Source organism: Pipistrellus kuhlii, unplaced genomic scaffold (genome assembly GCF_014108245.1).
Source record: "Pipistrellus kuhlii isolate mPipKuh1 unplaced genomic scaffold, mPipKuh1.p scaffold_m20_p_9, whole genome shotgun sequence".
Lineage (NCBI taxonomy): Eukaryota > Metazoa > Chordata > Mammalia > Chiroptera > Vespertilionidae > Pipistrellus > Pipistrellus kuhlii.
The window spans coordinates 42,696,026-42,758,444 of NW_023425595.1; the positions used below are offsets into that span (position 1 = coordinate 42,696,026).

General features: G+C 42.3%; 1 protein-coding gene across 1 annotated transcript; it reads left to right on the forward strand.

Moving 5' to 3' along the window:
• Positions 1-12,889: 12,889 nt before the first annotated feature.
• Positions 12,890-60,097, forward strand: CCDC83 (coiled-coil domain containing 83). Its single transcript, XM_036427788.2, has 12 exons — positions 12,890-13,060; positions 13,319-13,380; positions 18,737-18,855; positions 24,729-24,813; positions 26,049-26,208; positions 30,213-30,380; positions 37,346-37,437; positions 40,150-40,218; positions 48,238-48,359; positions 51,974-52,053; positions 53,548-53,747; positions 59,874-60,097. Exons 3-12 carry the CDS (start codon positions 18,761-18,763, stop codon positions 60,033-60,035), a joined length of 1,233 nt encoding a protein of 410 aa, XP_036283681.1. The 5' UTR covers positions 12,890-13,060; positions 13,319-13,380; positions 18,737-18,760; the 3' UTR covers positions 60,036-60,097.
• Positions 60,098-62,419: the final 2,322 nt, after the last annotated feature.

The window sequence follows — 62,419 nt, forward strand, 5'->3', positions numbered from 1 at the left end:
GCTCAAAATAATTGGTTGGCCCAATTCCTCAGAAACTTATGAGGCATGTCTGGCAAATAATAATAAAAGCTACCACTTATTGAGTACCTGTCATAGCCAAGGTCAAATCTGCAGATCTTTATATCATTTGTAATGTTCACAACAATCCTATGAGGTTTGTATTGTTACTTCTATTCCACAGGTGAGCAACTAAGACTTTTAGATATTAACTGACGTAGAAACAATTACATGGCTAGAACATGGGAGCTGGTAAGTAGATTATTCCACATGGTAATATTTTCCAAACTGATCATTTATTCATTTTTTATTTATTCAACAAATAGACACCAGGCCCAGGGTAGATGTTAGAGATACAGCTGTGAAGACAGCTGACATGGTTCCAACATCATTAAGTGTGAAATCATACAAATAACTGATTTCAATTGTTATGAACGCTATCAGGAGAAGTACAAGGTACTGGAACAGCATGCATTTGGGGCCTGATCTAGTTTCAGAGCATGCAGCTAGAGGAGGCATCCATGAGGAAGTAATGAAACCTGACAAATCAGTGGGTCTATAGTTTTAAGTAGGAGAAGTGACATGATCAGATTTGCGAGACGGATTATGGGAAAGTCATTGACATAGAAGGGAACACTGGGGGGTGAGGGGAATTTTCCTCAAGAATTGCAAACTACAAACTCAATCCTCAAGCAGATTTGGAACCAGTATCCACATGCTTATGTAGCACAAGAAAACTTCACACCTAAATATGATTCAAAGTGATTCTAAGTTGGTTAATGGTCTCAGTCATTTAGTAAATGCAAACTTCCTGAAGAGAAACTGTTAAACCAAATTTCAAAAAGTTCTCACATACCAGGTTTCAATAACCATGAACTCACAATTTAAAAAAACCAGGAAACAAGCTAACATGAGAAAGCATTAGCCAAACAGCAAAATACAGAATCAGAACTAAAAAGACTGCAAATATTAGAATGATCAGCTTCAGAATATTAAATAAGTTTGCTATGTTTAAAGAAATAAGAATATCAAAAATATGATTAAGAGACAAGATATTTAAAAATTGATCAGTTAGATTTGAGAAAGAACCAGGTAGAACTATTAAAAATTATATATGTAGATAAATAGATTTCTCTTCAATATGTTGCATGCATTTTCTTACAAGTATGTTGCTTCTTTTAACCTGATCTTTGGTAGTTCTTGTCACTCCTAAATGTTTTGCTCTTTCAAGGTCAAATCTGTCCATCAGCTTTAGATGGCAAACACGCAATACAATATGCAAATGATGTATTATAGAAATGTACACTTGAAACCTATATAATGTTATTAACCAATGCCACCCCAATAGACTTAATTTTTTAAAATCTGTCCAGCATTTGCCTTTATGGCTTTTGCAGTTCGTGTCTTGCTTAGGAAGGCTTTTCCCACTCCAAGGTTATTTTAAGAGGCCTTTTTTTTTTTTTTTTTTTTTTTTTTAATGTTTATTAATTCAGCCGAGACTGGTTTGGCTCAATGGATAGAGCGTCGGCTTGGGGACTGAAGGGTCCCGGGTTCGATTCCGGTCAAGGGCATGTGCCTTGGTTGCTGGCATATCCCCAGTAGGGGGTGTGCAAGAGGCAGCTGATCGATGACTCTCTCTCATCGATGTTTCTGGCTCTCTATCTCTCTCCCTTCCTCTCTGTACAAAATCAATAAAATATATTTAAAAAAAAATAAATGTTTATTAATTCATTTAAATTTGGATTTTATATTAAGATAGGAGTCTAAAGTTATTTTTAATAGATTGTATTTGGAAATTCCAACACTGCTTACTAAATAGATCTTTCTTTCTCAATAATTCTAAATATCAGTTTTCACACGAACCAATTTCTTGTTAGAGTAGAGGAGAATGTAACTGTCTTACAACTTATGGCCTCACTTACTCCCTCCTCTCTTTCCAATTTTTAATTAAATCATTAATCTCTATATAAAGGAAAAAGTATGCAAATATTATGCACTGTTGAGGCAGGTAGTTCCTATGACTATGATTCCTCTCTTGAACAACTTTTTTTTTTTAATTTTTCCAGGAGTTAATAATTACCTTGTTATTTTCAGTTACACAGTTGCCTATGAATCTATTCAAATGCTTGATTGAACTTGTCAGAGACCTATTATTATTATTTTCTAAATGCTAAAATTTATCAATTAATCTTTCTGCTCCATGTTTTCCTGGCAATCTCCTCTGAGAACTCTAGTTCTGCTGCTCTGGTTGAGGCTCATTACCCTCTAGGCCTACTGCACAGCATCACACTGGAATTTTCTTTACTACTTTCTTGCACTGGATCCCTCAAATGGCAGTCTGTGGAGCGTTTTTCTCTCACCTCCTGCCTGGGAGGCAGATCCCTGATGGCTACTTGGAAGTATGGTCTTTCAGGGAGTAGATCTAGAGCAGTAGTATGCAACCTTTCTAATGCCGCAATCCTTTAACACAGTTCCGCGTGTTGTGGTTACCCCCAACTATAAAATTATTTTCGTTGCTACTTTATAACAGTAATTTTGCTACTGTTAATGAATTGTAATGTAAATATCTGTGTTTTCCGATGGTCTTAGGCAACCCTGCTAGCGACGCACAGGTTGGGAACCGCTGCTGTAGAGCAATTAGGCCCTTAATTGGTTTGTGAAGAAATATCAGTGATTGCCCTGGCCAGAATGGCTCAGCTGATTGAGTGTCATCCCATGGACTGAAAGGTCACTACCCCTATTCCCAGTCAGGGCACATGCCCAGTTTGTGGGTTCAACCCCTCATTGGGGTGTGTGCGTCCGTGCCAATCAATGTTTCTCTTCACATCAATATTTCTCTCTCATTCACTTTCTCCTCCTCTCTCTCTAAAAATCAATAAAAACTTATTTTAAAAAATGGTTTATGTGAGCGTGGGGATTCAGATATCACAATAATTTGGAGGTTTGATGCTGTATGTGTAATTTGACAAGTGCACAGTGTAACGTGCTTGCGGAAAAGGATGGTCATTTATTCATTTATCCAAACATTCACTAAATAAATGCTGAGCCTCTATAACTTGTCAGGCTCTGTACACTGCTCTGGTGGTACCGTCTACACCCTGACAGAGCTAACAGATTAGCCGAGTGAGTCATGGCAAGGGCAAAGAGAGTCATAAATGGCAGGGGAAGTGCATTCTGGTGGACACTACTGCCCCGCCCATGTCCTCTCAGCACTCAGCAGGGAAGCTGAATGCTCTTCAAGCAAGAGACTGTCCGGTGGAGTGAGGACTCCCCTGGTCCACAGAGGGCAGGAGCACGCTCAGCCCCTGCAGCGTGCAAGCCATAGTGGCCAGGAAATCAATGCCCTAAGGCAGTGGTCAACCAACTGCGGCTCACAAGCCATATGCGGCTCTTTGGCCCCTTGAGTGTGGCTCTTCCACAAAATATCACGGCCTGAGCAAGTCGTTTTTGAAGAAGTGGCCTTAGAAGAAGTCTAAGTTAAAAAAAATTTGGCTCTCAAAAGAAATTTCAATCATTGTAGTTGATATTTGGCTCTGTTGACTAATGAGTTTGCTGACCACTGCCCTAAGGGTCGTCCTCAACCAATGGCAAATGAGAATGGAGAACTCACTACCCAGCTTCCTCACCCTCAAGGTGGGACAACTCTGATGGTGTTCCATGCTGATTTAGCCTGGGCTGCCATAACACAGTGCCACAGACCGGGTGGCTGAAACAACAGAAATGTTTTCTCAGTTCTGAAGGCTGGGCAGCTGAGGTCTGGGTGCCAGCACCTTTGTTTCTGCTGAAGTCTCTCCTCCTGGTTTGTGAGAAGCTGCCATGTCACTGCGTGCTCACATCACCTCTTCTTTGTGTGTTTCTCAGAAAGAGAGAGGGAGCCCTAACCAGTTTGGCTCAGTGGATAGAGCATCGACCTGCAGACGGAAGGGTCCCAGGTTGGATTCGGGTCAAGGGCATGTACCTTGGTTGTGGGCACATCCCCAGAAGGAGGCAGCTGATCGATGAATGTTTCTCTCTCATCAATGTTTCTAACTCTCTATCCCTCTCCCTTCCTCTCTGTAAAAAAATCTATAAAGTATATTTTTTAAAAAGAAAGAAAGAAGGAGAGCCCGTGTGAGCTCTCCGGAATTTCTTCTTACACACACACTAATCCCATTGTATAAAGCCCTGCCCTAAGATCTCATTACAGGCTCTCCTTAATTTTCCTTTTATCCTTACCCAAGGGTATGTTTTTCACTGGAAAGAGAGAAAGGGGGGGGGGGGGGGAATATTGATCATTTACCTCTGAACACACCCCAACCAGGGACCAAACCCACAACCTGGGACCTGGGCATGTGTCCTGACTGGGAAGCAAACCGGACATGCATCTGGAGTGTCCGTTGACACTCCAACCAACTGGGCTACACTGGCCAGGGCCGGCCCTCCTTAATTTGTAATGTCTTCCTTCTAGGCCCCATCTCCAAATACAGTCACATTGGGGATTAAGGCGGAGACACAATTCAGTCCGTAGCACATACTGCTGCCCAGAGTTCCCCAGTGAGACTGAGCTCCGGTTACCCATCTCCCAGTCACCTGTTCACTAACGCACACTCAGTTGGCCTCTTTTTTTAATATATTTTATTGATTTTGTACAGAGAGAAAGGGAGAGAGATAGAAAGTTAGAAACATAGATGAGAGAGAGTCATCGATCAGCTGCCTCTCACACACCCCCACCGGGGATATGCCTGCAACCAAGGTAGTACATGCCCGTGACCGGAATCGAACCCGGGACCCTTCAGTCCTCAAGCCAACACTCTACCCATTAAGCCAAACCGGTTTCGGCCTCAGTTGGCCTCTTATCTTCCCTCCTCACTCCTCCATCTTCCGACCAGAGCTTCCCGAGACTACTTCCCAAATAAGCTGCCTCAGGGTGTGCTTCTGGGGAACCCAGCCAAAGACTGTAGTGCATAACAGGGGGACCTGGCCTAGACCTGATGGGCCTGAGTCTTAGGCAGCCTTACCAGCTGGGTCATGAATTCTTGCCTAAGGGCTCTGTGGGTAGCCAGATTAAGGTCTTAAGCAAAGCAAAGAATCTCTGAGAAAGGTATCTGGAGAAAGAATCAGAGGAGCTAAAAAGTAGATGCAGGGCAACCAGTTAGGAAGTTATTGCTCCAGTAAAATGGGGAGACAATTGTGACCAGTAACCGGGAGGAGGCAGCGAACAACAAGGGGCCTGACAGAGTATCTAGTCTATAACGGCTGCGCGACAAATGTTTTGGATGAAAATTAATGGATGGGTTCAATCCGCCCACGCTCTAGGTCACATGTGTCAAACACAAGGCCCGCGGGCCAAATCCGTCCCGCCAGGCCTTGCAATGTGGCCCGCACCGTGCTGTCATCACTGCACTCCGCTGAGTTTCCATCACAATGACAGTTTATGACTGTTCAGTAAACCATTCGGCCCGAGATTTAGGCTGGAATTTTAGATTTTGGCCCCTTCTCTGATTGAGTTCGACACCCCTACTCTAGGTAAACTGACTGATAAGCAGCTTCAGAAAAACTCTGGGCCATCTTTCTCCAAATGTGTTCTTCAAGAAAAGAAGCATCAACAAAATGAGGTCCTGCACCCCCTTGCCTCTCAGTCTCACCAGACTCCACAGTAAGCAAGTCCCAAAGTCGGTGCATTCACTGGGAGAACCTGTTTCAGGGCCTGAAGACTATTCTTTCTGGAGTGCCCCATTCCCGCATTTACTCAGCTCTGTCTCCATGTCCCCCTGCTGGTGACCCCAGTGTGTAAAGCCCTAACTGAAGTCTCTCAGTTCCTGTCCTTTACATTTGTTTTTTTCTGGACCTGTCTTTTCAATGGAGTCATGTTATGCCACCGTTTTCTTAACTCATGTGCCATATAAAAGGTAAAACCCTTAGTATTTCCTCAACACCCTATGAAGTGTAGGGAATAACCTCATTATTTCTTTTTATTTAAAAATATAGCACACTAGCCAAAACCAGTTTGGCTCAGTGGTAGAGCGTCGGTCTGCAGACTGAAGGGTCCCAGGTTCGATTCCAGTCAGGGGCATGTACCTTGGTTGCAGGCACATCCCCTGTAAAGGGTGTGCAGGAGGCAGTTGGTCGATGTTTCTCTCTCATCGACATTTCTAGCTCTCTATTTCTCTCCCTTCTTCTCTGTAAAAAATCAATAAAATATATTTTTAAAAATATAGCACACTACCTTGAATTTACTAATATTGATATATATTCCTGAGAATATACCAATTACTTTCCCTTCTGCAAATAAATACTTTTTTTTCTTTTGGCATATCTGTATTAAACCTATACATACATTAGTGGGGGAAATGGACATTTTTCAGTGTTATATATTTTCTATTCAGGTATATAATATTTCCTTTCCAACCTAGTCTGTTAAATAAAAAGTTTTAAGAACTTAAAAATAATTAGTTTTTGAACATATAATATTAGTATTATAGTTAAACTCTCTTCTTTTTGTGATATTTTTAAATGACACATTTTCCCATAGTCTATTCTGAGTCATTGTTTCTGATTGACAGGAAAGCTATTGAACTGTGTATAACAATTCTGGAAAACAGTATGGAAGGTTCTTCAAAAAATTAAAAATAGAACCACCATATGATCCAGAAATCACATTGTCCAAAGGAATTGAGATCAGAGGTATCTGTTCTCCCATGTCCATGGCAGCAATATTCACAATAACCAAAATATGGAAACAAGCTAAATGCCTATTGGTGAATGAATATAGAAAACATTTTGCCGAAACCGGGTTGGCTCAGTGGATAGAGCGTCCGCCTGAGGTTCGATTCCGGTCAAGGGCATGTACCTTAGTTGCAGGCACATCCCCAGTAGGAGGTATGCAGGAGGCAGCTGATCGATGTTTCTCTCTCATCAATGTTTCTAACTTTCTATCCGTCTTCCTTCCTCTCTGTAAAAAATCAATAAAATATATTTTTTTAAAAGAAAAAAATGAAAACATGGTACATTCATACTTTGAAATTTATTTAGCCTGCTATTTGCTATTTGCAACAACACGGCTGAACCTGGAGGACAGACAGTATGCTAAATGAAAGAAGCCAGTCCCAGGAGGACAAATACTGCGTGATTCCACTCATATGAGGCATCTGACACAGTCCAAGTCAGAAGCAGAGAGTAGAATAGTGGTTGCCAGGGGCTTATGGGAATGGGAGGGGCTGTGCAACAGACAGAAAGGTTCAGTTATGCTGGATGCCTGAGTCTTGGAGATCAGCTGTTTAAATAGTGCCTAAATGGTTAGCTACGTTGTAATGCACACTTAAAACTCTGTTAAGAGGGTAGAGCTCATGCCATACTCTCACCACAGTAAAAATAAATAAATAAATAAATAAATAAATAAATAAATAAATAAGAAAGCAATTATGCAAATACAGTTCTTAAAAGATGGAAGTTGGGATTTATATTGCCTCATTCTCCAGATGTGAGGTAATGTTATTCCATATGTTCTAATTCCTTTAATATGTTTGTTGGAAACAGAGTTTCATAGACTAACTACTTCCTGGTGTGGGAGTATCTTATCTGAATCACAGAAGGCTCCAGAGATGGGGCAAGCTGATAACTTGAGCCAGGGATGAGGTCATTCTTGCTGCCAGTTATTGCAATCTTGCAGAAGGCAGAGCCCCGGACGTGTTTCTTGGACCAGAAACTAGACCGGAGTGGGAGGCCCTGAGGCGGGAGAAAGATTGGAGCGGCGGTCAGTGGAGTTCATCCTGAGACCTGTCCCCTTTTGACCTCTCCTCTCCCAACCTCCTCCACATGCTACCAGGGGTGGGGAACCTTCTTCTCTGCCAAGGGCCATTTCGGTATTTCTCACATCATTCTCTGGCCATACAAAATGATCTGACCATTAAAAATTAGCCTGCTATGCCCTAACCGGTTTGGCTCGGTGGATGGAGCTTCGGCCTGCGGACTCAAAGGTCCCAGGTTCAATTTCTGTCAAGGGCATGTACCTTGGTTGCGGGTACATTCCCAGTAGGGGGTGTGCAGGAGGCAGCTGATCGATGTTACTCTCTCATCAATGTTTCTAACTCTCTATCCCTCTCCCTTCCTCTCTGTGGAAGATCAAACATACTTTTTTTTTAATTAGCCTGCTATATTTGGTCACACGTTTAATGAACTCATCCCTAATGCCTCGGCATGGCCAGACCAAATGATTTCTCAGGGCTTATACGGCCCAGGAGCCAGATGTTCCCACACCTGGAATCTAGCCCGGGTGAACTTTTGTCATCATAAAAGAGCATGGTTCAGAGGGGCCATCATGACCTGTCCCTGCTTGTTCCCCAGCCGTCTCACCTGTATCCTCTCTGAAACTCTATTGTCTAACCGTTATTAAATTTCTTTCAGGTCCATAAGAAAGTCACCATATTTTGTTTTTGTTTTTGTTTTTTTCTATTTAGGCCCTTGTACACATCCATCCCTCTATCCCAGCCCTCCAAACTGTTCAAGTCCTGTTCATTCTCAAGTCTCAGAGGAGACCTCACTTCCTCTATGAATTTTTCCCTGATCCTCAAGGCGAGGTTAGGTTTTTCCTTAGCCCTCCGCCCTGAAGCAGAAGAAAGGCTGGAGTGATGGTTGGTTCCTCCTGAAGCCTGTCCCGGTCTTGACCTCTCCTCTCCCACCCTCCTCCACACTCTGTTCCAGGGGTTATCCCAACAATGTTGCAATTGCCCATTAACTCGTCCGCCCCTCCCTCCCCCTAGCCTGAAAGTGCCTTCCAGCAGAAGTAGAATCTGTCTAATATCTGACCTCAGGAGAAACCCCATGTTATAACTCCCCAATCAACTTGCTCCCTAATTCTTGATCTAGAGAAACTGTGAGATAATAAGTGATGATTGCTGTCCCCAATCACTAACATTTTGGTAATTTGTTATGTAGTAATAGATAACCCAGACACTGTCAAAACTTAGTGGCTTAAAGCAACCACATCTCGGATTCTGTAGGTTCGTCACTGGCGATCTCTTGCTCCCTGTGGCACTGAGATGAACTCAGCAACATCCTGCTGATGGATGGACTGGTTGGGAGGATCCAAGATGACTTCACTCACACACCTGACACTGTGTGGGCTAGAAGGCAGCTCAGCTGGACCATAGAGCCTACACTTGGCCTCTTAACTCGAGAGGTTTTATACTTCTCCGAGAGGCCCAGTGCATGAAATTCGTGCGTGAGTACGGTCCCTAGGCCTGGCCTGCAATCAGGGACAGCTTCCCCAGCTGCCGGCAGTCGGCCCTGCCTCCCACCGCCACCCACCCCTGGTTCCCCGGGTCCTCCTTCGCCATCGGGTGACCGGTGCCTGACAGCTGGGGAAAGGGACTGAGAGGTGGTCAGTGCGCCTTCTAGTGACTGGTCCAGCAGTTGTGCTGGTCGCTCTGCTGTTAGGGTCCATTTGCATATTACCCTTTTCTTATATAAAATACCTTTTATGATCGGATCTATGATTTATTCTGAGTTAATTTTTTATATGGTGTATGGTCAGGTCCTGGTTCATCCTTCTTCCAAGCAGATAGCAGACATATCATAATTACAGTAGCATTTGTTGAAAATACTATCCTTTCTTTATATAATTACCTTGGGTGATTTTGTCTGAAGCAACAAACTACATGTATCTATATATCTGTATCTGTCTATTTCTGAATTTTGGGGGGGGGGCATGTTCTAGTCGCAGGGGTCCTCAAACTTTTTAAAGTGGGGGCCAGATCACGGTCCCTCAGAGAGCTGGAGGGCCGGACTATATGAACTACTAATTCCTACTGTAACACCTCGGCTGCGCTCACTGCCCAAAAAACCTGGCGGCCGGATCAGACTCCTCTGCGGGCCGCATGTGGCCCGTGGGCCGTAGTTTGAAGACGCCTGTATAGTGATTTGTATGGATATCCCATGTGGTCATATTTTAAAACTGCCAAAAGCATGCAAGCAGTTCACTGTGGCTGGATTGTTCTCGCGACGTCACACGCCGAAGTCCTCAGGCACAGCCCATGGCCCTTGGCTCGGGCTCCTGAGACAGGACTCTGCCTCACCATCCCGGGCTCTTCTCCCTCAGAGCAGACGAAGAACTCATAAGAGTTGTTTCAACAAGTACCTGAGCAGAGGCGATAGGTGGGGGGAGAGAAATGTAATCTCTTTTTGCCAGGGTTCTGGTCATTCGCGTTAAACATGGTTTGAAGAGCCGGAGAGAAGGAGGGGTGGCAGGGCTAGGGCCCCGGCTGGAAGGAAAATACCGGGAACAATCCCACTTCCTAACGTTGCAACATGCCCGTGGCTGGTGGGCCAACCACCCCCTCACTGAGGCTGTTACCACGCCTGGCCTGCGTAAAGGCGGCATCAACTTCTCCTCTGAAGAGCATATTTTACTTCTCCACTTTTCTTTTGCGAAACACTGATTTAATGGTTTCAAATTTGTCAGGAAAAGACTTCTGGGGTAAGAAGTTAACAGCAGGGCTTTCCTATTTCTCAAAAGTAACTTTGGCCGAAACTGGTTTGGCTCAGTGGATAGAGCGTCGGCCTGGGGACTAAGAGGTCCCAGGTTCGATTCCAGTCAAGGGCATGTTCCTTGGTTGCGGGCACATCCCCCGTGGGAGGTGTGCAGGAGGCAGCTGATCGATGTTTCCCTCTCATTGATGTTTCTAACTATCTCTCTTCCTTCCTCTCTGTAAAAAATCAATAAAATATATTTTAAAAAAGAAACAGAACTAAAATATTATATATATGAAAACAAATTTTTAAAAAGTAACTTTGTTGTTAGTAAAATTTTTTTAAAATATATTTTATTGATTTTTCACAGAGAGGAAGAGAGAGGGATAGAGAGCTAGAAACGTCGATGAGAGAGAAACATCGACCAGCTGCCTCTTGCACACCCCCTACTGGGGATGTGCCCGCAACCAATTTACATGCCCTTAACCGGAATTGAACCCGGGACCCTTCAGTCCGCAGACCAACGCTCTATCACTGAGCCAAACCGGTTTCGGCAGCAAAATTTTTATTTACTAGAAATTTGAACTTGGTTGCGAAGTCAATGGGTTAATCACTAGCTCTGATCTCTATAATCACTGTGAGATATTAACATGGTAGTGGACTGCCTCAGGCTCTCTCTGCAGAGGTAGTGCTCCCCAGTGAAAACAGGTACAACATTTTTTAAGTATAAAATACTTAGTAGCAACCGTGCGTCCCAAACGGGTTCTTTTTTGTGTTTTTGCCCGCACCAGACAACACATGTGGCTTTTTCTACCACAGAAACTCTCCTTATCCTCCATTTCTACATTATCCAACATGGTAAGGCTGACAGAAAATCGAGGTCAAATGAGGAAACTTGGCAAACGGTTTTTATCTGGCTTCACTGTTTGACCACCAATTGGCACAGGCCATAAGGAAAACTGCATGGGAGATAAATGACAGGGGGAAAGCACTCTTTTGACTATAGGCCCAGGCTCTTGTAAAAGAAGCAGGCCCAGGATTTATAGGAAATATTCGGGAATGAATTCAAAGTGCTGAAGAATCACACAACTGTGTTTTTCCATTTTACAGCCATAACAAAAATCTCCATGCTTTAAAATTTGGGAATGATAGCTTTTTTCTCCTCCTGCATCAATTGAATAATTTTACCCCATAATCCCACCTGTTGTTGTTATTCTCGGAAAGATAACAAACAAAAAACTTTTCCGGATACGCAGATCACAGCAAATTACTGGCACTTAACAAATATGTAACACTGGTAGAATAAAGGGAGGTTCCAATGAGGTGGGAACCATAAATTATCTCAAACTGGTTAATTTTTTGGATGACTTTTTAAAATATATATTTTATTGATTTTTTACAGAGAGGAAGAGAGAGGAATAGAGAGTTAGAAACACCGATGAGAGAGAAACATCCATCAGCTGCCTTCTGCACACCCCCTTCTGGGTATGTGCCCACAACCAATGTACATGCCCTTGACCAGAATCGAACCTGGGACCTTTCAGTCCGCAGGCCGACCGACGCTCTATCCACTGAGCCAAACCGGTTTGGGCAATTTTTTAGATGACTCTTCACTGATGAGAAAAAAAAAAAACCCTTAATGTAATGCTAATGAACATTGTACGAACTGCTTCAGTTCCCTTCCTTTAAGAAGTTCTTAATATGTGACAAATATAGCACAGCATCCCTCATAAGACTTTTGATCATCTATTTTTAAAAACCAAATTCAAGAATGCCAAACAGGTGACTCTGAAGAGAGTGGAGGCCTGGGGCGGGGGAGCCCCTCCCTTGTGTCTCCCCAGGACAAAGGGATGGGGACCTAGCAGGGTGTGCTAGTGGAGGTAGGTGCTCCCAGGCGGAGAATGAATTCAGAAGGGGGGGGAGGAGACTGGAGCGGCTGGAAGTGTGTGCAACTTCCCCCTCCCGAGTTAAGAGGAAGCTGCTCCCAGTGGAAAGGGAAAGACGGAGCTTGCATTGGTTTTCTTGAGGTTTTAGATTAAAAAGTAAAGCAAGAGGAAAGTGGGCAGTCAAGGACTTTCAGAGCTGGGAGTTTCCGTGTAAACAGTCCAGGAGTTGGCAATTCTATTTGAGGCCGAACCCAAAAGAACTCTTACAGAAAACAAAGCAGACGGAGGGCACCCCATCCCCGCCTGCGAGCTGCTAGAAAACCAAAGAGAGAAACAGAAGGACGTGCCCGGCTCAGGGTCACAGCTCAGGGGCTGGATGTCCCATCTCTACACAGCTCGCCACTCTTGGGGCGGCCACCAGAGGGAGGCGGGGAGGGGCGGGTGAGACTCCCGCAGGGCGCGAGGCCAGGGGGGCGGGCGGCGCGGGGCGGGGCGGGGCGGCCCTCGGCCCGGACTCTTCCCCGCGCGGCCACCAGGGGGCGCGCGCGGCCCGCGGCTCGCGGCTGCGCTCGGTGGTTGGGTGCAGAGGCCTCGGCGTGCGCCCGTCGCCTTGGAAACGGAGGGGCGCGGAGGCGGCGGTGGCTGCAACGGGCGGGCCGGGGCCGGACCCCATCCGAGTGCTACTTCCCCGCCCGCAGCTGTGACTCCGCACCTGGAAGCCGTGAGGCCAGGTGGGGAGGCTCGCTGGGCCCCCATCTCCTTCCAGATTCTGACCATTCAGACCTTACCGGCATCTCCGCCCCACCCGCACTGCCCTGGGGGTTGCTTTCCCTAAAATGAGCCTGATGGGAGCGGGTCCTGGGCCTTGGGGGGACCCTCCCTCCCCCGAGGAGTTTCCCGCCTCTTCGCCCAGGGAACAGCGTGCGTGCGTGCAGGGAGATCTTGGGAGCTGACCAGGAAATTAACTCGTCTCTTTTTCTGCCTTGCAGAGCTTTGCTTACTTGCCATTCCAGACCTCCTGCGCCCAGAGGGCAGGATCTGAGACCTTCAGGTGTGTAACCTCACAGCCCCAGCTCAGCAGATGCTCAGTGAGCTAGCAACGCCTTCCACTCCTATGGGGCTTGAGCGCTTGGCAGTCCCCCCAAAGCACCTGAGCTTCACCAGTCCCTCCGGGTGGAGGCTGGAAAGAAGGAAGGGAAAGGGGGGAGAGGAGGGCAGAAAGGCTTAGAGGCCTGTCCCCTGGAGGAGGAGCTGGTCCTGCTCTTCTCACCCAATCCCCAGCCCGGTGAATGCCTTCTCAGGGAGGACCTCACACATCCTTGCATCCTACTCAGCAGACAGACAGACACACTGTAGGTGTGTTGTGAATGGCCTTTCACCCTCACCCTCCCAACCCACAGGTTTTGTTTTCTTTTTGAATTATTCTTTACTTGTTAGATTTGTTTCCCCATAAGTCTCTGCAGGGCCAAGAGAGTTGAAATGGTTGGGAAATGGGAGATGTGAAGGCAGAGAAGAAAAATAATGACTGGGTGTTTATTGGTGTCTGTGCTAATTGCTCATGGGTTTCCTGTCTGCCACCCCACTACCCAACCTGAGTAGATCCTTTTTACATTCACCACTGCTGTTTGAAAATAGAAACCTCCTTGGTTTCCTCCTCCATCCAACTATAAAAGTACTGCGTGTATTTCCACTGTCCTCACAACAATCTCTCTGTGGTTATGTTTCTTTTTTTCTTTTCTTTTTTTCTAAAAGTGAAGGAGAACAGGAGTTGGGTGACGAGGTAGTTCTGGTAGAAAAGTTAGTGTAATATACTGCATTTAAAACTATTTGTTATTAGCAGCTTGGGATTAAAAGATAGACCAATTTTTAATCTAGGAATCTATATATATAAAAGCCTAAGCAACCCTTAAGACTGGACAACGGGCCAGTAGCTATGACACACACTGACCACCAAGGGGCAGACCCTCAACCTCCCTCAGCCTCTCCCTCAGCCAGCCAACTTCCTGTGGTCCCGCCCCCAATCAGGGCTGCGCAAGACAGTCGAACTCCCACGGGGGACACTTTGCACATTAGCCTTTTATAGATATCAATTAGCTAACCAACATCAGCATCCATTCCAAATGACCAGCAAAGTATTAGGGCAGAACTTCCATCCCTCCCAGTCTCCACAAAATTATGGCACGAGTCATCAGGAGGCTTCTGGCTCTTCATGGCTCCACAAAGTGGTGAAAAAAGGCTTTAGGAGCTTCCTAGATATTGAGCCAGAATCCTGAAACCGCACAGGGAAGGACATACTCATTTGGGAGGTTATTTTACAGTCTTTAAAGCATTAAAGAATTACAGTACGTTGATGAAGATGGCTACTATATGTCCATTTTTACTAAAATGGACTTTTTGCTCTTCACTGAGAAGTATTTGAGGAATACTTTATAAAACATTTTCTGACAAAATGATTATGTAGTAGACTCTAAAAAGGCTGGAGATCTGAGTCTTTTAAACCCAGCCTCACCTGCCCTCACTCCACGGCATGTTATGGAATGCCCAAACAGAGGAAGACCAGATGGCCCCAAAGGTCATACTGTGAGTGAAGGTCTCTATACCTTTCATTACCTGCACAATTTTGCTAAAGTCTTTTAAAGCTGTTCATTATTTTTTTTTAAATACATTTTATTGATTTTTTACAGAGAGGAAGGGTGAGAGATAGAGAGCTAGAAACGTCAATGAGAGAGAAACATCGACCAGCTGCCTCTTACACACACCCCCATCGGGAATGTGCCTGCAACCAATGTGCATGCCCTTGACTGGAATCAAACTGGGACCCTTCAGTCCACAGACGGATGCTCTACCACTGAGCCAAACTGGTTTCAGCTGTTCATTATTTTTTTAAAAACTCTGCTGGGGTATGTTTCTTCCTTCCTGTCAGTCTAAGTAGAGATCTTGCCTCTTCTATCCTACACTAATAAAAGAGAAAGATGCAATTTGACTGTACCTTTGCAATTTCCACCAGCCAATCAGGAGTGAGTATGCAAATTAAACCAACAAAGATGGAGGGTTAATTTGCATACACAGGTGCGAGTGGCCGGGGCAGGACGCTTGCATCATTGCCATGACAACAATGCAGGCATACCGCACCACCCCAGCTGCTCCGGGCCTCTGAGCAGCGTGGGAAGGCGGAAAGGCGGCTCCAGGCCAGGCGGAGCAAAGGTGGTGCTGTCAGCTAAGGGAAAGAAGGCCCATTCTTGCATGAATCTTTGTGCATTGAGCCTCTAGTATTTTATAATCAAAGGCCAGGTAAAGTGTCATGAACAGAGCAGGCACTGAATAAATGTTGGTAGCTACCAACAAACAGATCAGGTGTCCATTTGTCAGGAAATATTCTAAGTGGAACCTTGTTGGAAGATGATTACATTTCTTTGTGAATGTTTTTCTAGGATACTCACCCTTGACTGAGACAGAAATCATCTGGTGGTTAGGAATTGTAAATCCTTTTAAATACTTACGAAAATCCTCATTGTTTGTAGAACATCATCAAATGCAAAAGTGCATGTTGAGGTGATATCATTAACTCATTGCAATCCTATATAATAAAATCCTATATAACCAAATGCTAGAATGACTGGTCACTATGATGCACACTGACCAGGGGTCAGACACTCAGTGCAGGAGCTGCCCTCTGGTGGTCAGCCAGAAGTTGGGCTCACGGCTGGCAAGCGCAGCGGTGGTGGCGGAAGCCTCTCTCGCCTCAGCACTAAGGACCCCTCAAAGGATATCCGTTGTGAGAGGGCACAGGCTGAGCTGAGGGACCACCCCCCATCCCAGTGCATGAATGTCGTGCACTGAGCCTCTAGTGCAGGCGTCTTCAAACTACGGCCCACGGGCCACATGCGGCCCGCAGAGGAGTCTGATCCGGCCTGCCAGGTTTTTTGGGCAGTGAGCACAGCCGAGGTGTTACAGTAGGAATTAGTAGTTCATATAGTCCGGCCCTCCAGCTCTCTGAGGGACCGTGATCTGGCCCCCACTTTAAAAAGTTTGAGGACCCCTGCCTAGTGCAACTATAGAGCAGGCAATCCAATTGGCTTACTAATTTTCTGGAAAGGGTGTGAAACAATGAATCTTAATATAGTTTATGCATAAATTATTTGGGCTTAATGGATCCACATTTTCTCTCATATTTTATTCAAATCCTTTGCCACGGGCTGCAGTTAGGTAACTAATTATACATCAGTCAGAGAGTTGAAAACATTAGAGCCAGGTAACTGAGGTAATTTTGTGAGATGAGGTCATTTTTTCCTCCAGCACCAGCTGGGTGCTGCAGGTGGGGACCGTAACACTTTGATCTCTTCCATATGACTCGGAAAGAAAATTAGAGGTTAATGTTGACATTTGTTTTAACTTGTAAGTGAAATATTTTATAGTAAAAATCACTGTGAAATTGTAAGCTACTGTGAAATGAAACACTTGTCAGCATGCTGTCTTTTCATGCAACTGTCAAGTTAAAAAATTCTAATTCTAAAATAGAAAATAATATGGAAAATTCAACTCTGTATCTGAAACAAAAGAAAGTGATTTTTGTTTTCTAGCTGGCAAATTTCTGTGAACTGTGATGGTATAATGACACATTTTAGTTTGTAGCTCATGGAATTACTCTCATACTTTCGAGTTAATGTACTGCCCTTTCTCAACATATTCAATCTATGTTGTGTCACCTGTGTGACTTTCAGTTGGAAAGTATTGCAGTTCATTTGAGTTGACATATATCCAAATCGGTTAGAATAGAGAAACCCACACACCTGGCTAGAAAAGTCTCAGACACAGGCTGGAGGCCTGGGTTTGCGAGCAGCATGTCTCCGGGGGAAAGGTGTGTTCTCATTTCAGAGAGTTTTCCCACTGTGGGTATGAATAATCGTGTAGATTGCCAATTCAGTGATCCAGATCCATGATGGCTGTTGACAATAGCAAACCACAAAGGTGAGCCTTCCCACACATCATCATCCTTGGCAGCAGACAGCCATCCTGCTGTGCCTTTGAAGAAGCACAGCTGGGGGCTGAAAGGTAAGGGGGCATAACATTGAGTTCTTTCGATATGTCAGACATTGCTAGGTGCCTTATAAATAGTAGCCTACTTGATCCTTACAACAGCTTTCAGAAGAAGATTTTTAAAAATATATATTTTATTGATTTTTTTACAGAGAGGAAGGGAGAGGGATAGAGAGATAGAAACATCGATGAGAGAGAAACATTGATCAGCTGTCTCCTATTGGGGGTGTGCCCGCAACTAAGGTACATGCCCTTCACCAGAATCAAACCTGGACCCTTCAGTCCGCAGGCTGATGCTCTGTCCACTGAGCCAAACTAGTTTTGGCCAGAAGAAGATTTTTGTTCTCACTTTATAGATAATGAATTTGAAGCTGGGAAATATTAAGTAACCTACTCAAGGTTACACAGTAGTAAGTGGTGGGTCTAGTATTATATAAAAACATGTCTGCCTATGTCATTCATCCATCATATGTATTTCTTCACTCGACAAGAATTTGTCGTGCATCTGTCATGCTAGGGGTGAAATATAGGGATGCACAAGAATGATATCATCCCCAGACTCATGGTGTTCCCAGACATTCTAACACATTACAAAGGTTGTGTTCTTTCTACCATACCCAACTACAAATATCAATACACTGACTGAAAGGTAGGCAGTTGTTTTATAGAGATTAATGGAAAATTGAAAGATTAAAAAAATCTGTTAAAGACTATCTGAAAAGAAGTCCGTTAGTACCCATGTCAAATCTTTAGAGTATTCCTGTTTACTATCAAATTATCTGAACAGTGGACCTAATTTCCCCCTTTAAAAAAGTATTTTTGATAAATTTTTATTATTAGCTACAAAAGCAATTAATAGCTGATGAGCAGTTACTGTTAATACAAATGCATTATTATTATCACCTTGTATTTATAAACCTCTGAACCACTTGAAAAAAAATGCTTTAATTTGTGTTTCTCTTCGCTCTTTATGGCAGCCCTGGCCAAACCCAATTCCTTTGGTGCTCGTAGAAAATTGTTCTTTTGCTTTGTCTTAATTTTTTTCAAAAGTAACAATGATCGAGCTGCTGCTATATGTAGTGCATTCTGCCAAACACTGGGGAGAAATAAAATGATTTAAAAAGCTCAGTCATTGCTCTTAAAGAAGCTTGGTCGGGGCAGCAGATAGATAACATAAGGGAGTGAGTCTCGCAGTTTGGGGTGGGCTAATCCTGTACCTGGGCTACAGAATTCAATAATCCAATGGATTAAGGATGGGGAATTGTGGTGGATATGAACTGGAAAAACTGGGTGCTTTATCTTTAGTAAACACCAGCAGAGGAGCAAAGACAAGAGTTTATTTACTTCTCTTACATCTCTTTCCGAAACAGGTATTTCTTACTAGCTAAGCAACAATGGAAATCCCAGCGAAAGCAGGTAAAAAGGATCCCCCAGATGGGCTGTGGAAAGAAGAGAAAATGTCTACCAGTGAAGCACTTCTAGACTATCAGTAAGTGTGCCTTGTTAAACCAGTGGTTTCCGTGTGTAAATGGCCATCGTTAAGACTCGTGTAAAAGCTGTCCAGGGTGGCTTGTCTCAGTTTTGGTTCTTACAAGGGTATTTCTTGGATCACATGATCTCACACATCTAGGGGGAATAATGAACAACATAAACTGATGAACAAAAACAGACCCAGAGACAGAAAAGCAGCGATCAGACTCTCAAACCTCAGAGGGAAGGTAGGGGAGGGTGGGGGTAAAGGGGAGAGATCAACCAAAGGACTTGTGTGCATGCATATGGGCCTAACCAGTGGCCATGGACACAGGGGGGTGGGGGCATATGTGGGGAGGGGTTGGGGTGGGAATGGGGGGATGAGGACAATTATGTGATACCATAATCAATCAATAAAAAAATTTTTTTAAAGCTGTCCAGGGAGCTGGGCTGCTGGGGATTGGAGGCAGAATTGCACTCTCGTGCTAAGAGCCAATTGTTAACAGTTTGGGAAACTTTGACTCTCACATGGCCCAAGCAGTAGCTATGGAACAGCCCTCATCAATGTGGTTTTAGCTCCCTCCCTCTCCCCTCTGTATCATTGGCCAATTTCCCATATATACACAACATGCAACACGGAATAGTTAGCATGTATTCATAGAAGAGTAAGTGAGGAAAATTTTCTTCTTTATCTAGCTTTTCATTTCCAGACATTCCAATTTGCATGCTCTCTAAATAGCTCCGGATCAAATACAAATGATTTGGCAGTATTTTTAGTAAGAATATTTTTTAGTGTTTCCCTCCCAGAAGCTGGAGACAAAGCTAGAGGTCACACCTACTCTGTGTTCTTGTTTTACCCGACCAATGGAAACCGAGCCCCTTGGCAGCTTTTGAACCCCAGCTTTGGCTTCGGGTGGGTGCTTTAATGTGTAATTCTCAGGGAGTGAATGATTATAGGTCAGTCTCTTGCCAAATAAGCATGTACTTCATTCATACATTCATGGAACTAATACTTGAATGTTTTCCAAGAAGGAGGCAAATGCTGGGTACTGGGTGACAACAGTGAGCAGGACCCTGTCTGATGAAGCATAATAGACAGACATTAAATAACTAATTTAAGCTTTAAAAAAACAAAACAAAACATAAGGTGCAATGAAAGAAAAGAGTAGGGTGCCAAAGAGAGGTCAGTCAAAGCTTTTTTTTTTTTTTTTTAATATATTTTATTGATTTTTTTACAGAGAGGAATAGAGAGTTAGAAACATCGATGAGAGAGAATCATTGATCAGCTGTCTCTTGCACACCCCCTACTGGGGATGTGCTCGCAACCAAGGCACGTGCCCTTGACCGGAATCGAACACGGGACCCTTCAGTCCCCAGGCCAATGCTCTATCCACTAAGCCAACCCGGTTTCAGCAGTCAAAGCTTATTTTAAGAAGTAATGTTTAAGCTGATCTCTGGGAGAGGGAAGGGTGTTATGGAGACAGAGTGGTAGAGAGGAGGCTTATGGGAAAGACATGGGTGAGGAATGTTTGTTCCAGTCCAGGAAACGAGAGAAGGCAGGGTGAGGGCAAGAGGGCAAGCGCAGACTCAGATGCCCTCAGGTGTGCAGAGCCCTGTGGGACCTTTGGGATTTGGGAATGGCAAGCCATTTGTTGGAGGGGACAAGGTGGGAAGTGGGGAAGCTATGATACTGGTGACTAGGTCTTTGTTTGAGGGAATTCTTTTTAATTCAGGGAAAATTCACATGCTTCTTGAGAGACTGAGAGAGAAAGACGCATGGAAAGGGATCTTTCACAAGGTTCCCTTCTATTTTCTGCTTGACATAAGCAGATACTACCAGCACGCACTTCTCAACCTAACTGTGAAGGTTCCTCATTTCGTCTTAGGAGAGATGGACAGAAAGTCAGCCTCTTTGACTACAATCTGCCCCCCCCTCTCGCCCCCGTCCCTCATCACCATCCCCCTCCCTGTTTACAGTGACAACATCCAATCACAACTGTTTCTCTCTCTTCTGGGTCAGCCAGAGGCCAGTCTTTCTCCTATTTCATAGAGGTTTACAAAGAGGCAGCACTGAAAAATTCTCCTAATGTAGTACAAGATAGAAAGTAAACATCGCATGCTTTTGTTCTCTTTCCTTTGTAAAAACTGAATAAATAATCCCATGGCCTGGAACAGCCAGGCCTCACTGCCAGGGACACTGTATCCTTCCATGTGTTCCCGGTGACTGACGTGTTGGCATGTGGCAGATCATCAGGACGTCCCCGCATTCTCTGAGGAAGGATTCTTCCAGGGTCCCCCGGCAACCCTTAACACCTCTCATACACAATCTCAGCTCCTAACAACAAGCTGAGAGCACATAGTAGGCCGTCAATGATTTCTGAACAATGGAACTTTTTTTAATGAACTTCCATTGTTGTTTGTGAAGAGCTGAGACTGTTAATGATAAACATATAAGGTGACATCTCTGAGCAATGATGGTTTTTATTTTCTCCTCGTATTTGCCTCCCCCCCACCCCACAGTTTTCCACTAAGAATATGGATATCTATATATTTAAAACCCTAAGCAACCTTTTGACCATTCGACCTGTTGCTATGATGTGCACTGACCACCAGGGGGCAGATGCTCAACACAGGAGCTGCCCCCTGGTGGTCAGTGCACTCCCACAGCGGGAACGTCACTCAGCGAGTTTACCAAGCAGTGGTGGTGCCAAGTGCCCAGCCTGGGCTCAGGCTCTTCCCCAGCTGCCTGCTTCTTCATCCACTGCTACCGGTACATCCCCCAAGATGCCCCCGATTGCAAGAGGACAGGCCAGGCTGAGGGACCCCACTGGTGCACAAATCCATGTACTGGGCCTCTAGTAGATAAAGAAATAGATGTATATATTATTATGGGGCGGGGGGAGAGATAAAAGTATAGAATTTTTTGGAATCCGAATTTATTTTCCTTCTCAGAACTCTCAATGAAATTTCATAGAGGGAGAAAGAGGATGCATTACTAACATTTTAAAAATACAGGGAGGGAAGAGAAAGGGTGACATAGGGTATACTAACTATTTCACACCATGTGCTTCAGAATAATAGTGCTATATAGCCTTTTAATTCTCTTTAATATGTCTTACCTCACTGATTTATTATCCCGCTTTTTTCAGCATTTAGTGTGACATGTGAGTCAGTAGGGCACTGAGTAGATGAGAGAGATATGAACAGGAAAAAGTACAGAGAACGGTGAAGCTTGAATTCCCACAGTGGCTCACAGCGTGGAGTTCTGAACTTCAAATCCATCTCTCTGTGAGACTGACAACATGGAAGTGAATTCCAAGGAGAGTCTAGGCCAGTGGTCGGCAAACTCATTAGTCAACAGAGCCAAATATCAACAGTACAATGATTGAAATTTCTTTTGAAGCCAAATTTTTTAAAGCTAAACTTCTTCTAATGCCAGTTCTTCAAAATAGACTCGCCCAGACCTTGGTATTTTGTGGAAGAGCCACACTCAAGGGGCCAAAGAGCCGCATGTGGCTCACGAGCCGTGGTTTGCTGACCACTGGTCTAGGCTAAGTTAGACCTGCGACTACCATGTACTAGTATCTGGGAAGGGGTGATGACGCCGCCAAAATCTTAGGGGTATCTCAGAATTCCCTGAAATCTCCCTGAACTGCTCACTGCAGGAGGAACACAAGACAAAGCCCTCAGGTGTTTGCTCCTCTCCTCTCTGAGGGGGGAAGGGTAGGCTTAAGTAGAGGGTGGCCAGATGCAGCAAATGAAAACACAGATGCTTGTTTTAATTTGAATTTCAGGTAAACAACAATTTTTTTAGTACAGGTGTGTCCCATGCAATATCTGGCATTGGGGCTGAATATAATCTCCAGTTTGATCTTTGATGCTAAATAACCATCTAGGTAGGCTCTCAGTCTCGCATCAATGGAGACCACATACTTGGCACCCATTTCCCTGCTCCACCCATGAAGAGAACTAGGATTACTATATTATAATTGTAGATACGTGAATAATTTGCATAGGCTCTTTCAGATCGTTTTCATTGGTAACATTTTTAGTTTTCTCCTTAAAAAAATGGGAGGTAGAAAAGGCACTCTTTCAAAATTGTACATCTAAGCTTAGGTAAGAAGTAAAAGGTGGCTTATACTTGCCAATAGCTTTATTTCAAACTATTATGTGGACACAACCATATCTACAGTAGTGTTTTCATTTACTGTTATTCTCATGTCCTGTTATTTTCCCCATAGCATTTATCACAATCTATATATATAAAAGCCTAAGGGACCAACTGACTGGTCCCTGTGGGGCAGATGCTGAATGCAGGAGTTGTCCCCTGGTGGTCAGTGCCTCCCCCAGTCAACCTCTTGTGGCCCAGATTGGCTGGATCACTGGCCAGGCTGAGGGAATCCCACCAGTGCATGAATTCGTTCACTGGGCCTCTAGTATGTAAATAATGTTTGTGTATTTATTACTTGGTTGTCTAGTAAAATGTGAGCTCTTTGAAGGCAAGTATCATAAGGACATTCATTGTTTGTCACTATCTCTCTATACAGCCCAAACCGATGCTGGGCACATGGAGGCTTACTCATTAAATCTCCATTATACTCATATGTACGACGGCTTGAAAAGCAACACTGATAAACTTAAATTGTAGAATTTTGGAACTGACAAGGAATGATGGAGTCCATCTCCTTTGATTCTCTTATTTATACAATAGAAGAGCAAGCCAAGGCCTAAACATGTTAAGAGGCAGTTAGTGGAGGCCAAGCCTAAAATCCAAGGTTCAGAGTCTCTAAACAGAGCTTTTGTGCCACTAACGGATTTGCTTTGCTTGTTTTGTTTTTATGTCCCATTTTCTCATCATTTGGAAAGAAGGAGCCTTATTTTTCTCTCTACTCTATATACAATGTCACAAATATAAATGATCGTTTGGAAGAAGGGTTGAGGAAGTTAGATTCAAATTCAACTGAAAATTACTAAGTACTTTGTATCAGAAACATGCACATATGCTTTCTTATTTTAATCCTTATAAAAATATGTAGAGCAGGGTATTGGCCTCCATTAACAGCTTGGAAATTGAATCTCAGAGAACTGACTTGCCCAGTTCAGAGAGGGAAGAAGTGGCAGGGACAGGATTGAAAACCAGACTTCCTCATCCATTACCCACGCCCCTGTCTGTTCACTGCACCACAGAACTGCTATATTCTGTGCGTTTTTTAAATTGAGGTAATGAGGTTATATAGAGCTATTTCAGTGGCCTTATTTTGCTCTCATCTTTAAAGTTATGAGTTTTACTAAGTAATAGAAATATCAAAATACACTTTACACTTCAAATAGCCATCAAATGGCCAAAGTCTTTCTGCACTTTTTCTCTTTCATACTTACCAGATGCTCAACAAATTCTTGTGGGTGTTAAAAAAATGCATGTGTCAGGAAAGAAGTTTTTATTATTTATAGAGGAGGTGACATACTAATGAACTTAAACCAGTAGGTATGCCTAAGTTACCTTTCATTTCAAGAAGATGGGCATGCCTCATAAAGTCTTTATTTTGTCATTTTTGTCTGAACGGTTTTTTGAATCCTAGAAATCATGTTTTCAATATGCCCCTTCTAGGGTCTCTGAAAGCTGAATTATTTATATGTAGTTAGAAAGCATCAAAATTACTACTGTGAAATACAAATGGTGATTGATTTTAAAAACTGAAGTTATCTCTATCTTTTACTGAGTAAAATATACCCAGAAACCCAAAATCACTTAAGTAAGGACTTATCCCTACATGGGTTTTTATAATCTATTTAATACTTTATTTCAACTAAAATATTTTAATTTTTCAATTTTGTCTCACTAATTTTTTAAGATAAGAATTTGTAAAAAATGTTATCTTGGTTTATTACCAGCTTGCAAATAAAGGAGAATATAATAGAACGATTGATGGCTCAGATGAAGAATCTTGGAGAAAAGAACCAGAAGTCTCAGGATAGAGTGAGTATAAAATTTAAAGCCTATTTATAAGTCATTAAACATTTACACAAATGCTTTAAAATGTTTGCGTTATAAAATGTACCCTGGGAAATTATCTTACTTAGTGCTTATAATTGGTTAATTTTGATCTATTTAAGTGTGGTTTTTTGTACATGTGAGGCAAGAGGGTAATGCTGTTCCTATTAATTGCAATGTCAAAGGAAGTCCATTTGAATTTTGTTATTTAAATATGTTTTTGTTGATTTTTAGAGAGAGAGGAAGGGAGAAGGATAGAGAGATAGAAACATCGATGAGAGAAAAACATCATCTATTGGCTGCCTCCTGCGCATCTCTTATTGGGAATTGAACCAGTCATGTGCCTTGACCAGGAATCAAACTTTTGGTTCATGGGTCAATGCTCAACCACTGAACCACACCAGCCAGGCTGAATTGTGTTATTTAGATCATGAGGATGCCGAGTTTTAGGTTAACATTTTTAAATTTCCCATTAATCTTCTAATTTCTTATTTAATCTAAACATTGTTTCTTTATTTTTTATTTCTGTATCTGTTTTTCTTTTAGATTTTTTAGAGTGCGAATATGTAAATATTATTTGAAAAGTACAATTTTAGTTGCTAAAATGACTGATTTAATGTTTAAGATTATGTGTTGTTGTTTTTTAAAATGAATATCTAAGAGATTCTGTATGCAGCTATAAGAACTTAAGACAAACAGAAATAAAGTTTGAAAGCAGTAAATGATCATTAAACTTACCCCGTAAAGCATCTCATGAATGGCGAAATACTGGGGATGTCCCCTATTAAAACATTAACTTTATATGAACCCTTAAACTTCCACACTGAAATGTTATTTGAGGAGGGGGGATTTTGTCCAAAAAGACTATCTACAAACTTTTAAAAGTATATTTTTATTGATTTCAGAGAGGAAGGGAGAGGGAGAGAGAGAAACATCAGTCTGAGAGAGAATTATTGATCAGCTGCAACTGAATGGAACCGTGACCTTCTGGTTCATAGGTCAATGCTCAACCACTGAGCTACACCAGCCGGGCTAAATGTTATTTTCTATCCAATGGTTACTGGGGTTAATTTTAAGTCTCCCATATTCCATAAACTTTTAAAGATATTATTATATAACTTAATTAAATATTTTTTCTCACTTTGCAAGCCTCTATTTTGAGGAAAATCAGTGTAAACACTTCAGCAGATGTACTTAATTACTGTTGTTTTTCATGACAGAACGGACGCTTAAAGGATGAACAGATTTGGCACATACGGAACCTACTAAAGGAACTGAGTGAAGAGAAGGCAGAAGGATTAAAAGTAACAAGAGAGGATGTTGAAACAGCAATGAAAGAAAAGTGGAAGTTTGAAAGAGACCAGGAACAAAACTTAAAAGGTGATGTACAAACTCAGAAATGTATCATCAAGCTGAATCAAGTTATTTCTTGAATGTATCAACACTCTGTTTCCTAACATATTACAAATGTTGTGATGATATTTTAGAGGATATCATTATCACCACAACTCCAAACACATGGAGGTAAAGGAACAGGAGAGGGAAGTCACGGAGGAGGCAGAGATACTGGAAGCAAGTGAGGAGGAGGAAGAAGAGGAGGAGGAGGAAGGGCAGAGAGGAAAACCAAAGACACATGAAAATCATCTGACTCTTACACTCTGGACAGTATCCTGGCAGGTGCCTCTCTGAACTCCTCACAGTGGGGGTCTGTCCTTTCTGTTGGGAATTCTCTTGCTTGGTGGCCTCCTTGGCTTTTGCCTCAGTTCAGAGATGGGAACGATAAGGTGAATATAACCATGAAGCTTCCCCTGACCAATATCTCTACCGAGCTAAGACCCATCTTACCCCCATTTATTTTTTAAAATATATTTTATTGAGTTTTTACAAAGAGGAAGGGAGAAGGATAGAGAGTTAGAAACATAGATGAGAGAGAAACATCAATCAGCTGCCTCCTGCACACTCCCTACTGGGGATGTGCCTGCAATGAAGGTACATGCTCTTGTCTGGAATCAAATCTGGGACCCTTCAGTCCACAGGCCAACACTCTATCCACTGAGCCAAACCGGCGAGGGCATCACCCCCATTTAGATGGGCAAAGAGGGATTCCAGTTGGAAAAGAGGCAGTGTCGAGGACAGGTGCAGACTCTGAAGGACCCAGGACATACTCTTGCCATGGGCTTAGGAAATACCGTGACCCTGGGGCTAAGTTACACACACAGTTTTGACACTTGTATATGTTTTTTTTTTTTTTAAATTCCTATTCCTTTACCCCAAGCTTGCTGCTAGGATTTCTAAAACTACGTTAGCCAGGACGCTATCAACACCACCTCTGCTAGGACACTGGAAAGCATGGGAAAGACTTGAGTGCTATCAGGAAGCAGTACTAGAAGCTGGGACCAGAATTTCCTGCATTTCCCTGTGTATTTCAGAGAGCCTCCTCACCCAACCACTTGGCACAGAGCAGGCATGCATTCAAAGATAATTTGTTGGTTTGAACAAATCGTTACCAAAAGCAAACATTAACCAGCAAACTTCATTCTTCGGGGGTCTCCAAAACTGTTCCCATCAACCTCCTCCTACCCAAGTTCTTTCTGGGCAACAGTGATGTCATTAGGTGGTAGGTGTATGTGGTGCAGGGCTCCTCTCCAGGAAAGTGTTGCTTATGTTTGGAAGGAATCCTTTGGTAAGTCTCTTGAGATGGGAGTGACACCAAAACAGATCTTCTGATGTGCTCACTGAGCGGCCTCCACGTGGGAATGGGCCCAGTTACGGGAGGTGTGCCTGCTTAGGGCTTGGCTGAGTGCCAGGCGTGTATATCATGCAATTCTGGGGCCGAGCTGGGTGCCTGAGCACAGCAGAGGAGGACTGGGCGTGCATGCCCTCCAAGGGAGAAAGCCGCCACAGAAGCCGAGGAAGAAAGGGGAAGGCAGAGAGCAGGTGTGTCTATTGCGTACAGGTGGTCACAGGCCACCGGATTGGTTTGTGGAGCAGCAGCCATACCTTCGGCTTGTTTCCATGCAGAACCTCAGACCCGTCCAGACCTACTGGATCGGAACCTGCATTTTTACAAGATCCTAGTCCAGTGGTCGGCAAACTCATTAGTGGACAGAGCCAAATATCAACAGTACAACTATTGAAATTTTTTTTGAGAGCCAAATTTTTTAAACTTAAACTTCTTCTAACGCCACTTCTTCAAAATAGACTCGCCCAGGCCTTGGTATTTTGTGGAAGAGCCACACTCAAGGGGCCAAAGAGCCATGTGTGGCTCGCGAGCCGCAGTTTGCCGACCACGGTCCTAGGAGATTCCTACACAAGGGAGGCTTGAGAAGTACTGATGTAACGTAACATCTTCCTTCCAACTTTTAGTTAGGACTCTCAGTTACCAGGATAAAAATCTAACCCAAGCTTGCTTAAGCATAAAGAAGATGGTTCAGATAACCAAGTAGAAAAGACAGGTGACCCAGAGCCTCACATGCTCTCAGATCTCAGCTCTTATTAAAAAAAAATCTCCTTCGTCCCTCCCTACCTCTCCTCCTCTCTCTCCTTCCCTCGCCCCCCCCTCCCTCTATCCCTCTGCTCTCTGTCTTCTCCCTGTTTCATGTTGTCCCCATGAGGCTGGCACTCAAACCACAGATACCTCTAATCTTACACCCTTATGACCTCAGAATGGAGACAATTGACATGTTTTCCACCAGTTTCAGTAAAAATGTTTCTCTGAAGGACTCAATGTGTGCCTAGCTTGGGGCACGTGCCCACTCCTGGACCAGTCCCTATGGTGAGGAGAACGGGCCACTGCAATTGGCCTACATATGAGTGGGACAAAAGTAGGTTTTCAGTTGTCTGTGAAACACAGTTTATTTCTTGAACTATTACTTATTAATTATTGTAGCATCTTTCATACAAACAACTGTATTTGGTAAGGAGTAGGAAAAGGGTGTTACCAGAAGGCAAGTGAAGAGGGGTTCTGGGAAAGGAGAACAGCATGCTGCCAACCCGCATCCCCCCAAAAGCCCAATGTGGCTCAGGGCTGAGCGAGCAATCATCTGCTCAAGTAAGGGGACACTGACCGTCTGGCTTATAGGAAGCTTAACTGTTTAATGACAATACCAAGTGCCATTTCTGAAGGGGTCTCAAAATCTATGATCTTGTGTCTTTGGAAGAAGACATGTCTGGGTCCTCCTGGACCTCCGGACAGAAGAACAGGCCTCCCGACTGACTGCAATGTGTCCGTCATTCCATAAGCATCTACTGAGCCCCAACTGCCTGCCAGACTCTTGCTAAGCGCAGGGCTTACAGAGACCAGTAAGGGGGTTAGCTGCCGTCAGGAGCTCTCAGAGATGGGTGAGAGGTGGTATTGCCCCCAAGGAACTCTCAAACAAGAGGGTGTGTGGTAGTGACCCAAATAGCCATTACTTCATGGCACCTGCCTCTCTGTAACGCTTCCTTTTCCAAAATTTCCAGCAGCATGACATCAGCGGGCAGATTGAGTGGCACATCATGCTTAGCAAGTGAACTAGGACCATCTGAACACTTATATAATTGAGATGGCTCAGTGTCTGAACCTATTTAACTGGGGAGCATATCTTTCACTCTGAAGGCCTTTTTTTTTTAAGAAATTAAAAAATATATATATTTTATTGATATTTTACAGAGAGGAGGAAGGGAGAGAGATAGAGAGCCAGAAATGTCAATGAGAGAGAAACATTGACCAGCTGCCTCTTTCACACCCCCCACCGGGGATGTGCCCACAACCAATGTACATGCCCTTGACCGGAACCGAACCTGGGACCCTTCAGTCCGCAGACCGACGCTCTACCACTGAGCCAAACTGGCTTCGGCTCACTCTGAAGTCTTATAAGTGAGTGTGGGGGAAAGTTGCTGTTATGACTATCATACACTGTCATTTCACACAAGTGAACTTGAGAGGACAGACTAAACAACTCACTTTTAGAAATGGTTGCCAAGGATGACGGAACAATACACGGTGAAATCACTTTGTCCATAGGCATAATGGGCAGAAAAATGACAATTTACTAATAAAAAAAAATTGTGGGACATCATATATTGTATAGGACACTTATCAAGCTATTAAAAGAATAATTTAAACTTGTGGGTTCCTAGGCATTTATTATAGCTTATCTATTACAGCTTTCAATCATAGCCCCAAACCAATTCTAAATACTCTAGAATTGAAATTTTAATTTTAGATTTTGAATCATGAGGGATAGTTAAAACAATCATTTGAATAGTTTAGAGTTCCTGTATATAAAATAATGTTTATGAGATAACAGCATTTTAGTATCAGATTCATCAGATCAGATGGCAACATATAATGGTGGCAAGAACAGCAGAAATGACATGATGTTTTGGTTTTCTTTCAACAGATATGCGCTCACAAATAAGTAATGCTGAGAAACTATTTCTTGAGAAACTCAGTGAGAAGGAATATTGGGAAGAGTACAAGAATGTAGGGAGTGCACAACATGCTAAACTCATTATCTCCTTACAAAATGACATCAATAAAGTGAAAGAGAATGCGGAGAAAATGTCAGGTCAGTTGCAATAAAACCAGTTCAAGTTCAGTAAAAACACTTTAGAGGGCAGACATTTGATGGAAGGAAAAAAAAATGGGTACTCCCTGAATGGGTGTTCCTCTCCACTGGGTCGGCACCAGCAGCTCATCCCAGGGCAGAGGTGGAGGAGGAAACAGAGAAACTGTCCCAGGACCACCTAAGAAACTGAGGAGGGGAAGGGAAGGGAGGGGAGGCAGGGCGGAGAAACTCTGCCAGCAACCGACTTCAAGGAAGAAGTTTGGTTCAGTGGGTGGTGTCTGTGCTCCCACGCAAGGGGCTGGGGTAAGTTCAGTGAGGCAGGAGGGTGCTGGGATCGGGTTATGTTGAAAGGGAAATTCACCTGAGGTGAACTAAAGCAACCTCACGTAAATGCTAAGTTGTAGTCAGAAAACACTGGAGACCAAACACAACACAGAAGTGGGGAGGGTACGGAGCAGGATGACATTAGGCGTGAGGACGCACCGGGACTAGCTCTGGGGAACATGAGGCCACCTCTCTGTTGCTGCAACTAGCAGAGTGGCTTACAGGGACACCAGAGACCCCAAGACAGAAAAGAACAAGTGAGAGAAAGCTGGCCTGAGAGTACGCTGTGGGTGGGTGGCAGTTCTGAGCCCAGCTGGAGAGGGTGCCCAGCATGATAGAGGGTGCACGTGAGGTCGTTCCCATCATCCTCTGCTGAGGGCCTGTCCAGACACTCACTCTGCTTCTAGACTAATGTTCATGTAAGTTTCCCAGCTCAGGGACTCATGTGGAATAAATGTGGCCCAACATGAGTCTGGGCTTGGAATTACACTTTTTTAAAAGGTTCTCTTCCCCAAAGAAAAGTACAGAGAGTGTGACACCTTCCTCCTCCTGTTTCCCCCACCACTCAGTCCTCTCTCTAGATAAAACCAGTGACCAGTTTAATGTTGCCTTTCGTAAATAATATATATATTTTTTATATATATATATATAATCCGCATGCTAAGAGTGTGACTTTTCACACAACAATGTGGACATCATTATAGATCAGTACATATTAGTACCTCCTCATTCTCTCAATGGCTATTCTGTCTTGTACTATAATTTTTTAACCAGTTCCCTACTGATACGGATTTGGGTTGTTTCCTGCTTTTTACTATTACAAATAATGCTGCAATGAAAATCCTTGTACATATCTCACTTTACTGTGATCAATATCCTTGTATTTATGTAATTTCTCACTTATGTGTATCTCTAAAGAGAAATGGCTGGCCCATTTGTTTTTATTTTGAGAGGCCTGACCCTCCATAGAAGTTGTACTAAGTTTTCCCACATTTTCAATAATGGGAGATATTACCCAACTTTTCATTTGTCAGCCTTAAAACTAGAAAACTGGCCCAGCTGGTGTGGCTCCGTGGTTGAGTGTTGACCTACGAACCAGGAAGCCTTAGTTCCATTCCTGGTCAGGGCACATGCCCAGATTTCAGGTTCAGTCCCCAGTGTGGGACACTCAGGAGGCATCCATTCAATGATTCTCTCTCTTCATTGATGTTTCTATCTCTCTCTCCTTCTCCTTTCCTCTCTGAAATCAATTAAGAATATATATGTTTTTAAAAAGTAGAAAACTGCATCTCTCTATAGCCTTCTTTCATTTACATTCTCTTATTATGACCACTAGTGAATATCTTTCAATAAGTTCAAGAAGCATATGAATTTTTTTCATAGGAACCAGTTCACACCCTTTGCCCAATTTTCTATAGTGTAGTGAAACATTTTCCATTTTTAAGAAAATTAGCTCTTCAACAGTGATATAAGGTACAAATATTTTTCCCATTTGTCATTAGCCTTTTGTTTGTGAGGTGTCTCTGAGAAAATTTTTTAGTTTCATATTTAAATCTTTGACTTGTTTTTTGTTGTTTTGTTTTTGTTTTTGTTTTTGTGTGTGTGTGGTAGAAAACCAATTTTATTTTTTTTTCCAGATGATTTTCCAGTTGTCCCAACATCATTTATCAAACAATCCATTTTTACCCTACTGATCTGAGATGCCAACTTCACTGTATTTTAATTTCCCATGTGTATTTGGAGATGTTTCTATACTTTCTATTCTGTCCCATTGATTTGTCTATGTATTTGTGCACCAGTGCCATACTTCTAAAATAGTTATTTTTCTAGCATGTTTAAAATGTTTTAAAATTTTATCCAGCATTTCTTTATATTTTTAAAGCAGAAAGATTGATTTTCTCATATAAACTAAACTCTTTTTAAAAACTTATCTTTATTGTTGAAAGTATTACAGATGTCCCCTTTCTTTCTCCCATTGGCTGCTTTCCACCGTCCCTCCCCCATTCCTTCACCACACTATTACCTGTCCATCAACCACTGTCTTGATTAGACATTTGGATGATTGGTTTCAGCTAAAAGTTTTCATTGCCTTGAGGTGTCAAGTGAGAGCTTTCCTGCCCCTTGCCATGCTCCTGACAGCCCTGGGGGAGGAGCTACAGGGTTCAAGTCAGAGGAAATGGTAGCTAAGGAGGAATAGCCATAACTCTGAATGCAATTGGAAGTTTATTATTTAAAAAAAAAAAAAAAAAGAAACACAACTGGACATATTGATTAGTGCTTGAAGGACCTCTTATTTTCACAAAGGAACCAGAAAAGTTATAGGATTTGCCATGTATCTGAAGCATCCCTCTTATATAAAAACTGCTGTTTGAAACTTTAACCCTGCTATCTGGCTTCTGTAAATGCTTGCTTGCTTAAATAATAGAAAAATAAGACTACTCCCACTTCAGAGAGGCCATTAAACTTTGCCTGAATGAAGTTATCAGTGCTGGCACCAGGCCAGGCCTTTGGTTGAGATCTCAAGACCCCAGCACATAGGGGCTCTTTAAGAATTTGCAAAGGAGGCCAGAAACACCCCATATTTGGGGGACAAAGAAGGTAAAAACATATAAATAGGAAAAGTTTCTCCATGTTGAGGTCCAGAATTTGAGAGACATTTTTCTCTGGGCCTGCGCATAATAAATGTAACTCCATTTCTCTAAGATTCTAAGTATTGCTTGGTTCTTCTCGGTTTTCTGTATCATATCTTACGAGCATGAATTTTAAAGGGAAGACATGAAAATCAGGTTGCTTGATGTCCCGTGATCATGTTTGTTGGACATAGCACTATAGTGAGGAACGGGAGGACTGAAGAGGGAAAGAGAAGGCCATCGGATCAGTGGTGGCCGTAGGATGGCTCCTTCCTAATTTACCTCTCGGCCTGTGACTCCCTCTCAGGGCACCTCCGCTGTGCTCTGTGTTTTGTCCCCGTTCTCCCCTTGCTTCCCAAAGGCCAATTTTGAGTATTCTCCATCCCAGGCTCTGAAGAGAGAGGGTGTGATCACTGACCTAATCATGTTCATGCCTTTGTTCATGCCTCCTTGTGGGTCACTGATCAGACGCAGCACAAACCATCCTTGGTCCGCTGTCCCACCCTGCCTCATTCAGCAACCCTGAGCCCTGGGGCAGGAGGAGAAGCACCTCGTGCTGCCGCCCTGGACTTGAGCTAGAAGGAGATGTTAGGATATTGGTAAGGAAACACAGTGACTGATTATGCAGGACATGGCTCCTTCTCACAATGAAAGGAAAGGAAAGCTGAGATAGGCCCAGGAATAGAGCAGGTGTGGGTTATTACCAGTCATTAGCTGTTGGAGTCACAGATCATTTTGACTTTTGTCCTCCCAGGTGTACCAGACAGGGAACCATAAAAGTCCTTTGTGAGATTAAAGACGAGGGTTGAGGCCCACTTACAAAAAAGGTAACATTCCTCCTTTGAATGTCAGTTTCCTCATCTGTAACCTGAGAGTCCCTCAGTGACCTCCAAGAGAACTCACAGGCCCAGCACCTGCTTTTCTGCACCTTATCGCATCGGGCCCTTACAGGTTCCTCTGGGTGAGGTGTCACTGTGCCAGTATAAAGATGAGGAAAGAGGCTCCCCGAGCAGCTCATTGTCTTACCCAAACTCACAAGCTCAGTAAAAGGTGGAAATAAGATTTGACACCAATCCAATATGCTTCAGGGAGTCCTCCCGGTGCAGTGATGGAGGCAGGGAAGGGGGACGGCGCTGGAACACACTGCGCCCGAAGAAACGCTCCACGCTTCACGCTCCACGCTCCACGCTCCACGGCTGGGGCTGCTCAGCTTCCTCCAGATGGGGCTGAAGGGAGGCCCCCGCCACAGAGGAGGATCAGCCCATTAAAGCGCCATGACACCAGACGCTTGTGAAGAGTAGACAGCCAACTCCCAAAAAGCTGTGGGGGAGGCAACCGAAGCTGAGCTAGACACAACAGAGAAAGGAGGAAATGCAAAGCGGCTCCGGCCAGGCAACCAGCGTGTGGGAAGTGACCACATCACACTGGGCTCCTGAGCAGCCAGCAGTCCGGAGGCACAAGGTCACAGGCTCCCAGAGCTCCCACTGGCTATGTCTCCCACTTTTACGAGGAGACTTCCACACACCCCCAGCGCCTTTGGCTGCGTTCACACATGAATAGTTAATAGCTGTTATCTGATCCTCTGAATCGCAAAGAGTAACCACGAGGTTTCACATCCTCCCTTGTGTCGGGTTACTCTGCTTTTGAGAAGAAAAACAGCCCGCACAGTTTTATATGGAATTTGAAACAGAGTTTGGGTGCTATTTCTGCTTTTTCAGTACAAATATGGCAATAGAGAGAGCTACAACTTTAGTCAGAGAATATTCCGCCATCTATTTTTTATTATTATTATTATTTACAGCAAAGAATTACTATTTCATTTTAACAAGCTCCAGGTTGTATGGTTTCTTTTAAATGCTCAGAATCTAAAATTATTGTGGCTAGCCTCCTGATACATGGCAACTTTTAGACTGATGTGTTTTATTGGGTAGAAGTTTCAAAAGCACCCGGAATTAGTCTAATGGACTACGTCCTGAATTGAAAAAGAAATTCCATCAGAAATGAGGTTGGAACAGTTAATATACTCAAGCAATTACTTCAAATGAGTAAAAAAAAAAAAAAAAATACAGGTTATAGCGACGAGCACCTGTAAGCTGGAAGAATGAAGACTTCCATTCCTCACCCGCCAGATGTCAAATTAGACTAGTCCCCCAAATCTTACGAACCCTCTTGTTTATAAACCGCTGTCTCGTCAGACACTCTTGTTCCAACTCCACTAAAGGCAGACCCTGACCATTCCGGCCACACTCCTGGCCACTCCACAGCTGGGGAGCGCTCCCCTCCTCCCTGCTGACACCCCTCCTTTCCCACCAAAGCAAGCACTGATCGCTGCGCTGCAGCCTCAGATCACTGCCTGCCAAAGACGGGCAGTTTGTCTGATTTAATTTTCTTAAGAGCATCTTTAATATCTGTAGTGTCCCGGGGACTGCAGTAATAGAAAGCTGTGGAAGAAAAGTGCTTACACTCTGCCTTCAGCGTTTTCCTATTAGGAGAGGTCGCTCTGCCGGTACTAAGTCCAGATGAGGCTGAATAACTCCCGCCCAGCCCCTCTCTCCAAACGACTGAAAGAGCAGACCTGCAGACATCCCCCACCCCCAAGGCAGACCCCTGCGAGTTCTCAGCTCACTGGGTCTGTGGAGAACACTTTCCCTTTGAAACCATGTCTTGAAGGGCAGTGAGGCTCCACACCACCGTTGGGACAATACTGTTGTTCAGTGATGGAATCCTGTGACTAAATGGGTCTCTGTGGACCAGCCCAGAAAGCCAGCAACCTTCATTGTCAACATCATTTTTATGGGAAAATACTTTCCGATTTCCCAATAATTATCCTTCAGGCCTGATAAATACAACATAGGTGTTAATCATAAAACAAAACTAACCCGATTGTTCTCTGGTTTGGAGCAGTCAGGTTCCCTCCTGTTGTAGAAGGGTGGCTCCCTCACTTCAGTCAATCTTTGGTCAAACGTTACCTCCTAAGAAAGTATTCTCTGATCACTGTAACTAAAATAGAGACTTTTAGTTTTTCTTCATCACACACATCTCCACCCGAAATGTTTATTTGCTTGTTTACATATTTCTGGTCTGGCTTCCCCACCAGAATGTACGTGTCTTAAAGGCAGGGGTTTTGTCTCTTATTTGGCAATACTATCGGTGCCTTAAATAGTGTCACGGACATCAAAAAAAGGCTGGCGATGATTTGTTATTTGAAACAGTGAACAAACGGGACTGATTTATCCAGCTTTACTTCTCTCCAACCTGTAAAGCAGCCCCCTGTCACCGCGCCTCTTTCCTTGTACAGGGGTGCTGATTATATGACCTCTAAGCAACTCTCAAGGCCTAACATTTTATGATCCTTTGCTCTCTCAATTCTGACCTGTATGACCTAAGAAAGTCCAAAGAGCGTAGAGAATCTGCACTTCTTCTCTGTCCTCTCTCTTCCTCTGAGCCTAACTCAGAGCCAGGTACACTGGCTTTCACAGCCCTTCTGCCATTCTCGCCCCACCCCCCAACCCCCCTTCTCATTTTGTCCTACCTGTCCCAGGAAACGCACGCCAAGATACTGGAAATGTAGTTAGGTGAAGTCAGAGGTACAGGATGCTACTCAGGTGGATAATCAAACCTCCCTAACATTTCTGTTGTGGAATCAGAAGTTGTTGACAGGACGTTGTGTGACATGAAGTTGTGTGATATGAAGGGTAGATGGACACACAAGGACTCAAGTATTGGAAGCTCTCCTTTTGGAGAGACAATCCTTTAAAAATGCAAATGTGCTTGGGTGAGCTGTCATCTTAAATTAACTCACATTAAGATGCTAATAAATTATTGGAGCATTTCTGCAAACTGAAGGTTCTAGATGCTTCATTTATCTAGAATCTAGATGTATCTACCCTGAAAATTCAGCGAGTAAAAGGTATTGAAAGGAGAGGTGAAGATCACAGAGGATAAAATTTACTAACATCATGGCATTATCTAGAATCAGCCTTGTTAAGCCTTCTAATTTTCTTTTTAAAGAACAGTATAAAATCACTCTAGAAGATGCTAGAAAAAGAATAATCAGAGACACTTTGTTGCAACTGGACCAAAAGAAGGAGTGGGCCACAGAGGTATACTTCCATTTTCTTATTTTAAGAAATACACAACTTTCTCCCCCCTCTCCCCCCCCTTTTTTTTTCTTGTAGTATCTTAAATAATAAAAGGCTAATATGCAAATTGTTCCCTCCACCGGGAATTTGACCGGGAGTTTGACCAAAAGGCAGAGCCAGCTGGCCAACTGCCCACAGCCCCTCCCCACCACTGGCCTAGCTGGACCCCCCTCTGTACATGAATTCATGCACCAGGCCTTTAGTATTATAAGAGTTAATAACTTGAGGTCTTAAGTTAGGCAGTTTGAATTTAAATTACAGTTTTATCACTTATTTGGTGTATAAACTGAATTTGTTACTTGACTTTTCTGGGCTTTAGTTTCCAAATCTATAAACCGGGGATAATAATAATATTTACCTTTAAAGAATAAGGATTGAATAAGATATTTAAATAGAAATTTGAAAACATGTAAGATTAGAAATTATATCTCAAATATTTTTAGAATCAAGAACTTAGTAAATTATTATTCATTTATTTTTAAAGTATAGTAATAATGGCTACTATAAGTTATTAAATAAAGTTGTGGATGAATTATAGAATGAAATATAATTTGTTTCAAAAGTAATTTCTTACATATCCAAACCTAAAAGAGCATATGTTATATTCCTGGAGCTTTAAAGATTTGGGATATAAAAAATATTTGAGATGTATATTCTAATCTTATATGTTTTTTAATTTCTTTGTTTTGCAAAAATCTCTCTTTCCCTCTTCCCCCCCCCCCCCCCTCACTGTCCTTCCCCTTTCCCCAGAACATCTCCTAAATCAGTGAGGTCCCCACTGGGATTGTCTCTTCATCTGAAATATTCCTTCTTCAGAATCATAAATGCCTGGTCTTTTCTAAAGTTCTTCACTGAATTTCAGTTGCAACTGTTTGCTGCTTTCCTGTTGGTTCAATTGTGCTTTTACTGTTGTTATCCTATTGTGTGATTTTTACTGATTTACACAAAAAGAGGATTATGAAACTGACCAATGGTTTGTCTGCCCATACAGATGGGCCACTTTGACTGACTATGACAAAATGGTGAAATCAACAATTTGGTGATCTGATCATAGTGAAGATGATTAAAAGGTATATGTAGATCAGATGTAAATTTAATCATCAATATATAATGAGGACTGGTTTACTGTTCCTCACATTTTACATCTAAGTCTCTCAACAATTCTATAAAGTAGGAACCTGCTAATGAGAAGCCCAAGGCATAGAGAAATTTTGTGACTTGCCCAGAGCACGTGGCAGACTCAAGATTCCTCTCTCCTTCAGATCATTGCTCTTCATCATCACACACATTTTCTTCTCTCTGCATAACCCAACACCCTCACAAGTGAATGAGTTTGCCTCATCCAACCTGGCTATTTTAGCACATAGTTTAATTTCCTATAATCCACTGTTGCACATCCTTGGCTGCATATTGCAATCACCTGAGAAATTTGTTTAGCCCACATGGTGCCTGAGTCCCACTTAGAGATGCTCATGTAATTGGCCTGGGATGTTGCCAGGGCTCCTGGATTTTCCAAAGTGTTCGGGAGATTCTAATGCATGGTCAAAGTTGAAAATCACTGTGCCATTGTTAGTGAAGCAAGCCATTAACCAAATAACTTCAGCTATGAGCTACTCCCTGCTTTTATCCAGATGAAATTCTGTGTTTGAGAAAACTTGAGAAGTAGAGGTTGTAGCAGGGGTATAAAGGTTTCTATTTCCTAAGAAATGTAGGTCCACTCTTAGTTCAATTAGCCTGGTTTAAAGAAGAAAAAAAAAATGATTGCAAATCTTCCAACTCTAAGAGATAAATTTACCCTTAACCTATTTTAAACTTATTTCTGCCCATGTTTATGATCTTGAAGATTTTCTCTAATTTGTCTTCTTTCGGTTATGTCCTTCAGTGACTGATGATTAAATTTGTCACATGGTACCCATATAAAAGTACTCTAGGCAATAAAGATTTATTAAAAAATATATAATAATAAAAAAATAAATAAAAGTACTCTAGGAATAGATAGGATCCGTCATCCACTACAAAGTTCCTTTGAGTGAAATGGTAAATATCTAAGTAATTAAAAACTTGTAAATAATAAAAAAATAAATAAAAATGTAAATAGAATTTACATTTTATAAAACTACTGACTAAGTAAGGCTATTCCTATTTTCTTACATAAAATGCCTTTTTATAGGAGACTGTTTAGCTGTAGCCTGTCGCCCTGAAACTATTTGCTGTTAGGTTTGCCAGTATGTACTACTGTTATTACTGACACACAGAAACCTTCGATTAGAAAGGTAGCAATGTAATTACTCGTGCTTTTACTATAGGTTGGTCATGTGTTTGATCAACTTGAAGGATGTTTAGTCACTTCAGCTTAGGCTTCTTATTTGTGGAGGAGATGATTAGTGATTTGATTTCGCCATGGCAGTCAGACTGGGTCACAGCAGAGGCTAAATTGAATAGACAGCCTTGTCCAGTTCTCTCAGTTGCCTGTTTTGGGCAGTGTAAACCAGTGAAAACAATGCATTGGGATAGCAAAGCCAGAACAGCGGAACTAAAAGTTCCTATGTGTGTTTCCAAAGTATTTGTAAAACAGAATTGAAAAGGAATGCCCAGGTAAGTTGACTTGTATCGTCAGTGCTAAACTTGTGAACCGCCGCCGTGACTCGTCCTTAGCAAGAAATTGTCTTTCAGAATACCGTGAGGTTCATCGACAAGGGCAGCTACCGGGAGATCTGGGAGAACGACTGGCTAAAAAAAGAGGTGAGTGGCATTGTTAAAAACAATGTCTTTTTCTCAGTTCTTTGAACTGGAAATCACTTTTATTTATGAGCTTAAGTCCTGGGAAAAGCACGGAACTGTCACTGACGGAGGTAAAATAAAATTCAAGTGGAGTCTTAATCTTATTACAAGCTGTTACTCAACAAATGCCATCAATAATTTCAAGAATAACCAGAAGTCACTTTTGGCGTCACAATTCATAAAATATACTCCAATGTACAAAGCTGCTTTATGCCTTCAAACTGGTCTGGTCTTCCTCAGGACCCCACTTCCTTCAGGGGGACGGGGCAAGGCCAAAGTGTCATTCCGACCTCATCGTCTGCTACTGTCAGTTGCCTTTGGGGGATAGCATGGTCTCCTTCCAATAAATGTTCAGTCTTTTTGATGTTCTTTCCTCCCCCTGCTCTTCTCTAAGATGAACCCTTGATGTATAGGGAGGTGGGGCTTACCTGCCCTCTTGTGGGGAGTGTTAATAAAAAGATCTATGGGGTCTCCTTGGGATCCTTGCTCCCTCTGCCTTTCTGCTGCGTGGGGAGTGTGTTAGTCTGCTTCCCGCCCTGCTGACTTCTAAAATGACTGCTCTGGCCTTCTGGACATTCGGATGCAGGCGACACTAGACCCACAGTTACAGCCATTTGCCCAAGGTCAAGATGTCTCTGCCCGCTGCAGTCTCTCCATCCCATCCCAGCCTGGTGGTCTTCCTGCAGAGCCTGTGGGAACCAGCGGCCCAGCTGTCCATCTGTCTCCCTGTACCCAGGCTCTCACTCTGCCCTTGCTGGGGGTGACCATGGGAGGACAGCTAGACCTTCTCTATCTAGAACCCTATTATGGGTTACTTCCGTTCGCCTTGCCCTGCACTTACTGGTCCCTCTGCCCTTACTCCTTGCCCCCGTTTGCCTGGAAAATTCCAGCTCTTCCTTTACGCACTTGATTGCCCCTTGTTTTGTGAATCATTTTGTAACTCCCTCAGGAAGTCTTAAGTGCTTTTCCCCCAGTGCTCTCTTGTTTCTCTGTAACTTGCTTTTATAAAATATGTTGAAATTATCTGTTAATGCATCTGTCTCTTCACAGAGCAGGCTATGACTTTTCCACCGTCTATCCCTGACACCTAATAAATAATCTCATTAAATAGTTATTGAATGAAAGAATGTCCCTGGGTATAGATATATTTATTGGAAGAATGAATCGAATATATGGCTTAAATTTTGAATGAATATGTGAGAGCATGATGTTGGATGAAACAAGCACATAATTTTTGGTCTAAATGTTGTAAGAGTGCTACAGAGGTTGAAATTCCCTTTATGCCCAGACAAGTAGCCAGCAAACCTATGCTTAGATGCCATCTGTGAAAGAGAACTCACTATCATTTGAGAAAATTCACTTCAACTACACATGGCTCTTGTTAACAAGTTATTTGTATGTGATTCTCAAAGGTACATCTTCAGCACTAACTTGTGTGTGTCCTTAGCTCTGGACCTATGTTTTAATTTGCTTCCAAACAGTCCCACTTGGATGTCACAAAAGCACTTCAAACTCCACATAGCCAAGGTAGAACTCATTAAATTTCCCCTTAAATTTTCTCTTCTTGCATTTCCTTTTGCACCATCTGCTCAGACACCTGAGGTGAAAATGTCACTATCACCTTCTCTCCTCTCCCCTTTTTCTAGCTTCCCATTTGACCAAATAGAGTTAGTGAGTCTAGAAAACAAGGGACTTAAAAATTGATATGCTTTTTGTGATGTTGACACTTCTTTTTAAATTGCCGTTATAAAATCATGGTCCACACTATTTCCAAAAGCTAAGCAAGACGAATCCCCAGTTTAAAAAAAAAAAAAAATAGGTATTAAGTTGAGTCACCAATAGGGCAAGAGTGGGCGGGGATGAAAGAACCTCGGCCCTGCACCACTTCATCTTGTGCCGCTGAAAGGGACAATCGGACCAGGCCCTTTTCCCAAGAGGAACTTACAGGCTTTTCCTGCTGGGACCTCCATGTATGGCTTAGAAAGGCAGGAAGAAAGACTGTGAAAGATGGCAGCAACTGCAATGACCCACAACTACCGCATATGTAACGAAACAGGGGTTAGTACTTGTGTAGGAAGAGGACGTGCCTGTCCTGGCAGACATTAGAATCACAGGAACTGTAGCAGCTAGGACTGTCTCTGCCAAGTCGAAACAGCTCTCCTTGACCCGCACCACCAGAGTCTATAAATACCACGAGAAACGGGAATGGACAAGTCAACTGCGGTATCTACAGAAGGTTATCTCAGAGGCTTTAGGGAAGCATAGTTTTTCTTGGCCTTTTCAGCAGCCTGTGGTTGCCATGAAACTAAATTTGCCTGATTATTTTACCATCCTAAAAAAAAACCAAGAGATTTAAGTACACTCAAGAAATGCTTGGAGCGTTATTATGAGCAGGCTTCGGAATGTATAGAAGACTTCCACACAATGTTCTTAAATTGCTGCTTATACCACAAGTTTGGATATGACATTGCTATGACAGCACAAACACTGGAGAAGAACAAGTGGTGGGTGGTAAGGAAACAATAAAGAAAACCACTCAACAGATTGTGAGCAGATTCTCCTGTTAAAGAAAAAGTCCCCTAAAGCATCAGAAATGTATTTAAGCAGCAAGTGGGTCACTTTGTAGTTCCTGAAACATCTATTTCTCCTTCAAATAGAGCACACGGTGACCCACCAACTCGACCTCACAAACAGTGGCTCAGGTTACGAGGATTGTGAAGAGGAAAGCAGATAAAACTTCACAACTTCGGTAGTTAAAGAGGTGAATGTTCCCCAGCACTTATGGGGCAAAAAAATCTGCAAAACCAGTTGTAAAAGAAACTGTGCTGAAGAATGTTTTGCCAGATTCTCAGCAACAATATGAAGTTGTGACAACTGTTCAAGGAACAGAGTGATTAAGGCACTGTGGTGAGATTCTTAAAGAAATGCTTGCAAAGAAACACTTGTCATATGCATGGCCCTTTTATAATGCTATGGAGGTTATGCATTGGAACTCCATAACTATTATGATGTAAAAACCCCAAAGGATCTTGGAACTACCAAGAGAAGAGTGGACAACGAATATAAAGATGCACATGAATTTGCTGCAGATGTGAGGCCCAGGGACCTTACATACACTAAGGAAGAAGAATGAGGCGACTAGAAGGGGAAAGAAAGGGTTAATAGCAGAGATGAAACTGGAGGAAGAGCCCAAGAGCAATCAGCCAAAGAGGAAACAGCAGGTCTTGGCTCGGCAATCTGAGGATGAAGATAATGCTAAGCCTGTGAGCTATGATGAGAAGAGGCGGTTAAGTTTGGATGTAAACAAACTCCCTGGAGATAAACTTGGGGCAGAAAGCCTTCACTGAGAAATGCCAACCCTGATGAGACAGAGTGTGACCCTGATACACTGCAAGCAACAACAAGAGAGAACTAAAAAACTATGCTGCTGTGTGTCTAATAAAAAACCCAGTAAAACCTCATGGTAAAAAAATAATGCAGCTTGGCGGGGAGTGGGAAAAGGGCAGGGGGACTCAATAGGGCGAAAGGAGAATACCGGTAATATTTTAACAATGAAGATAAATTTTAAGAAAATAAATGCTAATACCTTGTTAAACCAAAAATAATAGTGATGATAATAATAATAAAAGACTAAAGAAGAACTTTCTTCACAGAAAAACAAATAGGAGTTAAAAAGGCGGTTACTGGATGTCAATAATCAGCTAAATTCCAGAAAACATAAAACAAAATCTGAGAACACTCAGTCCTCCAAGGCCATTGGAAGTGGTTCCCACTGAGAGAGAGAAGAGATCCAAGTTCTTCAGACAGCAGTGATTCTGAATCAGAAGAGTCACTTAAAATTACTGGAGCAAAACAGAAATGATGCTCCTTTTAAACAGAAAGCAAAGATACAATCTTTTTTGCAGGATCTCTTGTTCTACTCTCCCTGTTCATCAGACTACACTTTCAGTGGTGCACCACCAAATCACCACTAGTTAGCAGGTAAGCATCAAGAATGGAAACATTTACAGAGTGTGAGAAACATCTCACCTTCACAAACCCTCCCTCCGCAGGTGATTCTGAACAACGCTTGAATGGCCTAACTGTGATGCAGCAGTCCATGGTGACACAGGTCTTAGAATCTAACTGTCAAGTTCCTGTGCAAAAGGATATGAAAATCAAGAATGCAGACTCTTTGTTTTTTTTAATATATTTTATTGATTTTTTAGAGGAAGGGAGAGAGACAGAGAGCTAGAAACGTCGATGAGAGAGAAACATCGACCATCTGCCTCTTGCACACTCCCCACCGGGGATGTGCCCGCAACCAATGTACATGCCCCTGACCAGAATCGAACCTGGGACCTTTCAGTCCGCAGACCGATGCTCTACCACTGAGCCAAACCAGTTTCGGCAAATGCAGACTCTTGAGAAAGTTTAGGCAAACCAGTCAAAGCTTCAGGTGTATTGAAATCCTCAAGTGAGGATTTCAACAAATTTAGAAAAGCAGCAATAGAAAAGGAAGAAAAAGCTCAAATAAAGGAGCTAACACAGAAACCCCCTGGAACAGAATAGAAAGTATCGGAATGTATTTCAAGAAAACCAGAGGGATCCTGGCTTCACTCTAACATTGCCTTAGTGGAGAGCAGGAAGTGCATCAGCAGTCATTGGAAGCTCAGAATAAAGGTAAACTCCTGCTTCTGAAAGACGATGATTCAGCAAGGGAGAGAGAGCAAGAGGAGGAGGAGAGAAACAATTCTGGGACCACTGCTATGACTCTTCAAAGCAATATCACCACAGTGTTTGAAAATAACTTGATTAAAACTCAGTTTTTAAATTCACCACCAACTTAAAGTAAACGACGTAAACCATTAAAATGCATACAGAATAATTATTGCTCTCTGACACCAAAATACCAATCTTATGTTGTATTTTGATGCTCTAAAATGATTAAACAATTTTCATCTTTTTTAAATTATTAATTTAAAAAACTGAAGGTGAGCTCAATAGTTAAAAAATATTAGGGAGAGATTTATTAAATAAACAGTATGAGCCCAATGATAATAATTTAATAGTGCAAATATTATATTTTATGAGATGTCATGGATATTAGGTTTAGAGAAGATGATTATAAAAATTTATATTTGGGGTGTTTTGGTGCCTTGATTCTTTCTACCAAAACCATAAACAACATTTCATTTTGTTGTATTTTTTACTTCTCATAACTCAGTGGAAATAAAAAACAGGAAAAATGCAAGTTTAATTGAATCATGAGCAAAAAGAGCTTGGTAATAAAGGACAAATCATTTTAAGGAAATTCAATAGATTTAATTTATCTTTATTTCAATAAATATTCATTTTAACATTTTAAAATTTATTCACAACATTAATTAAAACCATTTCTGGTTATAAGTACTATTATAAGAATTGAAAACTGCCTGGATACAGAACAATGTATGTGTTCTAATTAATTACTTCATTGGAGAAATTAATTTATTTGAGGAAGGTTTTGAATGAGTAACAAGGACATTTAACAAATGGGCCTCCTAAAAATATTGCTCCATTTAACTCTCTCTGAGCCATAACCGAAAATGGAGATATCTGGGACAGATAGGAGACATCCTGTTGCATGGCTTTCATTACCTGGTTTTAGTTAGCCTGCTCATTAGGAAAATGAAGAAAATTGAAATTTCTGAATAAGTTGGACTAAGTTAAATGAAAATCCAGGAAAACTAGACAAAAGAATCCAAACCGGTTAGCAATCAGAGTGCCAAGTACTAGAAGTGTAAAGTGAACTCAGATTTTGCAGGGGAAATTTTCAAGAGCATGTATTATATTTAGGATCCTAGGTCCCTTTTTAAATTATTAACTATTGAGTTGTAGCTAAATTATCCATCCTGACTTCCTAAGTACATTTGTTGGGTGTTTGGGGAAGAGCAGGGTCAGGGCAGACCGATGGTCTTTTTCTCTCCCCTTTCACTTTTTTAGTCCAGAAATCTAAAGGTATTTACTTGGCCATAAAAGGAACTCGTTTTCATTTCCCCAACATTTCAAAAGGCTTGGAAGGAGATAACAACTTACAAAGAACTCTACGGGGGTAGGTGATGTCACAGGATATCCTTAGTTTGAAAGGCTGGACTTCGCTCCCCAAAAGGGCCCTCATTCCCAGCTTTGGAAAGAGACCAAGAACTGTGTGTGCTGCCTCCCGAGCATGCCAAGCCCTTAGGTCAAACATTTCCAAATGTTCTATTAATTCCTTCTGTTTATAAATCCATAATTTTCCCCTCATCCTTTGACTTTTAAAATTTATAAACTTTCTCTTAAGGCATTCAAGTTTATAATCAAGCTGATTCTCTCTAAGCATTAACCCCGGAGTTTTGTAATTTAGAATTATGCACTTAATGGTTTTGCTAAATTGTTTTAAGGCAGATGGATAATACATTCTCCACTTTCTAACTCCAAGCCCCAGCAATATTTGAGCCTTTACTAAGACACTCGTATTGTTTTATATTATCCTTATTTGCATATTTGTACCCTGGATTGTAGACTCTTGAGAGGAGGAGCCATGCCTAATTCACTTTTGTATCCTCTGCATCAGCCATAGTAAGAACCTTGCCATAGTAAGAATCCAAGCATTTCATAAATTATTTATGCGATAGAGGTATACATGTGGCAGTATACCAAATACCTCCAGATTCTAAAATACAATAATTAAATCTCAGTTATAAACATAAAATGTTGTCATTTCTTTCTCAATAATCATCTCAGTTACACTCCTAACAAGAAATACTGAATCTAAATCCTTTTGCTTTTCTTGTCTCCTATTTCCTCAAGACACATTACTTTTTCCAGTTTTTGGAGAGAAAGGGGTAAGTTGAGGATTCTATCTAGAGATTTTTAAAAATATATATATATATTATTGATTTTTTTCACAGAGAGAAAGGGAGAGGGATAGAGAGCTAGAAACATCGATTAGAGAAATACATCAACCAGCTAGCTGCCTCCTGCACAACCCCAACCGGTGATGTGCCCGCATCCAATGTACATGCCATTGACCGGAATCGAACCTGGGACCTTTCAGTTCACAGGCCGACGCTCTATCCACTGAGCCAAACCGATTTCAGATATATATATATTCTTCCCACTATTAAGCCTTCTTTAGACAGAAGTTACCAAAATACACATAAGAATGGATCAAGGTAATCAGTGAATTTTGTTCATATTTGAGTTAGCCATACTCCTTACTGTTATTTATTAAACCTGCTACGTTTATCAAAGACCTCCCATCACCCGCAAGACAAAAGCCAGACTCTCTAGCATTATGTGCCTCTTCCTTCATTATCCAGTTCCTCTCCTACTTCTCCCAACTCACACTCTGTATCTGTCACACCAACATAACTGTGCCTTCTTCCTAGAATGCACAATCTCTTCTCTGCCCAGGGAATCCATACATGGCCTTCAAGATCCAGACTAGATGTCATCTCTTCTGTTAATTCCACCTTACCACCCCTACCCCTACCCCACACCCGGCAGACATGGGTTGAGCCTCCGTTTCCTCCCTCGGCACCTGGACAGCTTCCAATGGTTGTAACACACTCCTTTCTGGTTTTATCGCCATCTTTCCCACTAGGCTGAAATCCTTTTTCCCAAAGTGTGCTATAGTTTCTTGGCACATATAATAGTAGGCATACAATACAATTGAATGAATGAACGAATGAATGCACAATATTTCATCTACTTGATATTTCTCAGAACAACCCCACCACTAAAAGAAGAGAAAAAGCACTGTAGAGGCTGATAGAAAGGGCTCTAGGCCTGTACTTCTCTTTTTTAAAGTTTCATAATTTACCATTTTTTCCAGTATTGTTAGTTTTCTGTGTTGTTTGCAGTTAACCTTATATAGCTCTTCCTCTCAGGCAAAAGCACTTTTAGGAGTTGAATTTCTCATAGGAGACTAAATAGAACTAAATAAGTACCAACCATTCTCTCCTCTTCTGAGAACAGATTGCAGTCCATAGGAAGGAAGTTGATATATTGGAAAAAGCTATTCAGGAACTGGAAGAAGAAAATTTGGAGCTCATCGAGCAACTATTCGAATGTAGACTTGTGGATCTCAAAATACCCAGGTGAGATGTATCTAGAAAGTATTTTGTAAACATCTGTATCTGTACAAGTTCTTTCTAATGATGATTTAATTTTTTAGTGCTCCAGCCAGACTGCAACAGTTGCAAAAAAAAGGAATTCACAAAACGGCCGTGCTGAAGGCATATGATGATGACAGTTGACCACTGGTGCGGCGCAAACTTTGACTTGATTTTCCTAGCAATACACTGCGGTCTTAGCAGCCAACATCTCCCATGAGTGTAGGAACTGCTAACTTCAGCAGGGAGTATGGGCAGGAAAATCAATGCAAAGCAGTGCAGCAGAAGGTGCATGAGGTACGGAGTTAGCACAAAGGAGAGAGGGATCCATTTTGTGGCATCTTCCTGTAAGTGTTCTGGGCTTCTGGCTACCTTGGAGAATATAGAATTGTTTCCTTTGATAGTTAAGGAAAGACTCAACCGCTTTTGAGACAGAAAGAATAGCCTGGCATTCAAAGTCAAGTCAACTCCTACATAAGAGAAACCACCTGTGTCCATGGCTCTATCTTTCTCTTACCTGACAACAGAGTCTTTATAGACCAGTCTTGATGGAGAACCAGGGCCCTGAAATATGATGGAATTAAAACTCAAAAGAGGCATTTATAACTCGGACAAGTAGTCAGAAACAAGAAATAATCTAAGTGGTAGCATACTTAGGGAAAGAGAGGAAATAAATCACACAGATGTAGGGATGTGCAAGATGGGGGAGACGTGACTGAGTCTGGGAATGAAAGCAAAGAAGTTCACCACAGTGAAAGGGCCAGGAAAACATTTCCACTCAAGCAGTTCCTGTTGCTTGTGTGGCCTGGGGAAATACGGTGTGAGTCCTAACAAAGTATTTGTTGTTTACAAACCTCTTAATGTGCTCCAAGAACGGTGGATGTGGATCAGTTGTGGGTTTGTGCTTGGTGTGTTAAGTGACAGGTATCAGGATACAAGATTGGAGACATTGGGAGATAGTGCAATGACTTCGTGGGGGAGAGGGGAAGCTGCATGGGGCAGGACAGAGAAAGAGACCACCTTCCCCCCTCCCACCATGTGTGTGTGCCGCCCCAGAGGGTAAAGACCATTGCGGATGATGAAGGCAGTCAAGCTGAATGAACTGGTTGATTGGTGGACTCCTTGAGGGCCCTAGGAGGTGGGCGCCTCACTGTCCCCTCAGTCTGGACAGTTTCTGACCCACCTCTAATCGTGTCTAAACTTGCTGGCGTTGTGGCTGCCCACTGTCCTCTTTCCTGAACCCGTCAAACCTTAGAAAAGAGCTACCCCGTAGACTGCCAACCCCACTTCCTGCTTCCATCAGCTCAGTCGCTGCACCCACTGTACCCGACTCGGTGCTGATCAGAATGTGAAGTGCTAATTAGAACAAAGGGGGATTTTGTCATTGGCCAGAGAAGCGTCGGCAAGGACAGGAAAGGAGATGAGAAACGTTCAATGGGGATCTTCATTAAGTTGTTTGCTGTGTCACATGCAATTTTACCCCATCCTCTGTCTCCACCCTCCTGTCCCTCCCACCTCCCCCCCCCCAAAAAAAAAAAATCACCAGTAAAGTCCACATTGTCCACCAGTGCTCTGTGGGGTGGTTTCTTTGGTAGGTGAGATGAGTCGTGCTGCAGAGTTGGGAGAAATTAAATCAAAATCTACCCCAGGAGCAAGGGATAGCGGGGAGACGGCTCCCAGAACTGCGTCAGGGGCCCCAGCACACACTGCCATAGCGCCCGCACCTGCCCTGTGCGCCAGTGTTTACCACACTGGTGATCACCTACTTACGTCTGCTTCCTCTAGATTGGAAACTCCTTGAGGCAACTTTTAAAAATATATTTTTTTATTGATTTTAGAGAGGAAGGGAGAAGGAGAGAGAGATAGAAACATCAATGATGAGAGAGAATCATTGGTCAGTTGCCTCCTGCACACCCCCTACTGGGGATTGAGCCTGCAAACTGGGCCTATGCCCTTGACCAGAATCAAACCAGGAGCCCTTCAATCTGCAAGCCAATGCTCTACCCACCAAGCCAAACCAGCTAGGGCACTTAAGGCAACTTTTTAAGGACATTTTAGGAAAATCTCCATAAAGACACAAAGGAATATATAAACCCACAATGATCTGTTAGACTTTTTATCCAGAGGAAAACTTAAAATATCTTCAGGAGCTGTTTTTGTCCCTATTTTCAAGTCAGAGAAATACAATACATATTGTATATTTTATAGTAGCAGCCATTTTCACCTCTTTTGCTGAGGATTCAGTCCTGTGTGACTGTGTGCTGAGACACAGGCATTAAGTGTCCTCAGTGGACACATAAAAAGTTCTGTTTTCTCATCTGGAAGAATGGGGCATTCTAGCTAATAGAGTTGCTACATTTCCCATCCTGAGCTCCCCCAACTTTTTCGCTTCACAACTCACATAGAAGATTTAGAGTTTGTTGTGACATTAGATGAGGTGAATGTCAGCCAGAGATGACTGCCCAGGAACTCAAGTGCCACGGGGTTGAGGCTAAGTGGACTAAGGCCTACCAATCTGACACAGGCTTCATGTAATGACATTATGTAAAACACTTTCTGTGGACAACAAACTAACGTAAGACAGGAACCAGATTTATGAAGGTGGTGGCATTTAGTAAGACCTTAATTATTCAAAATAGTAAAGCCAGAAGAGAAGAGAATTCTGTGGCCTCAGACATGTCCATCCACAGACCAGAACTCCATACACAGCTAACCTTTACCAAGTCAGGTCTTCAGCAGGTTTCACAGATTGAAATAGTGGATGTAGTTACCTTATTTTCTGGGGCCCTGAGCATTTCTAATAACACTTCATTCTTGTTCTTTAAATAACTGGCAGAGGGTAAACCATGGGATTCACTCTGGTTGCTGAGCTCCTAAGCGTGAGGGGATGTTCACATATCTTCAAGGGCCCAATTGCTTTCTGCTGTCTTTAGGCAAACCTGATGGAAATGCCATGCTCAGCTTCCAGGGCGTGTATTTTCTGACTGAGTTCAGTGGGAATCTGAAGGGAGGGTAGCGTTCAATGCATGCGCAGAGAGCTGCAACCGCAGTTCCTCGAGGGGGCTGGCAGCTGCCACCTGCCACCCAGTGAAGGCCAGACCTGCATGTCATTGGATTCCTACTGCTTGCTCTTTCTCTTTATTTAAAAACCCACTGGGGCCACTGTCATTTCTGGATCACTACATGCGTCTTGGTGGTGGCATGCTCGCTCTCACTGCTGGGACTTTAAGTGTGCTGTTCCCTGATGGTGACATGCCCTTCCTTCACCCCAGGCTCTTCCCTGGCAAACAGCCCTTAGCTCTTCAGGACACAGGTCAGGTTTTATATCCTCCTGGAAGCCAGCCCTTACCTCCCAGAGCAAAACCAGGCTTCTTCTCTCTGCCCCATGCTATGCTAATACCTGTTAGGGTACACAGACCATCACCCTAGATACTGTAAGCCTGCCTGCTATTCTTATATGCCTCAAGGGTAGGAATCATGTCTCCTTCTCATCTATGTCTGCTTAGCACTCGGAAGAGAGATAACACTAGTGAACACCAGTGAACAGGTAGCACAGTATCTGTTCACTGACAGACTGCTTTTCTCATTTGTTCTTTTAGGCAACTATATCTTACCCAAGCTGCTGGACAGGAAGTGGCACCTGCAAAAAAGCCTTTGGAGTTGTCAGAAGCATATACAGGTACTAGAGGCCTGGTGCACAAAACTGTGCATTGGGGGCAGAGGGAAGCGGGTATCGGGGGGAAGGTCCCTCAGCCCGGCCTGCGCCCTGTCACAGTCCAGGAGACCAGTGATCAATCGCCCCACAGAGGGAGGCCCCGCCCACCCGCCGCCGTGCCACTGGCCAGGTAGCCTGAGCCTTCGGCGATTGATCACCTCACAGATGTGGGCCCTGCCCACCCAGCGGTGCTCTGCAGTAGATCTCCCATGGAGAGGGAGCCCCAGGCTACCCGCTGCAGAGCTGCTGCCTGTAACCTGGGCCTCCCTCTGTACAGGCGATCGATTGTGGGGCTCCAAAATGGATCTCCTGCTCAGAGGAAGGTCCTGCCCACCTGGCCAGGGCTCTGAGGGGTGATCATGGGGCGATGGCCAGGCCCCCAACCAATTGCATAGCACCCGTCTTGTCTGGCCTGGCGCCAGTAGGTGTCATAGCATGGTTGTCCGGACGGTTGTTCTGCTGTTTGGCCTTTTGGTCGATTTGCATATTATGTTTTTATTATTATAGATTATTTTATTGTAATGGTGGGTTCTTTTTTTTTTTTTTAATGAACAGTTATTGAGCATCTATTATCGACAGGCACCTCATATCCAAGAACTACTCAGGGAATGGATACTGCCAGCTTCTCCATATTCCTCTTCTTCTTAGAGCACTTGTCCTAACCCACCTCCTTTCTCTAGTCCAACTCTCAGGTCAAAGTCATCATGTTTCACAGGGAATTAAACAGATTCTGTTGGAAATGGACAATGTTTTCTACCTTAGTGTGATTTCTTCTTGAGCCAACCAACCAAAATACCCACACACACAAAGCTCCCCTTGCTGACTGTAGCTTAGTCAATAGAAGGAAATACAGTTCAGATAGAGTTTCTGAAAATTAGGCTCACTCTCACTTCAATACATAGATTCCACATTTCTAATTCTCAGATTTATCTCCTCTGAAAGATTCTCAAAGGTCCTTCAAATTAAAAAATGTGACAATGTATGTGTTGTATTTTAATTTTATCTGTCCAAAATCTCTATATATCAATATAAAAGCCTAAGCGACCGTTAAGACTGAATGACTGGAACAACCAGTTCACTAGTCGCTATGACGTGCACTGACCACCAGGGGATAGATGCTTAACATAGGAATTTCCCCCTGGTGGTCAGTGTGCTCCTACAGCCAACCTCCTGCAGCTCCTTCCCCCAGCCAACTGCCCCCTATCACTCCAATTGGAACCCCCCCGCCCCCCTGCTGGCCAACCTCTCACAGCCCCTCACCCTGGCTGACGAACCTTCCACAATCCCTACCCCTTCCCCATTCCCTCAGCCATCCAGCCCCAATCAACCCTGATCAGAACTGGGTGAGATGCCTTGATTGGCCCCATCACCAGCCAGGCTGAGGGACCCCACCCACACACGAATTTGTGCACTGGGCCTCTAGTATATACGTAATTAATTTCTTTTCCTTCACCCCAGAAAAGTCAAAACTGGAACCCGTAGAAGAAACAAGAAATGATACAATGAGCTCATCAGTTAAGAATGGAACTTTACCCATTATTCATGAGGACATCATCAGATCTGACCAGCAGGTTAACACAGATAGTGAGAGCTTATCCATAGAGTTTGGGACCTCTGATTTAAAATACTTACTCTATGAGGATGAGAAGGATTTCAAGGTAAGATTAAGTAAATAATTTTGACTACTAGGATCATGTTGTTTTATTAATGGACAAAATTAACCTAAAATATGGATATTGAAAAATTCTATTTGCAATTATTAATAAAATTTGCCCACCATTCACATCTCTTTGGATACTATTTTTATGCCTACCCTTGCTCAATTTGCTACCTATATTTGTTTATAGACCTCTATTGCTAGTGTACCATGTAAGTTATCTAGTGGCTTTTAACAATAACCATTTATTTTCTTTAAGGGCGTCTGTTAGTTAGGAAATCGGGAAGGGCTCCACTGGACAGTCCTCAGTTGGACTCTCAGGCAGTTGCAGTCATATGTTGGCTGGGGCAGCAGTCATCTGCTGCAGGTTGATGCTACCTAAGCTGGGGGCCTCAATTCCTCTTCACATGGCCTCTCTACAGGGCACTTTTATTGTCTCTTTGCTGTCTGGCTTTTCCAAGACACAGCAATCCCAGAGACTAAGATGAAAGCTGCAATTTTGCACAACGTAGCCTGGGAAATCATACACCACCCCCTTCCTCATAACCTGTTGGTTGGTGTAGTTATAAAGTTTCAAGTGGAGAAAACATACAGCTCGTACATCTTGAAAGAAGTAGGTTGGCATCACATTGTCAGAAAAGCATGTGGGATAAGGGTATACATTAGTATGGACACCTTTGGAAAGGACAAACTGCCGTATATACCGTTGGATGAAACCTAGAATGTTCAAGCCTTTTTTTAAAAAAAGACTTTTTGGTACATTCCATTTACTCCCACATTACCCCTTGCTATTTTTCTTCTCGGCACTACCAGTAAATTAAAAAGTTCTCCCAGAACTTCAAGTCTTACAGGAAAAACAGTAATATAAGACAGCAGAAGAAACTGAATAAGTCAACGAAACTCATCTTAACTAATTACAATGCAGTCCTGCTACTGTCAAGTGACTGTTTAAAAACGAAAGGTCTGGCCCTGACTGGTTTGACTCAGTGGATAGAGCGTTGGCTTGCAGACTGAAGGGTCCCAGGTTCGATTCTAGTCAAGAGTATGCACCTTGGTTGAGGGCACATCCCCAGTAGGAGGTGTGCAGGAGGCCGCTGATCAATATTTCTAACTCTATCCCTCTTCCTTTCTCTCTGTAAAAAAAAAACCAAACAATAAAAATATTTTTTAAAAGAAAATAAAAATAAAGACTAAAGGTCTGGTCCCTATAGCATTCAAGCACCGTCATGAGTATCTTGGAATCATGACACCTAATATGTTACGATGACCTCAAGTGGACAGTTGCCTACAAAATTCCAAAACTGGGGCTACCATTTGGTTGAGTTAAATACCTTCTTTCTTACCATGGAAGTTTTGATGTGGTGAAAATGATGTTTTGTATGATATGGACTGAATTGTGTCTTCCTGCCCTTCATATATTGAAACCCTAATACCCAATGGGACTGTGTGTGGAGATAGGGTCCTTAGGAGATAATTAAGGTTAAATGAGCTCATAAAGATGGGGCCGACCCTAATTTGATAGGACTGTGGCCATAAAGAATAGGCTATACCTTGTGAGGATGCAGCGAGAAGGAAGCCATCCACAAGCCAGAGAGCTCGCACCAGAACCCAATCATGTGGCACCCTGCTCTTGAACATTCCAGCCTCCAGAACTGTGGAGAATGAAGTTCTGTTGTTTAAGGCTCTTAGCCTGTGGTATTTTGTTATGACACCTTGAGCAGACTAACACAGTGTATTAGAATTCTGAAATAGGTGGTATTTCTGAAATAGATATCTACCAACTTTTCTCCTAAATTTCTTTTTTTTTAATTAATTAATTTATTTTTTTACATATTTTATTGATTTTTTTTGCCCCCCTTCCTCCCTCCTACACATCCCCTCCCTCCCCAGAGTTTTATGTCCATTGGTTGTACTTATATGCATGTATACAAGTCCTTCTGTTGATCTATTATCTCCCCCAGATCCTCCTCCCCTCCCCGCTGTAATTTGACAATCTGCTTGTTGCTTTACTGTCTCTATATCTATCTTTTGGTTCATCAGTTTATAATGATCTTTATTATCCACAAATGAGTGGGGTCATGTGGTGTTTCTCTTTCATTGATTGGCTTATTTCACTCAGCATGATGTTCTCTAATTCCATCCAGGTTGCTGCAAATGATGAGAATTCCTTCTTTTTTATGGCAGCATAGTATTCCATTGTGTAGATGTACCATAGTTTTTGGATCCAATCATCTGCTGATGGGCACCTAGGCTGTTTCCAAATTCTGGCTATTGTAGATTGTGCTGCTATGAACATAGGGGTGCATATATCCTTTCTGATTGGTGTTTCTAGTTTCTTGGGATATATCCCTAGGAGTGGGATTACTGGGTCAAGTGGGAGTTCCATTTTCAGTTTTTTGCGGAAACTCCACACTGTTCTCCACAGTGGTTGCACCAGTCTGCATTCCCACCAGCAGTGCACGAGAGTTCCATTTTTCTCCGCAACCTCGCCAACACTTGTCGTTTGTTGATTTGTTGATGTTGGCCATTCTGACAGGTGTGAGATGGTACTGCATTGTTGTTTTAATTTGCATCTCTCGGATAATTAGTGACTTTGAGCATGTTTTCATGTGCCTTTTGGCCTTCCTTCTGTCTTCTTTTGAAAATATTCTATTTAGGTCCATTGCCCATTTCTTAATTGGATCATTCATCTTCCTTTTATTTAGTTGTATCAACTGTCTGTAGATGTTGGAGATTAAACCTTTATCAGTGGTGTTATTTGCAAATATGTTCTCCCACACCATGGGCTTTCTTGTTGTTTTGTTGATGGTTTCTTTTGCTGTAAAAAAGCTTTTTATTTTGATGTAGTCCCATTTGTTTATTTTCTCTTTCACTTCCATTGCCCTAGGCTAGGGGCAGTATCAGTGAAGAAGTTCTTTTGGCATATGTCTGAGATTTTGCTGCCTGTGGATGCTTCTAGTATTTTTATGGTTTCCCATCTGATGTTTAAGTCCTGTATCCATTTTGAGTTTATTTTTGTGTATGGTGTAAGTTGGTGATCTAGTTTTATTCTTTTGCATGTGTCTGCTCAATTTTCCCAACACCATTTATTGAAGAAACTGTCCTGACTCCATTGTATATTCGTGCCTTCTTTGTCAAATATTAATTGAGCATAGTGATTTGGGTTGATATCTGGGTTCTCAATTCTATTCCATTGATCTATATGTCTGTTCTTGTGCCAGTACCAGGCTGTTTTGAGAACAGTGGCTTTGTAATATAGTTTGAAGTCTGGTATTGAGATCCCTCCTACTTTACCCTTCTTTCTCAGGATTGCTGTGGCTATTCGGGGTCTTTTATTGTTCCAAATGAACTTCTGGAGAGTTCTTTCTAGGTCAGTGAAATATGCCGTTGGTATTTTAATGGGGAGTGAATTGAACCTATAGATTGCTTTAGGAAGTATGGACATTTTGATGATGTTGATTCTACCAATCCATGAACATGGTATGTTCTTCCATCTCCTTACATCTTCCTCTATCTCTTTTTTCAGTGTCGTGTAGTTTTCTGCATATAGGTCCTTTACTTCCTTAGTTAAATTTATTCCTAGGTATCTTAATTTTTTTTGGTGCGATGGTAAATGGAATTGCTTTTTTAGTCTCTGTTTCTGTAGTTTCACTATTGGTGTATAGAAATGCCATGGATTTCTTGGCATTAATTTTGTATCCTGCTACATTGCCAAATTCATTTATTAAGTCAATTAGTTTTTTAATGGAGTCTTTTGGGTTTTTTATGTACAATATCATGTCATCTGCAAATAAGGATAACTTTACTTCTTCTTTTCCAATTTGGATGCCTTTTATTTCCTCCTCTTGTCTAATTGCAATGGCTAGTACTTCCAGTACTATGTCAAACAGGAGTGGCAAGAGTGGGCATCCCTGTCTTGTTCCTGTTCTTAGAGGGAATGGTTTTAGTTTTTGCCCATTGAGTATAATGTTGGCTGTGGGTTTATCATATATAGCTTTTATTATGTTGAGGTATGATCCTTGTACTCCCACCTTGTTAAGAGTTTTTATCAGGAAAGGGTGTTGGATTTTATCAAATGCTTTTTCTGCATCAATTGATATGACTATATGATTTTTTATCTTTCAATTTGTTTATGTGATGTATCACGTTTATTGATTTGCGGATATTGTACCATCCTTGCATTCCTGGAATAAATCCTACTTGGTCATGGTGTATGATCTTTGTGATGTTCTTCTGGAGTCGATTTGTTAGAATTTTGTTGAGGATTTTGGCATCTATGTTCATGAGGGATATTGGCCTGTAATTCTCTTTCATTGAGTTGTCTTTATCTGGTTTTGGTATTGGGATGATGCTGGCTTCATAGAAGGAGTTTGGAAGTGTTCCTTCCTCTTGGATTTTTTGGAATAGTCTGAGGAGGATAGGTTTTAGTTCTTCCTTGAATGTTTGGTAAAACTCTCCTGTGAAGCCATCTGGCCCTGGGCTTTTGTTTGCTGGAAGCTTTCTGATGACTGTTTCAATTTCTTCCCAAGTCACTGGTCTATTGAGATTTTTGGATTCTTCCTGATTGAGTTTTGGAAGTTTGTATTTTTCTAGGAATATGTCCATTTCCTCCAGGTTGTTCAGTTTGTTGGAATAGAGTTGTTCGTAGTATTTTGTAACAATCCGTTGTATTTCGGTGGGGTCTGTTGTTATTTCACCTCTTCCATTTCTGATTTTGTTTATTTGGGTCCTCTCTCTTTGTTTCTTGGTTAGCCTGGCTAGAGGTTCATCTATCTTGTTTATTCTTTCAAAGAACCAGCTCTTGGATTTGTTGATCTTATGTATTGTTTTTTTGGTCTCTATGTCATTTATCTGTGCTCTGATTTTTGTTATTTCCTTCCTTCTGCTTACACTGGGCTTTTCTTGTTGCTCCTTTTCTAACTCTTTGAGTTGTAGAATTAGATCATCTGTTACCCTTTTTTCTAGTTTTTTGCAATAGGCTTGTAAGGATATGAACTTCCCTCTCAAAACTGCTTTTGCTGTGTCCCATAGATTTTGGATTGTTGTGTTTTCATTGTCATTTGTTTCCAGGATGTTTCTCCTAAATTTCTTATAGTTCTATAATTATATATATTAAACACTAAATAAAGTTACATGCATTTTTGAGTAATAAAACATTGCTTTCCTTTTTCATTCTTTGATAATCCTAGATTCTAATAAATGTTTATTGAGGACCCCACAATATCCCAGGTACTTGTTAGATGCTTGGAAACCAGGAAGTAAACAGGAAGAAATGAAGTCTCAATGAGGCCATTTTGGCAGGCACGACCTTTAAATCGCATACATGCTAATAGCAGACATATAAGAAAATCATTCATTACTGTGCAAGAGGCATGTACCACCTGTGTCTGTCTCTCTGACCAGTCTGTGAGCTCATCTTTGTCCCCAGCACTTGATACACAGCCTGACATCTGGTGGGAACTCGGGGGAGTTTTGTTGAAGTGTTGAAGGAATTCAAAAGAACACATGGTGACTTGGGAAGGCTCCCAAGAAGAAGGCATGTTACATAGGGCCTGAGCTGTTTCAAGCCAGTTTGGGGGTGGCTGTGTGAGTTCATATAAATTAGACTTTTCATTTGTTGATATCATAAACTATAATTAGTTTGGCAGAATATGCTAAGTTTTATTTATACAGTAGCCAAAGGTCCTGTGAAAAGCGCAAAATTCATAAAGAATCTGCTCAATGTTAGAATATTAGTAGTCAAAGTGATGTATGCAGACGTTCCCCTTGGTTCTTGAATAATATAGAAAAGTCTGCAGTGGTTATAGCCTGTATATAGCCAGCATTTTCTTCTATCAATTAAAGAGCTTGCGAGAATCTATCTTCCCACCTAGCTGCCCCCCCGCCCCTCCCAAGCCCATGAAAGCCTTGCTCACTGCGCTGTGGGAGATCTGGCCTCCCCTGGCCACTGGGTATGAAGTTCACGGAGTGGTTTTTATTTTTAGTAGCTCTTGTATTTCACATGTTATACAGCACTTGAGCAATTGGGAGGGCAATGAAGCCAGTCAGATAAAGGAAACCTTATCTATCGAAGCTGGTGGCTTGCTGAATAACCTCTCCTATTCTTTTCTGTATCTGTTCACCATAGGATTATGTAAACTTGGGCCCCCTGGAAGTGAAGCTCATGCGTGTGGAGAGCCAGAAAATGCAGATTCATTTTCCAGAGAAGCATATTACAGAAAAATTCTTTGAAGAGGTCAAGAGCCCAGAAGTCCATGTCACATATAAAATGATGAAGTCTTTTCTCTAAGACTGAACACTGCAAAATAAAAAGTTTTTTCCTTATAAATTTTCTTTGGGAACTAAGATGTAACAGCTGCCTGCTTTATTTATACTTTGGTCCACTTTTAAACAAGTTGTTATTTCTAAAGGCCACTCCAAGATTCAGCTATCCATTTACCTGCAGAGCATGAGTAACAAAAACGAAAGTACAAGTTATATTCTTATATTCAAGTAATCAGAAGCTTGTCAGTATGTGGAATATGGTGGGCACTGGCCGCAGCAGGTGAACGGGGGCACCAGACCAAGGCGGGGGGTGCCGGTCGCTGTCACCGGGGCAAGCCTCTGGTGGTTACTGAGAATTCTTTGCTCCCATGTGCCACGGTGCCACCAGGCGCTCACACCTGTTGCCGGCACCCGGCGCCGGTTCCGATCACTTGGCACTGTCAGCATGAGGGAGTGGCGGTGGCAGGAGCAAGGCTGCCAGCAGGCAGGGGACCATGGGCTACAGCAGGAAGGGTTGGGCAGGGGCACGGAGACCCACCCCTGTGCCCACTGCAGTCTTGTGACCCACAGTTCCTTTCAAGGTGCACGAATTCATGCTCTGGGCCCCGAGTGTGTGTGTGTGTGTGTGTGTGTGTGTGTGTGTGTGTGTGTGTGTGTATTAATCCTCACCCAAGAAGTAAGAATATTTTTTCCATTGATTTTTTTAGAGAGAGTGGAAGGGAGTGGGGAGAGAGGGGGGAAAGAAAGAGAAGAGAGAAACATCCATGTTTCCTGCTCATGCCTCACCCAGGCCAGTGAAGAACTTTCAACTAAGGTATGTGTCCTTGGCCAGGAAATGAACCCATGACCTTCTGGTCCATGGGCAAATACTCTAACCACTGAGCAAACTGTCCAGGGAAAGAAATAATATTTTAAATTGATAATAAAAAATATGACATGTCAAAAGTTGGGGATCCAACTACAGTAACGCTTAAAGGGAAATTTATAACTAAGTTTATATAATAAGAAGGGTTGACAATTCAAATTTTATCTAAAAAATATAGAAAAACAAAACAAAAATAAACCTAAAAAAGGTAAAGGAAAGAATGAAGACAAAATCAACTGACTAGAAAGCTAATCTATGAGAGAGAAAATCAACAAAGCCAAAAGGTGGTTTCTTGAAGGGTTCATTAAAATGATTAACCCCTAGTCAGACTTACAAATAAATAAATAAATAAATAAATAAATAAATAAATAAGAAAAAGAAAAATCATTATGGTTTTTATAGACACTGTTAAAAATATAAGAATTTATAGAAAAAAACTTTACCAATAAATTTAACAATTTAGAGGAAATGGAAATGTTATTTGAAAAACATTTTTGAAAAAAATCAAAATCAAGGAATGTATCAAGTGAAACATGAGCAGGTCTTTTATGCTAAAGACTTTAAAATATTGTTGAGAGAAATTAAAGAAGAATTAAATAAATAGAATAGATGCACCATCATCATGCATTAGAAGATTCAAAATACTTAAGATGTCCTTTCCAAACTGATCTATAGTTTCAGCGCAATCCCAATCAAATTCCCAGCAATTTTTTTGATAGAAACAAGCTAATTCTAACATTATTATGGAAAATTATAACCTAGGCAAAAAAAAACCCAAAAACCAAAAATAAACAAAAACCTATGGCAGCCAAGACAATCTTAAAGAAAATCAACAAAATTGGCGGACTTAACACTACCAAATTGTAAGACTTCATGTAAGATTTCAGTAATTAAAACAATGTGGTATTGGCCCAGGATAAAGGAAAAGTCCAAAGCAACAGATAGAGAGTCCAGAAACATACCCACACATATTTGTCATTGGTTTCTGAAGAAGATGCCACTATAATTCAGTGTTTGTGTGTGCAGAGGGTGGGAGAGGGAGTAATGGTCGTTTTAATAAAAAATGATGCTGAAGTGATGGTATACCTGCATGGGGGGGAAAATGAACATTGACGCCTACCTCATACCATACACAATCAAAAGTGGATCAGAGACCCAAGTATGGAAAGCAAAACAATAAAAAAATATAAGAGAATATACTATGTTCTCTTTGGCACACCCAATAGAGCCTCAAAACCTATGCTTGAAATAAAAAACTGCATCTGGAACAGCCTTGTACTGCATAAGAACAGGCATATAGATTAATTAAACAGAACAGAGAGCCCAGAAATCGACCGACACCATTCTGGTCAATATTTGACAAAGGAGGCAAGAGCATACAATGGAATAAAGACTATTCAGTATATGGCGCTGGGGAAATTGGTTCTACACATGCCAAAAAAAAATAAAAAAATGATTCCCCCCCCCCCACCAACTTACACTATACACAAAAATAAACTCAAAATGGATAAAGACCCAAATATGTTGTGAAATCATAAAAATTC

What these genes read in the sequence shown, in the direction of transcription:
- CCDC83 (XM_036427788.2), top strand. Translation starts at nt 18,761, where the DNA reads ATGGAAATCCCAGCGAAAGCAGGTAAAAAGGATCCCCCAGATGGGCTG. An exon ending in GAAGCACTTCTAGACTATCA is followed by an intron (nt 18,856 to 24,728) that starts GTAAGTGTGCCT and finishes GTTTATTACCAG; the next exon opens with CTTGCAAATAAAGGAGAATA. An exon ending in AGAAGGAGTGGGCCACAGAG is followed by an intron (nt 37,438 to 40,149) that starts GTATACTTCCAT and finishes ATTGTCTTTCAG; the next exon opens with AATACCGTGAGGTTCATCGA.